Source organism: Palaemon carinicauda, chromosome 15 (genome assembly GCF_036898095.1).
Source record: "Palaemon carinicauda isolate YSFRI2023 chromosome 15, ASM3689809v2, whole genome shotgun sequence".
NCBI lineage: Eukaryota > Metazoa > Arthropoda > Malacostraca > Decapoda > Palaemonidae > Palaemon > Palaemon carinicauda.
Window position 1 is genome coordinate 7,680,996 of NC_090739.1, and position 72,089 is coordinate 7,753,084.

Below are 72,089 nucleotides of genomic sequence, written 5' to 3' on the forward strand. Positions count from 1 at the left end.
TGCGCATAGTGGGTCTAGGAAAAGGCCCACCTCCAATACTGAGTTACTGAGTATTATTTCAGAGGCTTTTCACTAATCTATGAACAGGTTTACATGTGTATTTTTATGTATACACATGTAAGGGGTCTGTAGGCTACATCCAGGTGCTACCATCTATTGATTTGATGACAGATCTTGTGTAGAGGCCACTATAGTGTATGTAGTTCATTCTTTTATATTTCTGTGGGCTCAACTATATCCAGCATAGATTAATGAGTGGGCTTCCAGTTATAGTTGTGAATAGACTGATTTATGTGTCTCTTAGCATAAAATGCACAATTATCACAGGTTATGGCTAACCCCAGTTGATAGATGGTCTTTGAAGAATATATTTTGACTGTAAACCTCAGTTGCTATTTTAATTGATATGTTATCATTTTAGTTTATGTTCTGACTTGATAAACAAATGTTTTATATCTTTATCTCGAATTTTTTTTATTCCTGTTCAGGTCCAGGTTCAGGTTCTGGGGTGAGGCATAGCCTTTACAACGGCGCCTCTAACGCTTATCTTCTTGTACTGTTTTGTCTTTTCTTCCACATTATGTTCAATACTTCTTTTTTCTTTTCTATATTTGTTTCACTAAATAAAAATAATCCCACTATTTTCTTTGGGTCTTCGTCGTATGGTTGTTGTAGCTCAATTACTTTATTCCTTTCTTTTCTATATTCCTGGCAAAATAACAAAAAATGTATCAAATCTTCCTCCTCATTTTCACAAAAATTACAGTTTACATTCCCTCCATTGTGTCTATTTACAATATTTAGTTTTAACGTATTAGTTCTTGCTCTAAAAATATCACTGAAGCAAATGTATTGTCATAAATTAACTCTTCTTTAATTTCTTTCTTCCACGTTCTATATATTTCTAAGCTCACTTTACTTTCTATTTCTTCTTTCCACTTTTCAGTATCCCACTTTCTGGTTTCCGTTTTTATTTCTGCCTTGTTCATTCTTTTTATTTGTCTTATACCTAAACTTAATTCTTCCAAATACTTTGCAGGTTGTTTCCACCATCTTCCTTCTTTTTCTTGAATATCCTGGATAATTATTTTCAGTATTTCCTTCTTTCCATTCAGGGTACGATTTAAGTACTGCAGCTTCCCATCCATCACCCTTGTTTTCATAGAAGATGCACCTATCTCCCCTCTTAGAGCAGTATTAGCTGTGCTTTTAGTGGCACCTAAAATCTTCCTATATACCCCATTCTCTATTCTTTGTAGTTTCTCTATTTCAGTTTCTGTTAGATTTATAACATTTGTTCCATACAAAATAGATGGTAAAGCAATACTTTTCCAGAACGTTTTTCCTATCATCACTTTATTGCAATTTTTCTCTATAACTGAATATGTTAGATTAGCTAATTTTTGTGCCTTTTCTATCATTACCCTTTTCTGAGTTTTAAATATATTCCTACTATTGTCTAGCTTTATTCCTAAGTATGTCAAACTTTCTACTACTTTGATTCCCTCTATGTTATCTGGCTTTTCTTTCATATTGTAAAACATAATATTACTCTTCTCTTTATTAATTTCCAACCCACATTTTTTACTAGTTTCTACTAATATCTGAATGTTACGCTTAGCATTATGTATATTCTGTGCAATTATTAAGGCATCATCTGCAAAAAATAATGATTCTATCTTTCTTATCTTTCTGGACTTTCCTTATTCGCACGAAAGCTAAAGAAGAAGAAGCTCTGAAGACGTCGCTTTCGTACCGTCCGATCAAACTTGGGAGGAACCGTGTACTTTGGAATCATCTGATAGAAACCGTTTCTATTAATGTAATTGATAAGGCCTGATAAGACGAAGTCCAATTACTAGAAAAAAGCGATTACCACACTAAGGCGAGATGGCACTGTCAGCGACCCTGCTGCTCCGCCAGGTTAGGCATTGTGCCATTGTAAAATCTAAGTCATATTTTTAGTTTTCGTTGAAAGTCTTGTTGTTAGGCTTAGACATTATGACCTTGGGGGAAAGCTAAGGTTATGCATAAATCAATTTCACGTGGGTTATCTGAATGACTGTGATTATTCTTGACAATAGCTTAGTTTAGCTTGATTCAGGTAGAAAAGTAACCTTGATAAGGGTGTAAGTATATTAGTCTAGGCTCTCAGGTGTCCCTGAAGGCTAGGCTTTGGCTAATCAAATATTATTATTATGGAGTTTTTTTTAGATGGTTTTAATGGAACAGATGTAAAATTTCAAGTTATGGCTGAAAAACCACAGTTTAATAGGAAATCAAGCACGTGAACGCCACATAACGTAAGGTTCCCCACCTAACCTAGCGTAGGACCTGTGTCCTTACATACTTTACTACCGTTGTCTCAGCCCATCAGTGGTTATCTATGGTGAACTTAGGCCAGTGTTATCAAGAATAGTAGGCTTAATACAGGCTAAGTCCCTAGGATAGTTCTGAAGGTTATTGACAATTTGGAGTGGCTTAACTTTTTCACCTGATATTGTATCGCTGTTAAATTTGCAATTGTCATGGAGCAATTTATCTGATTTACTTGCTAATTTATACTTCATCTTACTTTTTTTTTTAATCCTTTGCAGGGGCTTTTGCATGGTACCAAGAATTGTATCTTAAGAGCCAACAGTGCCACTGGGACCATGGTGGTTCAATCAAGATATTTTCGTGATGACCAAGAGAGTTTACCCCGTCTTCCTGTTCCTCCCTTGGAAGACACGCTGAATAAATATCTGAAGTAATATAACATTTTACAATATTAAGCCTCAACTTTTATAGTTGCTGGCCCATAAGTTAAACATGTTTTATTAACTTTATTTTAACACCGATGTAAACTTTATTTTAGCACTGTTGTATTTTTTTAGGTTTTCAAGTAATTGGCCACTCCTAAAAGACAAAATGCTGTGATAAAGATGCTCAGCTTCAGTATGAAATTTGTTCGTACATGGATACAAACCTTTGTCCTTTATAGGTAGTATGATTTCAGCAAAGATGGAAACTTTTTTTTAATTAAAATGGGGTGTTGGTAGTTACTGGTGGGTAGTGGGAGAAGCCCTTCCCCCCCCCCCCTACTAACTCACTGAGAATTCACTTCGCTTTGACTGTAACTACCAAGTAGTACAGATGTACTCTTGATTAACAAACTTGGCTTATTCTTTTTTTTTCTCTCGGGAGACTGCCTGTGTATTTGCCTGTTCAAGGAGAAATCCCTAGTAGGCATGCCGTCTTGTCCTAGAATTCCTGGATGACATTACTGAGCTTTATGAGCAAGCCAAATGTGGATCCCCATTCTTTATGTCCTGGTTGCAAGGGGGCATGACTGTATGCAGTCTTCCCCTTGTGAGAAAGGTAGGGACTGGTCAGCCACCTATAGGCAAAAAGAGGTAGAAGAAAACCAATCAAGATTCTTCCGTTTAGGGTCCATGAAGTCGAAGAAATCTGCTGGTTCTATACTTTCTTCTCTTGGAACTCAGGCTTCTGATCCTTCTACGTTTTTTGTAGATTCTGTTATTCAAAGAAAGTTTATATGTTTTTCTAATGCTTAGTGTAATTTATCCCAATTTATGTTAAAATATGTGAAAAGTTACAAATTTATGCACCGTGCATTTGAAAACAAGCTTCTGTCGTTGACTTTGTCAGGTGTTGTTATTAAATCTAGATTTACAATTACAATACTTTACAATATATTTATTCATTAGCATTGTTTGTTGACAAAACCTATATCAGAGGGGGAAATTTAGGTTAGTAAATAAATTTAGATTCACATTACTTGGCAATCATTTGAAAAGAATGATGGTATTCGGAAAAAAAATTCTTCCGACCAATCAGCTATTAGGAAACTATTCTGAGCTAAAAGGGGCACCCTTGCGAGTCGGTGCAAATCTGCCTCGCTAAAAATGATTGACTATGAGTCGTCAGGGGCAAGTCTTTGAGTCCGAATGTTTTCTTCATCCTCATGTGGAAAGGAATCTAAACAATAAGCCCCCAATTTACGGGTTGCCAATACCACATTAGGCAGTAGCATTAGAGGATACCCTTTGACGCTCGTGGGAAGGCTTATTGTTTATGCTATTCCACTTTTCATCCTGATCTGATGGGTAATCAACAGTTTGGACTGCCTCAAACCTTGAACATTATGATGGTTACCCTTAAGTGGCCGCATGCAGAATACTACCTAGACTATCTGACGCTGTTCAATGAGGCTCCAAGAAAACTGCCTAATTGACCAAATCTTCTCCGCCAACTCCATCTTTAGAGACACCAAAACTCCATGATGTAACTGTCTTTATGGATAGAGCTGACATAAGCCTTTTTATATAGTTGATATATGAAGTATATATATGTTTTGATGTTAGTACTGTTTTTAAGATATTTTATTTTAATTGTTATTTTTTTCTTATAATGTTTATTTATTTCCTTATTGCCTTTCCCCACTGTGCTATTTTTCCCTGTTGGAGCCCTTGGGGTTATAGCATCTTGGTTTTCCAACTAGGGTTGTAGCTTGGCTAGTAATAATAATAATAATAATAATCTCAGAGGATCGTCCACGGCAGTTTACCAAGCTGTCTCTTACTAGACAAGATGCATCTTGTCTAAGAAAGTGGTTTTGGCATAAGCCTAGAATGAAAGGTAAAATGACTGCCCTTCTAATCTTTTTTTTTTTTTTTGGTGGTGCAGCAGTTATGGCCACTATGTGCTGTACTACTGTATACTGTACATCAATTGCAATCTGGCTTCATAGCCAAGCAACCTTTCTTTACAGTAGGAGCTGTAAGAAAGTATCTTCCCCATCCTCCCAGACAATAGGGGAAGATGGATAGAATGTAATACAAATGTATAAGGACATCATATCCCATATGAGGAGATTGGTTTTCCTGTGCCCAAGTACCTATTTTACTTGGTTGAGGCCTAACCATCCTATACACAAACCATTGGGAGTTTGGCAGGAGTCATCACCTTTCCTCCTATACAAGACCAGGTGCTCTGACAATTCCTGGGAAAGTTGAACCACCTGTAATTTGGTTCATAGGGACCTCATCCCTTATTGGTAGCATCTCTGCCTGGTGATCACTATACGTGGTTTCGAGTCCCGCTCAAACTCGTTATTTCCTTTAGTGTGTGTGTGCAACCTTACCATCCTTGAGAGCTAAGGATGGGTGGTTTGTGGGAGCCTATAGGTGTACCTGCGGAGTCTTCAGCAGCCATTACTTGGCCCTCCCTGGTCCTAGGTTGGGTGGATATGGGGTTTGAGTGATGATCATATGATTAATGGTCACTCTCTAGGGCAATGTCCTGCATGCTAGGGCAATGTCACTGTCTCTTGCCTCTGCTATTCATGAGCGGCCTTTAAGGAAGAGTTCATTAAATGGTGATGGTTTGTATTTATGTAGGAGAAAATCACAAATCTTAAAAGTAAAGTAATTTGAATTTTTCCTTACTATACAAACCTGAAACCTTGAAGTTACACTTCCGCCTCGACTGCATTGCAGGTTCTAGGCCTGAATGTCAAAAGAGGTGAGCGTGGCTTCCTCGCTATCTGCTGGAAGTTATAACTACCTTATTAAAGTTTAATGGCCATTCAAGCTTTGATGGAGTCATAATCCTTTTAAGGGACCTAGGTTTGTACAGTTAGGAAAAATACAAATTACTTAGAATTTTTTATGTTTTAAGGTCATGTAAGTACACTTCTATTTTGTTTAATTATTCTAATACTGTACTACAGTTCTTATAGCAATTTTTTTATTATGAAACAATTTTAGTATGGCCTAATGTCAATTTTTTTTTTCAGAACGGTAAAACCTCTAGTAACAGATGAGGAGTTTAGATTAACAGAGGAACTTGTAAAGAAATTTAAGTCTTCCGATGGAGTTGGCCCTAAATTACAGCAATCATTGTTAGAAAGAGCCAAGACAAAAGATAATTGGGTAATACTTAGTTGTTAATTTGTTTGTTGTTAAGTTTCTACTGTGGTATAGTCTCAAACTGGATAATAGTGTACTGGACAGTATTTTTGTTCATACAATAGATAAACTTATGATTTACTTATACATACATACATATACCATGGCACTTCCCCCAATTTTGGGGGGTAGCCGACATCAACAAAGAAACAAAAACAAAGAGGGGACCTCTACTCTCTACGTTCCTCCCAGCCTAACAAGGGACTCAACCGAGTTTAGCTGGTACTGCTAGGGTGTCACAGCCCACCCTCCCACATTATCCACCACAGATGAAGCTTCATAATGCTGAATCCCCTACTGTTGCTACCTCCGCGGTCATCTAAGGCATCGGAGGCAGCAGCAGGGCGTACCGGAACTGCATCACAATTGCTCGCCATTCATTCCTATTTCTAGCACGCTCTCTTGTCTCGCTCACATCTATCCTCCTATCACCCAGAGCTTCCTTCACTCCATCCATCCACCCAAACCATCCACTTATGCAGTGCCATAATACTTACTAATAAATCATTCACGTTTGATTTATTTTTTAAATGTTAATGAAGCTGTAATTACTATAGTGATGAGTGGAGAAGTATTGAATTAAAAGCTCAAGATAGAGACTGGCGAAATCTAACCGAGGCCCTTTGCGTCAATAGGCGTAGGTGATGATGATGATGAATTACTATAGATTCAACCTCCCACTACAGCTTATTAAGTTTTATAAATTTTCATTGATTTTATTGCTAAGGAATTATAAGAATTTATCGTAATTTTCTTTTCACTTTATCTTGTTTTATTATTGGTATTGTTTTTTCAGTTTTTTATTATCTTACATTTTTTGTGTTGTTAAATTAGTTCCTTGGCATGAGTAAAAGGAGTGATTTACTTTTATATTTTGTCTTTGACCTTTTTATTTCATCTGGATCATATTCAAGGGAAGTCTTGCACTCTATGAACTCCTTTTTAAGTGCATGCACTCACTCACCCATACTATATAAGAGAATTGACTTTAAGGAGGGCATCTGCTTTGTTTGAAAGGGATTGGAATAGGTATGAATGCTAGTATAATCATACTGACAGTAGTGAGGCGGGGACAAATTATGGTGGTCACTATGTATAAGTGGCCACCCAGTTTGAGATATCTGAGTAACTAGGTGCAAACATCCTTTTAACCCTTTTACCCCCAAAGGACGTACTGGTACGTTTCACAAAAGCCATCCCCTTACCCCCATGGACGTACCGGTACGTCCTTGCAAAAAAAGGCTATAAAAATTTTCTTTTGCATATTTTTGATAATTTTTTGAGAAACTTCAGACATTTTCCAAGAGAATGAGACCAACCTGGCCTTTCTATGATGAAAATTAAGGCTGTTAGAGCAATTTAAAAAAAAATATTATGCGAAATGTGCTTGAAAAAAAATAATCCCTGGGGGTTAAAGGTTGGAAAGTTCCAAATAGCCTGGGGGTAAAAGGGTTAAAGATTTTATGTTAAATATCTTGTCCCTGTAGCCCAGAAGTAGAGCGGAAACATCTGGGAAGATTCAAAGAACAAGTTAATATATCTAAAGGGAATTCAGTAGTAGATATATCAGAAGATTGAGGTAAATCATTCATTTGTTCCTACACAATACAAACCAGTTTCCTTCAATGTGAGTATAAAATCAGTGAAGCTGGAATGGCTGGTAAGATTTAGCAAGGTAGTTATAACTACTGGCAGGTGGTGTGGCAGCTCCAACCAGCAATTAGTCCGCAAGACTTGCTCTTTTAACTTCAGTCGCAGGCAGTACAGTTTATACATATTCTTGTTGCCTCTAAAATTTGGGCTTTTAATTTTTTTCTTTCTCTTTCGAGATTAAATGGATAAGTGTGTAAGCATGTGGTTGTGCCCAGGTAAACCTGGATAAATTAAATTAAAATTAAATGGATATGTGAGAAGTGTGGCAGGTTTATGCACAAACTTGCAAATACAGTAACCTTAATCATCCTTGTGCTATTTGCAAGGCCTTGACTCTGTTAAGTCATCCACTTATTTTGTGAGGATGTACAATGATAATGACAGGCTTCACCTTACAAAGTTGGCCTTCTCTGGGCATTGTAGGTGCTCCGTTGACAAGAGAAGGTTTTGAACTTCTATGCTTCACTGTAATGTCTTCATGACTGCTGATACACCTGTGGAGGCAGTGAAGGACGTGGCATATGCTGGTGGGGTCTCTTCTGCTTTTGAAGGGGCCCCTGTGGCCTCTTCCAGTTTTTGTTCCTTCTCTGCCTTGTCTTTGTCAGATCCTCCAAATGCTGTTACTTTTAAGAAGAAATCATTGATGAAGTTCTGGAAGATCTATCGACAGGAGTTGCGATAGACTCCGACCAGTCTCAACACATTACTTATAAGATAGACAGTATAGTACCAAGTCCAACCCAGACAGGGAAGGTGTCATGGCACATGGAACAGGAGTTATGATTCCTGCTTTGCCAGTGCTCAGTCTCATACCAGACTGAGCACATACACTGTCAAGAGAGATGGTTCTGTACTGATAACCGACATAGAGTGGAAAGGTGTTTTGGTATGTGGCATAGGAACTTAAGCTCCTTCAGTCTGTGGTCGGTCTAATGCCAAACTGAGAACAATTGGTCTCCTCTCTTTTGCGATCAATGAGATATTCCCTTGCGTAAATATGATCGGGAATATGACCTTTAGTCAGCTTGTGATCAGTTTCTATGTGATCGATCACCGTTACATCAGCCTTGTGATCGGTCAATTTATGAAGGTTCTTGTAACTCCCTAGTCACTTGACATGATCGCTTGCTCTTGCTCAGTAGGAAATAGGATCATCTGTTCTTTCCCTGTGTGGCCAATCCACATGCTGGGAAGTGCTTTTACGAGCACGAAGATGTTCAGTCGCATATATGCAATTGGCAACAAGGTCCTTCACCTCTTGGGGACTGGTATGTACTGAGCACCACCCGCTACTGCGCTCAACAATAAGCACCATGAGAAAGGAACAGTAATTTTGAGTTTTCTAACATGGTGACCTATGTATATGCATTGTATGGGAGGACAAGTCATACAAGCCCACTACTGATCCTTTAATATTTTACTTTGTCAAAGCTTATAGCGTAATGAATGTTGGGCGAGTATTGAAATAGCAGTTTTAATCTAAAATATTCTATTTTTTCATTGATATCCAGTCTTACTATTGTTATGACATTCCTGTTAACTCAAATTGTGACATTTCTGTTAACTCAAATTTTTATGTATTATATATTTATCCTTTTTTCAAGCACTTTTATATTAGTTCTTTTTATATTAGTTTTATATGCAGTTTATGAAACTTTTTTCAAATTTTTTTGTTAATGGGACATTTTGGTTTTAAAAGAAGAATTTAGTGTAGTAAGGAAAAAAAATTATATTGTTTGTATTTTGTCTTGCATACATAGATTTTCCTGTAACCATTTAAGTACATACCATGATTGAACTTTAATTGATTGGAACTTCAAATTATTAAAAGTATTTTTATGTAGGAGTTTATTATGACATATAGTTGAATATTTTTGTTAGGTCTTATTTTCTCATTGAAGGAAATATATAATGACCCTTACTTTTCTTTTTCAGTTGTATGACTGGTGGATGAACACTGCTTATTTAGATTATCGATGGCCAGTTGTAGTTTGGTCCTCTCCAGGCTTAGTCTTCCCTTTACAAGAGTTCAAAACACTTGATGATCAGCTTAGTTTTGCAGCCAAGATGATTGTTGGAGCTCTGGATTACAAGAAGATGGTTGATGAGTAAGTTGAGAAATTTTTGCCTACATGATACAAACATTTAACCTTTAATAAGATGTGACTTTAGTGAAGCTGCAGACAGCCGTTTATACTTTTAACAAGGTAGTAGTAGTAGCTGGCATGTGAGCCCTGGACCCTACCCTCCCAGAAAGACCCCATTCCCTTGTAGGTAGCCCTCCCTCCCCTCTCAGGTAGCATCACCTTCACTTTGACTGAGGCCACATGAAAGTACAGACATACTTCATGGTGCCCCTCATCTAGCTGTTTTGATATTTTGCTTTTTCTTACTGTTTGAATTAAATGTTTTTGCAGACAGTTGCATTTGAGGGATATTAAGGGGAGAAACCAAGGACATTCAGCTCTTCCTAATAACTGGATTAGTATTACAGTTTTCTCTACTTCCTGCTGTAATCCAGCATACTTGTTTGCATTGGTGTTTTATCCCTAGTGTGTGTAGTCATAGAATGACAACAATGTGAACCTAAGGATATTGGTTTTCCTTGGATATCAAGGGTGCTGGTGCTCTGTCTGTACATGAGTTCCTCCATCACAGTGTAAAGGAGAGGGGCGCCACCTTTCTTCTCTCCTTCTGTGTCTGCAAATCCCTGAAGGCTCTAAGGGCTATGCACTTGGCTGTGCTGTTGTTGTGGCTTCTCCTTGTCAGAGCTTCATCATTGGCCTGCATGATTCCTGAGAAGGTGAACTTCAAGTTCTCCCTTGCTGCATCTTCTGAAGAAAAATGAGTAGTAGTAGTCCAGGAATTCCGATCAATAGAAGTTACGTGCACATTCCCATGATCATGATTCCCTACACGCTTTTCTCTACACAAACATTCACGTCCATGTGTATTTTCACACACACACACAATAGTCATTTACTCCTCCACGTGTACAATTACCTCTAAGCGCACAATTTCCACATTTGTTCCGAATTACAGTACCCTCAGTGTCCAGACATTCTGTCACCACTCGAGCTGTCTTGGTGTGACCAGTCACTTCATGATCAGATTTCTCCTCCCCAAAAGAGTGATGAGAACACCCCTGGCTGATCACTTTCATATCTAGGTGTACTCCTCCCAGCTGAATGGCAAGAACACCCATGAACAATCTCTCCCCACGTACTTGTTGAAAGGATTGTACGTACTGGGAACATATCTACTCAGGTGGACAACCCTATTACCCTCTCATCTCCTATGTGAGGAGAGAGATTGCGTATCTAGATAGAACGTTCCCTTCCCTGAGGATACTTTTAGTATGATATTCGTGTATTAACTGCGCTTGTCAAACTCTTGTAATTGCACATCTTGTACCAGTTCTTCAGTGACTCTCAGGTTACAGAACCTCTGGCATCTGCTTCTTCCAACTTTCCCAGTATGTGATGCAGGTGAAAGAGGAACCTATTATTGTTTTCATTGCTTGTATAGGATCTACTATACACGAGCTCAGTTTTTCTCGTGCTTTTCCTTTTGTTTTTTCCTCTTCATAGGAATGCTCCAATTTTGTACTCGCCTGAAAAGACAAGTCTCATTGTGTTTGTTCTCTATGATCATCATTTACATTGGGATCGGCCATGTATTGCAGTGGAGAACCATGATTGGTTGCTGCATTCGGGAATCATTTAATTGGGAACCAGATAATCAGGAACTAAGTGCTCAGGAACTGCGTGAGCCCCATGATTGAAACTTATGATCATTCTTCAGGTGATCATTGCCTTCCAATTATGTTACCTGTTTCTTCCTAGTGCTCATACCATCCCGAAGAAGAAGAGGGAGATGACATCCCCAAAGCACAGGATGACGGATAGAGCAGTCTTCCAAGATTGCTCTGCATGTTTTAGTCAATTTAAGGGATTCTTCACTATTACGAGAGAGGACAAAATTGGATATTTCTTCTCAAATAAATGAATAGGTGTTTAATGAAGGTTGAGATGGTATGATATAGGGAACTGAGCTGCCTTGGCAGAGGCCTGCGCTCCATGAGTGCCCTTTTTACTTGTTCCCTCTGTAATTGATTCTTATTGTTTTATATTCTTTTGTAGTTTCATATATAATGAATGAGACAACAGATGGGGCTACATGGCTGACATAAAGAATACCTGAAAGGGTATGTGAGGACATAAAGGTTGAAAACCCTTGGTTTAGTGGGACGAACAGTGCTATACTAAAAGCCAAACCCGAAATTTTGGTACGATGTAGTGAGTTCCTGTTCCCAGTGATTGATCTCGTGCAATTCTGAGCATGAGCACTGCTGGTTAAGACTTGGGTAACTGTTCTTGTCCTTCCTCTGCCACAGTAAGGTTCTGAGTCGCTTTGGTGACATCATTGCTTGAGGTCTCCCAAACTCATAGATGTATTCGTGACTGAGTTTTCGGAGATGACAAGTTTATTGAACTCTGTCATGCAATAGCAGTTGGAGCAGTGACTTCTCAAATGCAATTTGTTCCGTAACCGAAATACAAACCATGCTATTTACATTGGGTTTACCTTTTAGCGCAGCTGAAATGGCGAGCCATTAGAATTTAACGAGGGTGTATTACCCCCGCACTAGTTAGCGGGGGGGTAGGGGAGTGGTAGCTAGCTACCCCTCCCCCCCCTCACACACAGATGAATGCTCACTTTCACTTTTGGCTCGGACTGTGACAGACGTCTCTGTCTTGGTCCTCTCTTGGCAGCCATTGTTTGTTTTGTCTTTACTTAATCGCTTACTTTTCTTTTACTCAATATATATGTAAACATGTTTTCATGTTTGTATATATATTTGAGTATAGAAACCAGTAAGTTTCCTTTTCAGATTTGTGTGTAGTGTACGATATCTACGTGGTGTCCTCGGCAGTTAGGCCACCACGGCGTAATTTTATGGGTGGCAATCGAGTTTGACTTCGGTCTTTCTCTCTCTCTCTCTCTTGAGGTCGTTCACCCTTTTACTACGTGTTACTACGCCCTTGTAGCTTCCTTTCCGTGTGGGGGGTTGCTACGCCATACGTTTGTCTCAATTAGTTTATGAATCTAATTGTAGTTTTTTTTTTTTTCAGCTTGTAGAACGATTCCTTTCGGGGTTTTTGTTCTTTCTTTAGTGTTCATTCATTTTTAAATTACATAATTACATAGTTTCATAATTATAATTGTTATAATTCTGTTTTGGTTACAGCTCTCCTTCCGTGAGTGTAAGTGGTTGTGAGGGCACATGCCTGTTGTGTAATTCTTGTTTCCTTTCCCTCGGGATTCCTCTTCGGAGCCTTCCCGGGGGAATGAATGTGTACTAATGATTTTTGTTTTATTTTTTTACAGTTACCGATCTAGTTCGTTTCTGTAATATGGCAACGGTGTGAGCTGCCTTGTTGAGGCCTGGGGATTCAGCTGTTGCTGCCTCCCCCCTTGTATTTTTGTCAGGGGCGTGTCTCCTTCTACTGGAAGTACTCCCGTGACGACGGACAGCTCTCCAGTTCATTTTAGAACTCTCAGGAGGCTTGCCTCCTTGGGCGGGTAACTTTCCTTCCGAGGGAAGTTTTTCCTGTCCAGGCTTGAGTTTTTCCCCTTTTGGGGGGTTCTTCTCTTGCCTTTTTTTTGTGCGACTATGCTCTTGGTGCTGAGCGGTCACACCTGCAGTTTCGCTCAAGGGGCTGGGCAACTGCAGGAGCGCCTCTTCGGAGGATTGCTCCTTTTAGGTCGCAAGAGAGTACACTCATAGAGATTCCTCTTCGGAGGATTCTTTTGCTGCTGTTGCTGTTGGCCTCCCTCGCCAATGTTCGCCCGCGCGCGAACCAACGGTGTTCCGTCGCGCGAACCGACGGTGTTCCGTCGCGCGAACCGACGGTGTTCCGTCGCGCGAACCGACGGTGTTCCGTCGCGCGAACCGACGGTGTTCCGTCGCGCGAACCGACGGTGTTCCGTCGCGCGAACCGACGGTGTTCCGTCGCGCGAACCGACGGTGTTCCGTCGCGCGAACCGACGGTGTTCCGTCGCGCGAACCGACGGTGTTCCGTCGCGCGAACCGACGGTGTTCCGTCGCGCGAACCGACGGTGTTCCGTCGCGCGAACCGACGGTGTTCCGTCGCGCGAACCGACGGTGTTCCGTCGCGCGAACCGACGGTGTTCCGTCGCTCGAACCGACGGTGTTTCTTCGCAGGAACGTCGGCTTAATTCTTGCAGTATCCATTGCTCGTCTATGGGTTATCGCTCGCCGACCACCAGCTCTCGCCCTTCCTACCACGCTCGCCCTCCTTCTGCGCTCCTTCGCTCACCTTCGTTTGCGTTCCTGCGTGACCGCGCATGGGCGCTTCCACGTTCACCCACGCGCAAATCTTTGAATTACCATCGCGCGAGCTCCAGGGCGATTGCGACCACGATTCCCATTGGGGTTTTCGCAGCATGGCCAGCCTGGCGAGTTCTTCTGAAGCGTATTTCCAGAACACGGCCTCACCCCATAAACGCAGAGCATGGCACTTGCAAGAATAGGAAGAAACTTCAGGGAGGTCTGAGCAACACTCCTCTTTCCAGAACCTGGGTTAGCCCTTCCCCGTCATTCCCTGGAAGGATTTTTGGCAGGGGGCTTTCCGTTCGAGATTTCGCCATCGGCCAAGGGGTGACTGCTTACCCCCTTCCTCTAGGGGCTTACCAGGTCCTTTCCCTCCTCGGTTACGGCCCGAGGTTTGGTTCAAGGAAGCTACAGGAAGATCATGGGTACTTTCCTCCTCTCGAGCTCAGGCACCTTGGCCTTTCGTCGTTAAGTATCTAACTTGCGGACAAGCTCGATGTTGTACCATCTGGACGCGCTGACTGAGGGCTTCCTTCGGGTGTCTCATCTGTGGAGGTCGACGTCCTCAGACACCCTTCCATCCTTGAGAAGAGTTTGTTTGTGCCCAAGGACAGAGACTTAGACAGCGGCTGTGCGGAGGAAATCGACTTCCGTTTTCACTCCTCCAAGGCGCTTTCTTCCAGACTCTGCAGGGCTCCAGCGCCCTTTTCTTTCAACCACGTCGGCCTAAGTTATCGGCTACGACAACTGGGACAAGGTGTCCAATTGCAGTTTCCTCATGTCAGGAACAGATGGCACGGGAGGCTCCCCCGGGGGGGGCGTAGTCCTAAAAGGAGTGGCAGAGTTCACGAACTCTAGGATTGCAGGTTTCTCGCTGGGAGGATGCTTAAGGTTACTCATTCGGATGTCAGCTTCCCGATGCCCATTCCCGCACAATCTCTGTGATCAGCCAAGGATATCGCGCCTGCCGTCTCTGTCAGCGAATTCAGTGTCTCTGAACCTCTATGCCATAGCGTCGGCAAGAGTTGCCCGGTTAGGCAGAATGATCCATACCCTAGGCGAAGGTCCTCCATAGGATCATCGACGGCTTCACCCCCGGCCTCTTCAGTCGATCCTTTCTTGTAAGGAAGGATCTGAGAGGGGAGTTCCGTAGTAGACCTCTCAGCCCTGATCAAGTTTGTCGAACAAACTTCGGCCAGCGTAGAACAGCAGAATCGATCAGACTGGTAACGAGGCGACAGGACTCCTTAAACCCTGGGTCGGAAGGACGGGTACTTTCAGTTTCCATTCCATCCATCTTCCAGGGAGCTCGTCGAATTCAGCCTAGACTGCAAGTATTCCTGCTTATGATGCAGTGTGGCTATCCCGCCGTGGCATAGCAGGTTTTTTTCCCCAGAGAACTCTCCCTGCTTTCCTCATGGCCGCTCAGGTGCAGGCTTCCGCCTCCTCTGCTTTTTGGAGGGCTGGTCAACTCCGGTAGGCTCAGGTTCGACCTTCTTCAGCGCCGGGACAAGCTTCCGGATGCTTACCATGAGTGTGGGTTCATGGTATTTTGCTTGGAGCCTTCTCTTCTTCTGCCTCAACATCTGGAGTATCTGGCCATGATATTGAGTCAACGGCCTTACCACGTTGGAAACCCCGCTTCTCGTCCGTCCAGCGAGGTTAAACAACGTCGGTTCTGGTCGGTACTTGGATGGGTGACCACCTGGGGACGCCAGATTCTGTTGCCACATCCTCCGAGCCTTCCTTTCAGTTGACTGTGGCAAGACTGAGGAGAGTCGCAGTACCTGTTCTCAGTCAAGCAGAGCTTTCAGCCCTACCTTGGAACGTTTCCTAGTTCTCCTTTCCTCATTGACCCGTCTATAGTCCGAATGGGTTCTCAGGATAAGTTCCATGTGGGGCAGTCCAAGTTCCGGTGGTTTCAGGCAACGTTTAACCGGACTTCCTGGCCCCTATGGGACCAGCGGGACTATTAGACCTGCAATGGGTGTTGACCTATGGAACCTCTTGATGGTAGTGGATATTCTCGTCCTTTCCCCACATTCTTGATGCTGTTCTCGGACTCGTCAAAGGAAAGGGGGGGGGGGGGGGGGCATGTTCCGGTCCAGGCCTATGGTCAAGACCTGAAGGATACCTCTCCATCATTCAGGCAGGCTTAGGGGCCGTAGTCTGGCCCCTCTACAGATCCTACAGCTCCTGCCGAGTCGCCCCGTGAGCGTCGACTTCATGATTCTGGCGTGTTCTAACCAGCAGGGGACGCATTTTCACACCTTCACATCTTGCAGTAGAGATACCGGGATGATTGAGATTCTCTCAATACTACCATCGGCTCTCTCATTCCAGGCAGAGGAATGTTCTCTCCGACTATCCGAGCAGAGCCTCGTAGAGAGAGTGTACCTGGGGGTCTTTGACCTTGAGTAACCAGCAAGTCCTGGTCTGGGGGACCTGATCGCGACAGCTTGGAACCTCAAGCTTCCGCTGTTCTTCCCCCCAGTCTCAGACCCCGAGACTCTGGCAAGATGCATTCCGGTGATGGTGGGACAACTTCGACGCCTGCGTCTTCCCTCCTTTTTGTCTGTGGACAAAGGGTCTCAACAAGACCAGGTTGTCTTTCAACCTTTCAATGGGAGAGCTCCACTGGGACTATGCGCAGAACGGTTTCTGGACCCTCTGCTTCCCCTGACGGAACTCCCGGGAGAGCTTCTCCCACGGCGCAGACTACTCAAACAACCACACTGCGACATCTCTCCCGAACCGGGGCGTTGCTTCGGCTTCATGCCTGGAGACACTACGCCTCCTCCTCAAGAAGAGACAACCCGCTACAGTCGCGGTACGGAGGTCGCGTCATCTGCGATAGTCATCCGCAGGGTTCTTCCAGGCAAAGTGAAGAGTCTTCGGTGGTTGGTGCCGTGGGAGATATACCTCTTCCCTTGAGGCCTCTTCTCCAGCAATAACGGTCTTATTGCCTTTCGGCGGGAGGAAACTCCTTTCCGCTCTCGGCAATGAAGCCTGTCGCTCAGCCTTTCCCTGACCTTCAGGCTTAAAGGAATAACTTTTTCCTGCCCGCTGGATCTTTCCTCGCTCATGCGAAGCTACGATCATCCCTGCCCTAGTCGGAGGAAGACCTCCAACTTGGAGCATGGCTCGGACTTTTAGTCCTTTAAGAGATCTTCTCAAGACCCTTTACGACAGGCCTCGGATTGTATTCCGCCTTGGGTCTCCTGCTCACTCTGGCCACGGCCAGTGTGTAAGCAATTTTCTTGGTCTCGTACGACTCCGCCCTTTCTAAGGAAGAGGGGAAGGCAACATTTAGGTTCGCTCCTGAGTTGCTGGCTAGACTCAGAATCTTGGGGTCCCGGCCCTTCGGTCCAATTCCTTCAAGATTTTGAGTCTCCATTCTGTATCTGATGTCCCAAGACCTTCTCTTTCTTGCCAGTAAAGGAATCGAGAGGTTAGCTTTGGGAACAGCTGCAGTTTGTCCTCAGTTGCAGCCGATTTGGGAGCACAAGGAGGACACGGGGGAGAGTCACCAGTATACCTCTTCAGCCCGGACTCAAGGACATTCATCTCGACCTGTCTCCAGACCCTCCCCCGTCACGTCGCCCTACAGCACGATGTTGGATACATCGCAACGTCCCTCGCCTTCGAGTAATACTACTCTGTGACGCAGGTGCTACAAGCTGGAGTCTGGAAGCGTCTAATGACCTTCGCAGCCCGCTTCCTGCAGGGCGTGACCCACAGGAGTCTCGATACGTTTTCTATCGGTCTGTGGTGGCTACACAACAGCTGGTCTAACCTCAGGCTCCTTTTTGGACAGGTAGCAGAAGGTTGAGGGCATTGTTATCAGGTTTTAGTCTGCATGAACGAAAGAAGTATGTCTGGCCCTTATTTCTTTCTTCATCATCCCCTCTACGGGGAAGCAGCATCCTGGTCTCTGCATAGCTGACCTCGAACCTCTGCAGGTAAACCATGCTTCCTTGTGTTCCGAGTATTGAGTCAATAGTGTCGCGTCCCCCATACCCTGACGAGGTGGTATTGGGAACGTCCTAACCCAGAGTTCCTTCTGGAACTCCAGGTCAACTGCCTAGGACGGGTCACACTTCTTCCTTCACACACAAGCTTATGTAGGCCACACGGTTCCTTGCGGAGCAAGGAACTTGTGAGGTGCAGGGACTCCTTTTCTCGAGTGCGACTCACTCGGATTCTGAGTCCCCGGGTAAAGCCAAAGCCAGTATGGCTGGGGACTTACCACCCTACCTAATGGGTAAGTCACCCAATGTAAATAGCGTGGTTTGTATTTCGGTTACGGAACAAATGACAAATTCGAAGATAATTTGTATTTTTCCTAACCATACAAACCTTAGCTATTTACACATATTTGCCCGCCAGCCCTGTCCCCCAAGACAAGTCCTACCTCTAAGTGAAAGTGAGCATTCATCTGTGTGTGAGGGGGGGAGGGGTAGCTAGCTACCATTCCCCTACCCCCCCGCTAACTAGCGCGGGGGTAATACACCCTCGTTAAATTCTAATGGCTCGCCATTTCAGCTGCGCTAAAAGGTAAACCCAATGTAAATAGCTAAGGTTTGTATGGTTAGGAAAAATACAAATTATCTTCGAATTTGTTATTTTCGCACTCTTACAAGTACAAAGATGCTGCATTGTGCTAGAGAGGATGTCTGCAAGGATTCTATCTAACCAAGGACAGGCATTCAATCACCCCCTTCTGTCTGCGGACCACCTGTTGAGTGTCCTCTGGGAGTAAAGATTTTGCAATGACACGTTGAGATGTCATCGAAGAAATCCATGGAAGTCGCATAACCGTTACTCCTACCTTTTCTTCCCCCATGGGAGAGGCAGTGCAGTTTTGATAACCTTCCCCTTTGATGAGAAATAATATTCTCTTACATCATTTGTGAGGTAAGAGGATGCTTTTGCAGGTAGATGCAATAATGTTAGAAATGCATTGAAATGGAAAACCTGTATCTCATTTTCATGTGTCTTCAAAGAAAAGAAATCCAACTAATGTTTAGTCAAAGATGTCATCACCTTAATTACTGTTATATGATCCCTTTTTGTGGAAATATCATAACGTGGCTTCTCATGCAAAGATTTTGTTATGTGGTGCAACATCGAGTCCAGATTGCATCAGAAAATTTGTTCTAGAAGCTTTTGGGGAGTGACCAAAAAGATTGTTTTTAAGAAAATCAATCGGGATGAAGAATACCGTATAAAAAGCTCTTTATATGGGAATGACAATTTCCTATCATAATTAGTTCTGCCCATACAGGGATGTATAAGCTTCAAAAAGAAACTACTTATGGAAGATAAGAATTAGAAAGCGTTAAGATAAACAAGGAATGTTGATACTGTTTGTAAGGTGATATATACAAATTTGTTTTGAGTGATTTAATTCTAAAATTAATTTTTATTGCCTTTCTCAAAATCAAAGGTTTTATGAAGAGTATGTATTCAACCCTGTCTGTTTGTTAATTTGTTTATTTTTTTGTTTATTTGTGACCAACTTTACACAAAATCTACTGTACTGATTTTATCCAAATTTGGTAGTTATGTTGGCTTTGATCCAAGGATTAATCTGTAACATTTTAGATAAAGTACATCTAAACACAAGTACTCAGCAGTACTTTGAAAATAATGGCATTGTTAAGTAAAAGGTAAATATGAATAATATGCAAAAACTACTGAGCCAAGTACAGTGAAATTTAGTGGACATTGGATTTTGAAGAAAACACATCAAAGTGCTAGTAAGCAGTAGAGTTAAAAGTAAAATAAGACTGCTTGGTCTGGCGAATACATTCCCTCTACTGAATGCCCTTCTAATGGCATTTGTCTTTATCATATGCCCACTTCCAGAAGAGTTTGCTCATCAGTGTGATGACTAAAAGGTAAGATTCATGTAGATAAATGGAATTTTAATACTAGAATTTATAATTTTAATACTTGTCATCATCTGTTTCCCTCCCTCCTCCCCTTGTTAGTCTGTGGTTAATGTTCCTTTTGTGGCACCATCTTTTGGGACAGTCTTAGATATTGTAGGGTAGTGGGGGAGCAAGATTTTTTATTTAGAGGTCGAAAAGTCTCTGGCTTCGATTATTTTACACGGTTAGTATTGAAGTAATGACTTTTATCAAGATATATTTTTTTTTCATCAAGATCAAACCATTTTATTGTATTAGTATTTGGGATGTCATGTGGATGATTTTGTTTACATTTCAGGAAATCTGTTCCAGTGGAGTACATGGGTAAAGATAAATTAGATATGTCACAGTATTTTAACATATTGGGAACGTGCCGCATTCCTGGAGTGACAAGGGATTCCATCAAGTTTTTTGGAAAGGAATCAAACCCTCCAAAGCATATTGTTGTTGCACACAATAATCACGTAAGTTTTTGGTTACACGTTTCAAGTTAAATTTAATGTAGTGTATTTTGCATTTCATTATGAATTTATGCAAATATATATTATGTATTCCATTAGAAATTTATGCAAGTAATTATTTGCAGAAATAACTGAAATATTCTATTGGAATGGGTAATTGTACAGCACAGTATGTCATATATTTATAGTTTTCGGTGCCTTCAGATTTTTAATGTATTTATCCTGTCTTGCAGTTTTTCAAAATCAATGTTTATTGCGATAATGGAGAGGTATTAAGCGTGCGTCAAGTATTGCATCAGTTGAGGAATGTGGTTGAACGCTCCACTCACCCAGCAAGCCCTGTTGGTCTTCTCACTACACAGAACCGCAATGTATGGGGAAAAGCTTACAAGAAAATCAGGAAAGGTGCTAATTTTTCATTTGTTTAGTAGACTATGTTTAGTTTTTCTATTTTTAAATTTTATTGTTATAATCTTACAAAAATTTTGATCATGGCACATAGTTTCTGTCCAAGACGACAGGTAATATGGGATGTTTAAAAATGTGGTCAGGCTTGGATCAAATTATTTTGGGCAAATGTTACTTTATATTGGCTACTATATCATTATTACATCAAGTACAATTGTAAAATTATGTTTGATTAAATAAAATTAAGATAAAATATAGTGGAAAATACAGAAAAAAAGGAAGTAAGGATTTAGAAAGGGATTAAAGGTAGAAGTAGACTGAAGTGATCAGTAAAAATATACAAGTAACAGAATGATAAGGTAAATTAAAAGAAAAGAGGGAAGAATGTTTAATTAATGAAACTATTTGATGTGGAGCTTATTTTATTGATTCTTTTTTGTAGTGATGGGTTATTAGAAACTATGCCACAAGAGGATGTTTTTCATCTCAATGTATCTTCTGCAGATAAGATGAACAGAGCATCAGTGGATGAGATACAGCAGAGCATCTTCTTGTTAGCATTAGATGGGCCGATTGTTAATCCTACAGGCAACATAATGACTGATGCTGCTCTAAACTGTGTACATGGTAATGGTCCAGAAGGCTATGCTGGGAACAGATGGTATGACAAGACTCTTCAGGTGAGATTTTCATTGGGGTTTATTTTTAAGATTTTAAAGTTATTATATAAGAAATGAAGCATCTAATTAGTTCCACTGTGAATTTATTGGCTGTTAGGTAAATTTTGAAGTCTACTTTATTGGGAAATTGATTTCCTTAGATCATTTAGTATGGAACAAACTGTAAAAGGCCAAGTATGGTGCTGCTATATAAAAGAGAAAAATTATGCAAACAAAATCTGTTGCTTAGCCCATGAATGTATTGTGGGTAATGTTAAGATTCCGTGCAACAAATGGGGTAAGTAGCATGATTATTATTTCTTACAAGAGGTTGTCTTTTCCTTTTTCTGATTTTTTCTTCTCAAAACCATCCTTACTGTCCTCCCTTCAGTTGAAATGGCTATCCTGGAGGGTATTTAGCCTTGCATGGTGTATCGGCTCCTCCATGTTGACCAGTTTTTCCGACTTTTTACTATAGTCTATGGATATCATCAATCACTTTTATTATTATTCTGTACATATTGTTTTTGTTTTAATTCTTGTTAATCTAGTTTTTAAGTATGATGTCTCTTTTTTATTTCTATTAATTCTTATGCTGTCTGGAGACATTGAGCGAAATCCGGGACCAGTACGTCCTAGATTTCGTCAATGTCGTCTTCTGTATTGCAATATTCGTGGTCTTCATGCAAATATCCGAGACCTTACAGTTGCGTCCAGACAGTATGATATTCTTTTGTGCTCAGAAACTTTGGTTTCTAATATGAGGCACTCATCTGAGCTCCTTATAACTGGTTTTAAGAAGCCAATAATGCTGAAACGTGATTCCATTCCTAGGGCCAGGGGAATGGCGGTGTATATTAGGACCGAGTACCCTGCTTCTCATAAGTCCTGCTATCAATGTGGATGTCATGAGATTCAGGTAATAAAAGTTTGTGGCAGGCATAACAACTTTTACTTGTGTTCAATCTACCGGAATCCAGACATGGATGATTCTATCTTCGATTGTCTTCTTACCATTATGGCTAAGATACAAGAAGATGATAGAAAGGCTTCGTTTGTCTTTGTTGGTGATTTTAATGCTCACCATAGGGAGTGGTTGAGTTCTATCTCTCCTACCGATCGCCATGGCTTAAGAGCTTTAGACTTTGCCTCGGAATCAGGCTGTGAGCAAATCATAAATGAAGCTACTCACAGGTCTGGTAATTGCTTGGACCTCGTATACACTGACTCCCCTGGCGTTATAACTAGTAAGGTTGGTTCTCCAGTCGGGACTTCTGATCATGCCTTGATTTCATTATTAGTGAAGACTGAGCAGCCTGTCCCTGATATATCATATTCTTGTAAAATTTATATGAAATCCCAAGCAGACTGGAATGGGATTTTGCATGATCTTTTGTGCTTGAATTGGTCACAATTATATAATAGTGTAGATCCTGTTGTCCCTTTGAATGAGAATCTAGTCAACATAATTGATAGGCGTATCCCTTCTCGTGTGCTAAGGTACCGAATGAAGGACAAACCGTGGTTCAATGATGATTGTAGACGTGCTTATTTGGAGAAGCAGGAGGCCTATCACCTTTGGAAGGGTAACAGATCAGATTTGACCTGGAACAACTATACTCAGCTTCGAGCTTTAGCTCAGAGAGTTTATGCCTCAACTGAAAAGGAGTACAATTTAATCATAAAAGAAACCCTCTCTGGTACAACTCAGGAACATAAATGGTGGTCTACCCTTAAATCTGCACTCTTTGGTGTAGATGCAACAGTTCCTCCTTTACTTAAACCAGATGGCTCAGTCACTCACTGTCCAAAGGAAAAGGCAACCCTTTTGGCTGATGTTTTTGACAGTAAACAGAGTAATGAAAAACTTGAACTTCCTCATTCCTGTTTTCCTGAGGCTAAACTAACTAGTTTAGCTTTTCGATCTCGTGAGATTAAAGCTCTGTTGATGGACCTTGATGCTTATGGAGGTGTAGACCCTAATGGTATTTTTCCTTTGTTTTTTATAAAGACAGCAGATTTCTTAGCTCCAAAGTTATCTGTTATTTTACGCAAGTTAGCAAGAAGAGGAGCTTTTAGCACTTGTTGGAGAATTGGTAATGTTACTCCTCTATGTAAATGTGTTTGTGGTAGCTCAAGTCCCACTGATTACCGCCCAATTTCCATAACTCCCATATTATCTAAAGTTTTTGAACGTCTTCTGGCAAAACGTCTTAATAGGTTTGCTGAAGGTAATCATCTACTCCCTAGTTTGCAATTTGGTTTTCGGAAAGGCCTTGGAGCATGTGATGCCCTTCTTACAATCTCCAATGCAGTACAGAAATCCCTTGATTGTGGTCGGGAAGTTCGTATGATTGGCCTTGATTTTAGTGCTGCCTTTGACCGTGTTAATCATGAGGCCCTTGTTTTCAAACTGAAACAGTTGGGAGTGGGTGGGTCGTTTCTTAGCATTATTATTGATTTTTTAAGTAGTAGATCTCAAAGAGTTGTTGTTGATGGGCACCATAGTGAGTATAGGAATGTGATATCCGGTGTTCCACAGGGTAGTGTTCTTGGCCCATTACTTTTCATACTATATACACATGACATGTGGTTTGGCCTAGAAAATAAGCTTGTTGCATATGCAGATGACGCTACTCTCTTTGCATCAATTCCATCCCCTGAATGTAGATCTGGGGTTGGTGAATCCCTTAATAGAGATTTAGCTAAAATTAGTGCATGGTGCAAATTATGGGGTATGAAGTTGAATCCTAACAAAACTCAAAGTATGATTGTAAGTAGGTCAAGGACGGTGGCTCCTCAACATCCGGATCTCAGTATTGATAATGTTTCTTTAAATTTGTATGACTCTTTCAAAATTTTAGGCGTGATTCTTGACAGCAAATTTACTTTTGAGAAACATATAAGGTCTGTGTCTTCTTCAATTGCACAAAAAATTGGCTTATTGAGAAAGTCTTTTAAGATATTCGGTGATCAATCTATTCTGAAGAAGTGTTTTAATTCTTTTATTCTACCTTGTTTTGAGTATTGTTCTCCTGTCTGGTCTTCAGCTGCTGATTCTCATCTTAATTTGTTGGACAGAAACTTACGGTCTATTAAATTTCTTATTCCTGATCTAGATATTAATCTCTGGCACCGTCGATCAATTAGTTCATTATGCATGTTGCATAAGATTTTTCATAACTCTGACCATCCTTTACATTCAGATCTCCCTGGACAATTCTATCCTGTTCGTAATACTAGGCAGGCAGTTAATTCTAATAGCCAGGCCTTCTCCATCATAAGACTCAATACTACGCAGTACTCTAGAAGTTTTATTCCAGCTGTTACCAAGTTGTGGAATGATCTTCCTAATCGGGTTGTTGAATCAGTAGAACTTCAAAAGTTCAAAGTTGGAGCAAATGCTTTTTTGTTGACCAGGCGGACATGAGTCTTTTTATAGTTTATATATGACATATTCGTTGTTGACGTTGTTAATAGTTTATATATGATATATCTCTTTTGACATTACTTTTTTTAGAATAATTTATTGTTAATTTGTTCTCTTCAGTTATTTATTTCCTTATTTCCTTTCCTCACTGGGCTATTTTTCCCTATTGGAGCCCCTGGGCTTATAGCATCTTGCTTTTCCAATTAGGGTTGTAGCTTGGATAGTAATAATAATAATAATAATACTACATGTATACAAATCTTTTGTTCTTTTAAATATGGAAATGTCTTTAGCAGTGCTAGAATGGCCATTAAATTGTTAGCAAGGAAAAATGTTAACCTTATGGATATTCCTGTGAAGTGCAGTGTCGTTAAGTGTCCTCAATGCTCCCCTTGTGAGAATACCCCAAGCATAATGGTTTGTGTTGAGAAGGAGGAATCAAATTTAGTACTGTATACTCTTCAGCAGGAGCACAGTCATGCTCAGTCACCTAGATCATGACTCCTCTGTGACAGCATGAGAGAATGGTTGACAAGGGGAAGGAGAGGTCACCATTTCTCTTCATTCTCTACCAAACTCTTCTCTTTCCTCCTTTCCTCTTGACAGACATTTCTTCCTTGATACGAAGGCAGCGATGAAGTTCCCTGGGATACATAGTGAATATTCTCCTTTCGGAGTAAGTGACAGTACTCGCCTGCTAATTGGTACCTTAAGTCAGTGAGATGACTGTAATGTGTTGCTGTTACCAGTTGTTCACCAGGCGTAATTGAGCAGTCCTACTTGAACTAAACATCAAGGGAGGGGGCAACATATACACCTACCTTTTTCAATCCTTTTGTGATATGGAGAATTGTTCCTTACCCTGTAGCATACTCTGTACCTTATGGAACTTGCCCACCAATTAGTACCTTTGAGGTCAGTTAGTGATTACAGTATAAGCCCAGTGTGACAATCACTACAGTTTCATCAGTGGCAGGGGAATGGTTCTAACCTGACACACCTCCAGTAACATATAGTTGACGAAGAGGGGTATAATTCAAGTTACTTTCTTGTGATGATACAAACTTGTGCATCAACTGGTACTTTCAGGATCGGTTAGCAATCATGAGCCTGATATGTCAGCATTGGTGTACATCAGTTGCAGTTGAAAAGTCCTACTTCTAGTGCTGTTACCGAGCATTGCCGACGGAGCTTGCATGTCAACTGATACCTGTAGCATTGGTTAGCATTGGTGAGAGCTTGGTGTAACAGCAACTGCTGCTCACTTCCAAGCCACTAGGTTTTCCTAACGACCATTACTTCCAAGCCACTACTGTTTTTTTCAACAACCCTTGCCTCCAAGCCACTGCAGAGTTTTCAATATTAAACTTAGCCGGTGATTATATAAGCTGCAACTCTGTTGCTCGACAGAAAACTCTACGTTAAAAATCCGCCAGCGATCGCAATGCAGGTAGGGGGTGTACTTCAACAGCGCCATCTGTCGTGCAGGTACTCAGTACTCAATGTAAACACAGAACTCAATTTTCTCTCTGTCGGGCTCCCGGCAAGACCTACTAATTCGCTGTTACTAACTGGATTTGTTTTCACAACTATTTGGTGAAGTACACTATTCTAGTTTTGAGCTTTCGCTATGCAGGTGTTTTATCTTCATCTCAAAACTTGAACTCGTTTTGGATAGATTTAATTATGGTGACAAAGAGAGTATGGACTCTCTTTCACTTTTAAATGGCCGACCCTTCCCTTAGACGGAAGTGTGTTTAGGTTTTTAGTAATTTTGCTTAACACGTTATAGATCTATATATTTTATATCTCTGCCTTTATTAGGCCTCTTCGATTAACTTTCCATTTATTATAAACATATAAAAATAAATTTTTATGTTTTGTTTATATGCGACCTTTCCTGATAGTAGGCGGTCCTAACTTGGAACCGAAGTTAATCAACGTTGAGCCCGTTATATCATATTTAGCCTTTAAAGAATTTAAAACTTTTTAAATTTAATGTTTTATGAAAGAATTTCTTTGATAGTCTTCGTACTTTTTTCAAAGATGAACTAACGTTTAGTTTTTTAGAATACGCAGTTGTTGACGTTCAGGACGTTCAACATGCGCTCTATCGTTACGATAGAGAGAGAGTGTATCACGGTTTCACTTTGCAGTAAGAGTAAATCGATTCTGACGTTTTGTTCATTCTTTCTTAGCTTAAATGTTTTAAATTCTAAATTAAAGGAACTTTTTATTTGGAAAACCTTTCAGTTTTTTTCCTTTAGTCAAATAACATGTTTTTTTTTGACGATATATAATTGGGCTCTTCTCTTAGGTGCGAAATCTAGAGAGAAAGAGAGAGAGAGATAGAGACGGAGGGAGAGAGAGGAGAGAAAACGTTCCGTTCAAGCGGGTAACGTTGTTCTCGTGTTACTCTCGTCCCTAGTCTCTGTACGGGGAGGAAGGTAAAACGTTTCTAGGGTTTTATTCTTGTCCCCAGGCTATGTGCGGTGAGAGATTGTAAACGTAGTTTAGTTGAACTAGTGTTTAGTCTCTTTCCCAGCCACTGAATTTTTTATCTTTGTATATGTTTTCTGTTTTTTGCTAGTATTAATGAGCTGCATTATACGACTGATTTCGCAATTACTACCTTTTAATGAAGGGTAGAATTGCGTGTTTCAGGTAGAAATCAGTAAAAGTTTCGATTTCAGTGAAATAAGTGCAAAACAGAAAATCGATAAAGTGATATGCGCAAAGTGTTACAGTGTTGCGTCCGAGGGTTCGTCTGTTCGTGCCTGTCGTTCACGTAGTCCGGGACCTCTTGCAAGCTCCCAAGCCCAGGGGAGAAGTAATGTCGAACGACTTATGGGTTCGAGAGGCCTTGATCAACGAACAGACGTTTTTTCCCTCCGTGGTTTCGGGCGTATCTACCCAAGATCGCCCCACCCACACAAAGACGAGAGAGCCCATTTATTTCTCGTCTGCGGAAGAGGTTTCTCGTAAGAAACCATGGACCAAGGTCTCGCGGCTTATTAAGCGCAAGTCGGTCCCTTCCGCGCAAGTCCAACGGCCCAGTTGTAGCCACTGGGTCAGTTCGGACTCGCTGCAGTCTTCCGACGACTGCTCACCTCCTAAGAGAGGCAAAGCGGTACCGCATCAGGCAGTCACAGCGTCTGTTGCCGCACCTGCTCTTGTAGACCCTAAGTGGTCTTTGCTGCAGACCATGCAGTCTCAGTTAACGTCATTAATGCAGGACTTTCGTGCGGAGAAGGTTGACACCAACCTCTAGCCTACAACCAACCACGGTTGTGCGTCCTGTGGACGCTGAGGCGACCTTCTGCCGCACTCCAGCTGAGAGAGTCCCGCCACCCATGCGTTCCAGTGTACCCTGCCAGCCGCATGTTGACGTTCAGCGACGCACGGAACCTTCCGTTGACGTTCGCGAGGTACAACAACAGTCTAAGTTGTTTTGTTTTGACGCGGTGCGTCAACCTCCACATTCTAGAGTTGTTTTGACTGCTCAGTCTAGACAGTCAAAGCAGTCTCGAGTGGACACTGTACGTCCTCACGCACCTGTTGTGGTTGACAGTTCAGTTGTTGACAGTTCACAGACTGTCAAGCAGTTACATGACGTTGCCTTCTGGTCTGCTACTAATGCTCCAGTGAGAGACTCACTGAGGTAACCTAGCTTTTATCGGACAAGGTTCCTGTAGATGAGGAGGTTGCTGTTCTCCCTCCTATTGATATTCCCTTGAGGACTCTGTCAGATGGAGAGGAGCCTTAAGCTGCTTAGCCTCCTATGGACTTTAATTAAATCATGATGATTTTTTTAAGGATCTTCGTCCGGATCTTGTAACTGCTGCTCCTCGTTCGCCTAAACGTCTGAACTTACACTAGGCCTAGCTACTTCGAAGCCGTTGTTTTTAAGCTAGTGCTCTCTCGCTCTCCTAGAGAGCGTTACGTTGGCTAGGCGACTGGTTTTTGCACCAGGAGGAGTTTTTAGGGATACAGCCTTTGATTTCCCTTCTTTTAAACTGGCTTATAGAGCGAGAGTCTGATATGACACGAGAGTAGTTCTCGGCTTGGGAGTTCATGCCTCTGCCCAGATAGACTTCTCAATTCTGGTAGACTCGCCCTGGCGCCTAGCCAGGAGACGCTCCAAGTTGTTTACAGGTCAACTTCTCAGCTTTTGTCAAGCCTTTGAAGTTTTGCTGTACTATTATGTCACACATAACAAGGCTTTCAGGGATGGTAAACGGTTCCGCCTCAGTCGCTAACCCCGTCTGTTGCCACACCTGCTCCCGTAGACCCTAAATGGGCTTTGCTGCAAGCCATGCAGTCCAAGCTTGCGTCCTTGATAGAGGACTTAAATGCGGAGAAGAACCTTCTGGCCAACAACCTTTCAACCGGTCGGTTGTGCGCCCTGTTGACGCTGAGGTAACCTACTCGCGTCTGCCAGTTGAGGTGGTTCCTCCTTCTGGCCAACAACCTTCCAACCGGTCGGTTGTGCGCCCTGTTGACGCTGAGGTAACCTACTCGCGTCTGCCAGTTGAGGTGGTTCCTCCTTCTGGCCAACAACCTTCCAACCGGTCGGTTGTGCGCCCTGTTGACGCTGAGGTAACCTACTCGCGTCTGCCAGTTGAGGTGGTTCCTCCACCGATGCGACCCAGTGTGGGTTGCCAGTCGCTCGTTGACGTTAAGCGACGCTCGGAGGTGGTTGTTGACGTTCAGGACGTTCAACAACCAGCAGAGGTGACTTGTTGTGACGCAGTGCGTCAACCTCAGCAACACGGTAGGGTGTTGACTGCAACCCAGACGGTCTAGACAGTTTCGGGTTGACGCTGTACTTCCTCGCGCACCCATGGTTGTTGACAGTTCACAGACTGTGCAGCAGTTCCATGATATTGCGTCCGGCTCCGTTACGCATCCACCAGTGCGACCGGATTCAGCGAGTCAGACGTTGCCCACTCCGTTGCCGTTTCCTCATCAGTTTCGGATGAGGAACCCTCTGATGAGGACGTTGCTGAACAAGACGATCAGCCCCCAGCCCTGCTATCCATCCAGAAGATGCTGAAGAAGGAACGCTGCTCAGTCAGGCTGTGGATGAGTCTGGTAGGGACACTGTCATCCGTGGATCAATTTGTGTCACTAGGAAGACTACACCTCCGTCCTCTTCTATACCATCTAGCTTTTCACTGGAAAAAGGACAAGACGCTAGAAGCGGTCTCGATCCCGGTTTCCGGAAAGATAAAGTCTTGTCTGACTTGGTGAAAGGACTATATCAACCTTAGAGAGGGTCTTCCCCTGACTGTTCAGACTCCCAACCACGTTCTCTTCTCGGACGCATCGGACGTAGGCTGGGGTGCGACATTAGACGGTCGGGAATGCTCGGGATTATGGAACTCGAAGTCAAAGGACAATGCATTTCAACTGCAAGGAGCTACTGGCAGTACGTCTGACCTGGAAAAGCTTCAGGTCTCTCCTTCAAGGCAAAGTGGTGGAGGTGAACTCGGACAACACCACGGCTTTGGCGTACATCTCCAAGCAAGGAGGGACCTACTCTCTGACGTTGTACGAGATCGCAAGGGACCTCCTCACCTGGTCAAAAGGTCTAGACATATCACTAGTAACGAGGTTCATCCAAGGCAACTTGAATGTCATGGCAGATTTACTCGTACGGAAGGGACTAATAATTCCAACAGAATGGACCCTCCACAAGGATGTATGCAAGAGACTTTGGGCCACCTGGGGCCAGCCAACCATAGATCTCTTCGCAACCTCGATGACAAAGAGGCTCCCAATATTTTGCTCACCAATCCCGGACCCAGCAGCAGTTCATATAGATGCCTTTCTACTAGATTGGTCACATCTAGATCTATATGCATTCCCTCCGTTCAAGATTGTCAACAAGGTACTGCAGAAGTTCGCCTCTCACGAAGGGACAAGGTTGACGCTAGTTGCTTCCCTCTGGCCCCCGAGAGAATGGTTCACCGAGGTACTTCGATGGCTAGTAGACGTTCCCAGAACACTTCCCCTAAGGGTGGACCTTCTACGTCAGCCACGCGTAAAGAAGGTACACCAAGGCCTCCACGCTCTTCGTCTGACTGCCTTTAGACTATCGAAAGACTCTCGAGAGCTAGAGGTTTTTCGAAGGAGGCAGCCAGAGCGATTGCTAGAGCAAGGAGAACATCCACCCTTAGAGTCTACCAATCGAAGTGGGAAATCTTCCGAAACTGGTGCAAGTCAGTATCCGTATCCTCGACCAGTACCTCTGTAACTCAAATAGCTGACTTCCTCTTATATCTGAGGAAAGAACGATCTCTTTCAGCTCCCACTATCAAGGGTTACAGAAGCATGTTGGCATCAGTCTTCCGTCACAGAGGCTTAGATCTTTCCAACAATAAAGATCTACAGGACCTCCTTAAGTCTTTTGAGACCACGAAGGAGCGTCGTTTGGTTACACCTGGTTGGAATTTAGACGTGGTACTAAGATTCCTTATGTCAGACAGGTTCGAACCGCTACAATCAGCCTCACTGAAAGATCTCACCTTAAAGACTCTTTTCCTGGTATGCTTAGCCACAGCTAAAAGAGTCAGTGAGATTCATGCCTTCAGCAAGAACATCGGATTCTCATTCGAAACGGCTACATGTTCTACAACTTGGTTTTCTAGCCAAAAACGAGCTGCCTTCTCGGCCTTGGCCAATATCGTTCGATATTCCAAACTTATCGTATGGTTGGAAATGAACTAGAAAGAGTCTTATGTCCTGTAAGAGCTCTTAAGTTCTATTTAAAACGAACTAAACCTTTACGAGGCCCGTCTGAAGCTTTATGGTGTTCAGTTAAGAAACCATCTTTGCCTATGTCAAAGAATGCTTTATCCTATTTTATCAGACTGTTAATACGAGAAGCTCATTCCCATCTGAATGAGGAAGACCAAGCTTTGCTGAAGGTAAGGACACACGAAGTTAGAGCTGTCGCAACTTCCGTGGCCTTTAAACAAAATAGATCTCTGCAAAGTATAATCGACGCAACCTATTGGAAAAGCAAGTCAGTGTTCGCGTCTTTTTATCTTAAGAATGTCCAGTCTCTTTACGAGAACTGCTACACTCTGGGACCATTCGTAGCAACGAGTGCAGTAGTGGGTGAGGGCTCAACCACTACAATTCCCTAATTCCATAACCTTTTTAATCTTTCTCTTGAAATGTTTTATTATTGTTTTTGGGTTGTCCGGAAGGCTAAGAAGCCTTTCGCATCCTACTTGATTTGGCGGGTGGTCAAAGTCATTTCTTGAGAAGCGCCTAGATTAGAGGTTTTGATGAGGTCCTGTTGTATGGGTTGCAACCCTTGATACTTCAGATCCTAGGGGTCGCTCAGCATCCTAAGAGGATCGCGAGGCTCCGTAAGGAAGACGTACTTAAAAAGGCAGAGTAATTGTTCAAGTCGACTTCCTTACCAGGTACTTATTTATTTTATGTTTGTTATTTTGAATAACTGCTAAAATGAAATAAAAAAATCCTTAGCTCATAATAATGTAAACAATTATTGCTGGTCTCTACCCACCCCCCTGGGTGTGAATCAGCTTATATAATCACCGGCTAAGTTTAATATTGAAAAATGTTATTTTTATAATAAAATAAATTTTTGAATATACTTACCCGGTGATTATATATTAAAGGACCCTCCCTTCCTCCCCAATAGAGACCCAGTGGACCGAGGAGAAAATTGAGTTCTGTGTTTACATTGAGTACTGAGTACCTGCACGACAGATGGCGCCGTTGAAGTACACCCCCTACCTGCATTGCGATCGCTGGCGGATTTTTAACGTAGAGTTTTCTGTCGAGCAACAGAGTTGCAGCTTATATAATCACCGGGTAAGTATATTCAAAAATTTATTTGATTATAAAAATAACATTTTTCAACAACAGATACCTCCAAGCCACTATTGTAAAGAATTTTTTCAATGTTCTCCAAGCTACTATAGAGTTTTCCCAATGACCATTACCTCCAAGCTACTACAGAGTTTTCCTTATGACCATTACCTCCAAGCCACTACGAAGTTTTCCCAATGACTGGTAGCCATAGGGTTAGTCAGCAAGGTGAGATCAGTGCAACAGTGACCGCTGTCTGCACTGGCATAAGATAATTGTGTCTGTTAGACATAACACCTGCTCTTAGGTGATTGAGGGTTAAGATACACTTTGGTGGGAAGGTAGTCTCCTTCTTTTCCTTTTCTGATTCTGATGATTGTTCTCAGAAAAAGAAGTTGAATTTCAAGATGGCCAATTGCAAGAAGTCCTGCATGACTGTGAGCAATTTCTCCTTTCTTTTGATAGCAGATGGTTCCCACCTAGTACTTGATCGCTTGTGATTCTAGGCTCTGGGCTGATGACCTGTACTGCGAGCCAAGTGCATGGGGTCGATCACCTGTACTGTCAGCCAAGTGCATGAGGTCGATCACCCTTGCCAACGGACCTGTGACCGAGGGACACCTGTACCAACAGCCAAGCTTCACCTGTATCAACGCCCCCATGGCCAAGGGTTACCTGTACCAATAGCTCCACAGGCCAGGGACAGCCCAGGGTCACCTGTACCATCGACTCCACAGCTCAGGATCACCTGTACTATTACTCTTACAGCCAAGGGTCACCTGTACCAACTATCCCACAGTCATGGGTCACCTGTACCAACAGTCCCACAGCCATATGTTACCTGTACCAATGGCCTCATGGCGAAGGATCACCTGTACCAATGGTCTCACGGTCAGGGATTACCTGTACCAACGTCCCCACAGCCAAGGATCACCTGTAACAACAACCCCATGGCCAAGGGTCACTTGTATTCATGGTTGCGCAAGCAAGGGCCTTCTGTACTCATGTCTAATAGTTGCTTGGCTCCTCGACTTACCTCTCAGGAGGTTGATATGTAAGGCATGGTTGAAGTGGATTCTGTACATCAGCATTTCTTCATCCACCCATCAGTAACTTTAGAGGGCCTTCTCGGGTGTTTATACCATTTGGCTTGGGTTTGACCATGTAGAGTAATGACCACCAACAGCTTTTTCCCTTGGAAGGGGATGGACATTTCTCCATCTATTCTTGCCCCTTCTAGGCGTAGTCAAGGAGGGGCATTAGGAGAAAGAGGGAGGGTTGCTCTGCAGGTGTTATTCCCGGCAAATTCCTCTCCATCTTCCACCCAATCCATTTCATACCTACCTTCCTGCTTCTATCTCTGGACATGTGACAGAGGTGGAACAATCCTGTATTTGTATGGCTAGGAAAAATACAAATTACTTTGAAAATTTATGATATTATTAATTTTACTAGCTAAGCTATAACCCTAGTTGGAAAAGCAGGATGTTACAAGCCCAAATGCTCTAACAGGCAAAAATAGCCAGTAAGGAAAGGAAATAAATAAAACTGTATTCTTGGATTGTAGTGTACAGTACTTCATTTGAAGTTTGGTTTGTTAAATCTTTGAGATTATATGCACTGCTATAAGAACTGCTGAAAATTCTGTGTATTATAACCAATATGGGTAAAGTCAATCATTCTGTTGGTTTGTATTCTTGGTAGCACAGTAAATTAGTGAAGTGAGCAAAGTTAGATGAAGTAAAATCCATTTTAAATGTCCATAATACAGTAACACTTAAAGACAGACAGTTTCTAATTTCTATATATTTTTAATGTGAGATCTTGATAAATGAGTTAATGTCAATATAGCGTACATAATTTTTTTCTTAACAGTTTATTGTGGGTAAAAAAGGTGCAGTTGGTCTTACATATGAACACACTCCAGCAGAAGGGCCACCTATTGCAAACTTAATGGATCATATCATGGATTACATGTAAGTTTATTTTTTATCTAGTCTTTAGATTTCAAACGTGGAGTTTGAATATTTTATTTTATTTTAAATATCTAGTATAAATCAACATAGCAAATGCGAATTAGTATAAAGTTCTTCTCTGTTATTAAAGGTTAGTTGTGCATGGAATGATCAGTGAATCTTATGTTTCATAGTCCAGTCTTTATGAACATCTTTCAAGGAACCAAGTTTCTTCTTTCAGGGGGCAACTTGAAAACTTAAATGAATATGTAAAAAAAATAAAATAATCATCCTAAGTGGAAAATAAAGCTGCAGAGGATAAAATACTTAACTGCGCAGTTGTAAAATCTTGAAATTTAGTACACACAATAGACTGTTTCCTTTTTTTTAAGATTTTGGTTCTTGTTCCATCAACAAATATAGTGTGAAACTAAAATTTAGTATAATTAGACAAGTACTGGTGTGTATATTTATACTGTATACAAATAATCATAGTTTACACAAGATTTTATCTATGAGTAGTAATATCGAGTACACCTTTTTAAGTGGAATCCTTAGCGGTAAGTAGGCTTTATTGACACATCTAAATCTCATTTGTGAAGAGGCTGACTTTTGCCATTTAAGCTTTTTCTTCTTATGCATGATAATGTTAGAACATCTTAATTAGTTCTATGATTTTTTTTTATTTTTTGCCTTTGTTCATGCAAGGGGAGAAATGTAGAGAGGCTTATAGCATTCACAAACCTCTTAATTTTACTAATGAAACTCCCAATTCAGGGTCTGAACAATGTCTCAAATAATTAAATTTCTGGTCAGGTATGAAATAGCTTGTTGAAGATTTTGAAAAATTCATAACTTTCTTGGGGACTACATTTTTTTATTTCTTTGCTCATAAATGGCAAAGGCAAGGGACAGGACAATGTCTTAGAGAATGATGATATATATGTATGATCAGCATCCAAGCCTCCACTCCATTATGCTAGGACCAGGGAAAGCCAGACAATGGCTGCTGATGACTCAGCAGGTAGATTTATAGCTTATAGGGATGGTGAGGTTGCAGATACTATTAGAAACTATTGAGCATCAGAGGGTCTCTTAACTCCTTTCCAACAGATTATCAGGCAGGGATGTTTCCTATAGGTTACCACAACCCGACATTGCTAAATAAGAACCCCCATCCACACCATCATTTTATAAATTAGTTTATCAAAAACTTTGTCACATTTCTAGACTCCCAGGACTCATCCAAAGAGTCACATTTCTAGACTCCCAGGACTCATCCAAAGAATCCCTTGCATGAGGGCCCTGGATTAAATTCCTTTTCTGAAACAAGCTGCCCATTCCAGCTTATAGGGTTATCGTGTACTGTACATGTTTCAAACTTCTCAAACATTTAGGATTGGAATTTTTTAGATTTTGGGGGTAACATCAATACTGAGTCAGCTTCAATAAATAAATTAATATGAATGTCAAACAAATTTTATCATTGAAATTCCATTGTTATATCTCATTGTAGTTAGCTATATCTAATCGTAGCTTTGGTACTTTCCTTGACAATTATGGATTTTCCCATTACTTCTTACATTTTATCCATTTCTTTTATTGCGATTTTTATTTTTGTTTCCAGAAATTTAAAATTTTTTTTTTAGAAATAATCAATCAGTCTGCATTGAGAAATAGATATTTTTCAATTTTTTTATCCAAAGTATAATAGATATTTTTCTATTTTTTTATCCAAAGTATAATACTTTGGGAGAGTTTTAGGATGAGATGTACTGTAGTCATACTTCCATGTGACAATATTGAATGGACCATACAATTTAATCTTTTTTTTTTTTGGTTTGCCATTTTTTTTTCTTGCCTAAACTTTTAGCTTTGTTACTTAGCACTGTGGATTCTGTGTTATATGTGTAGATTCATAGTTTCCTTTTACTAAAGGAGCACTCACAAATTTGAAAGCTTTGTAGAAAATTTGTTGCAAGCTTAATTTTGATTTTAATTAGGAATTTTAGTTATCTTAATTTTTATTTTACTTTATTTTACCATCCAAACTTTTTTTTGCAGAGCTTCTGGCAAAGATGGTTTAGTGTAAGTTTATAATTGTGTCTTCTCTGTCTTCTGTATTGTAAGTAATGTTTTGGTACTTATTATCTGGAATGATTTGGAATTTGTTACAGCTTAGTTAATGCATTGATATCAGTAAGATATAAAGTACATATCCTTGAATTTTATTCATTTGTAGCAGTTTTCTCATATGGATATTCCAAGTATTCATCATTTAGATTTGAATTATTCCAGTTGTAGTACTCTCTAAATAAATATGTACTCATTGTATACATTTGTCAGTGTTATATTTCTTTAACAAGTTACCACTATAAAGTTTTTAAAATGCAGCTTTAAGTAAAATATTAATTATATTTCTGTAATGGCACTATAAATTTCTTTAACTGATTACAGGTAAGGTAAGATATCTTTGGTAGTATCAGTAAACATTTTTATCCTTCAAGTTATGTATAGCAATTAGAAACAAATGTATATATGTAAAAGTAAATGAGAAAGAAAGGTACACAAAAGTAACTATTGTCAGAAAAAGTTTGCCAGGGAAGGGAAGATTTTCTATAAAATTTTAATTTTTATCAACAACTAGCAATATTACAGTCGAAGATGAGATAATTGCTCTCCAATATGAAGCTAATAGAACTACTGTACTGGAACTTAATTCATACCAGTGTTTCCTAGGAAAATTAGCTTTATTATACTGTATATAGAAAGGAGCAGCCATTGACGCACTGTGACCGTGAGGGAAATGCACTTTTCACAACGGTTGTTTAACCCTTTTACCCCCGGGCTCTTTGGAAATTTTCAACCCTTAACCCCCAAGGGGTTATTTTTTCCCCAGCACATTTTGCAGTATATTTTTTTTAAATTGCTCTAACAGCCTTAATTTTTGCCATAGAGAGGTCAGGTTGGTCTCATTCTCTTGGAAAATGCCTGAATTTTCTCAAAAAATTATCAAAAATATGAAAAAAAAATTTATATAGCATTTTTTTGCAAGAACGTACCGGTACATCCATGGGGGTAAAGGGATGAGTTTTGTGAAACGCACCAGTACGTCCTTTGGGGGTAAAAGGGTTAAATCGCAGTAATGCCCATGACACAATACACAAAAGAAAAGCTGATAACGAACTTCCATAAACAATTCCCGTGCACACAATCACACAGTAATTTCTAAGTAAACCATGGGTAGACTTCTTTACCGCTAGATTGTTCCTTCCTTTTCTAAAGGATGTGTTTATTGAAGGAAAGAAATTGGGATTCATTTTTAAAAATTACAGGATGACTATACATTTATTTGTAGTATTATTGAAGCAATTATTAATTAGACTTATTAACCAGATCATTTTATTTCATAATAAAGATGTAGTTAGGTATGAAAAGCTTTATAATGAATTTTACATGATGTAATATTGTGTGTCTATTTTCATACCATTAGAGCCGAAAGTAAACGAGAACCCCACGCACCTGTCATGGAGCTTCCTCGCCCACAACGCCTCATGTTTAATATTTCTCCAGATATCAAGCAAGAAATTGAGGATGCCAAAGTATCCTTACAGAGGTAGGTAACTAATGGTGATTATATGCTAGCTATTGCTATCACTGATGGATTATTGGTATGAAATAATGAACACTATAAATTTTGTTTTATGTCAAAAAATTATAATGTATAATTAATTCCTACAGCTTGGTTGATGATCTAGAGATGACTTGCTTCAACTTCACAGGATTTGGCAAGGATTTTATTAAATCACAGAAATTGAGTCCTGACAGTTTCCTACAGATGGCTATTCAATTAGCTTTTTACAGGTATAGCTTTAATTGTACAGATTTTTTTGCCAACATAGCTAGCTTGGGAGGAGACAGTGAAGGATAATTCTGACGAACTATCACTAAATCATGAGTATCCCCGGGGTTTATATTTATACGACTGATATTCAGTTATCTATACCTATAATATGAATAGTTGAATAATTATGGAATAGAGAAATTTGTACTCTTAATTATGGCAAGCACAGGTTTATGTCAGTAACTTGAGCATTGATAAAACTCTTCTTGAATACTTTATTGGAACCACTTTATTTGCTTTGGAAGGTTCTCTTCCTATTTACATGCATGTTTTGTTTTCTTCTTACCAGGTGATATCAGGTTTTGTTACATTTTGTTTAAATAGTTTTCGTTTTTTATGATATAGGAGCAGCATGTTGAAGAGATGATGCTATCTGTTTTAGTCATGTTCTTCACCTTGTACTTTCTTTTTCATTCTTTTTATGGGGATATTTTCCAGGAAAGGTTTTCATTCCAGGTCCTGCAGACCACTATAGTCAATTCTTTTTAGCGAGGCAGATTTGCTCCGACTCGCAAGGGTGCCCTTTTAGCTCGGAAAAGTTTCCTGATCGCTGATTGGTTGGACAAGATAATTCTAACCAATCAGATAGCAAGAAACTTTTCCGAGCTAAAAGGGCACCGCTGCGAGTCAGTGCAAATGCGCCTCATTAAAAATAATTGAGTATAGTTATTCAGTTGGTAGAATTATGGCTTCTATTGAGTTGCAAAAATTGATCTAGTTACAGAGTAACAATAGAGTTTTTATGAATGCATGCCCAAATTTTCAGGGAGGGTCAGACAAAGACTTCATTGACCAGAGCAAATGTTTAGGTGTGTGTTTAAGAGTTGGAAGTCTTATTATTACCCATATATAAATGTATTGCTGACATTGAAACAGATTTCAGGCAACCTCCATATTTGATAAGAGGTGTAGTAATGAAGAACTAGGTTGTTACCCACATGTATATGTATCGCTGACATTCTAATCATTGAAGCAGGTTTCAGGCAACCTCCACATTTGATAATGAGAGGTGCAGCGGTTAATGGCCAGGTTTTTCATTAGCTTTTATCCGCAACTCTTTCATTTTGACTACCTTGATGCCTGTCAGCCGATATGTAAATACAGTAGCTCTTTGCATTACTAACAAACTGTTAATACAGTTTGAAATATATCTCTTGGTTTTAGTGAACATAATGAAGAGGGATTTTGTCTAAGTAATTCCTCCTCTAAACCACTTGGTTAAAAGGGTTTTGCAAGTCAGTCCAAGTATAAGACATAGTTCTAAGAATATATGCGATATTGAATACCAATTTAATGATGGTCCTCGGTTTGTTAGATGTGGGGTCAGAGTTCAGAAGTAGCTCTTATGGCAAGTTAAAAGTGACAAATTTATGATTTAATTAACCCAAATTAGATTTTTTTTTACATTGTCAGTAGAGATCGAGATATTTTTAATAATTTTTACCATGAATAAAATCTTAATTGCACAAGTCAAATATTAAAAGATCTTGCATTAAAAAGTTTATAAAATAATCTTTTTTTTTTTTCTCTTCGAAAAAAGAATTCACAAAGAACCAGGAGCACATTATGAATCTGCATCAACAAGAAAATTCCTCTATGGCAGAACAGAAACAATAAGATCGTGTTCTGTTGAGTCTGTTGAATTTGCCGAGACAATGCTTAATCCTGAAGTTTCAGTCAGTGATAAATGTGCCGCTCTTCGCAAGGCTGTTGATGCCCATAAGAATTATGTAAAAGAAGTAAGTAATTTCCTAGTTATTTCCTTTGCTCTATGACATCGTAAATTTATTTTCAAGTATTTTTTTATGAATTTTTTCAAGGATTAGATTTGAAAGTAACTTTACCTGATTTACCTGAAGTGTGTTGATATATATAACTTGTTAATGTGAATGGAGAACCATCATCTAGTGTTCTAATGATCCTTTTATATAGACCTCTGCTTCCCTTCATGACTGTATGCTGCCATTACCCCCAAAGTAAATTAGTTGACTTTAAAATACTTTGTGTTATATTTATAATCTTGGGTAACTTTTTTTATAATAAAGTTTATTTGTTTTAGGCTGTAAATGCTCGTGGTGTTGATCGCCATCTCCTTGGACTGAAACTTACTGCAATTGAATCTGGTTTTGATGTTCCAACTCTTTTCATGGATGTTGGCTATATTAGAAGTTCTCACATGCGATTATCAACAAGCCAGGTATGAGTTTTTTATACTGTAGCACTTTATTCTAATTAAAAGGTTGTGGTTCAAACCACTGTAGTTGCAGGATAGAATTAGCAAAGTGATTTACAACTTCCACATATGATGCCAAGAGGCCTTTATTTTTCAATGGTTTTTCACCCAGGGATAGTTATAAGAAATGTGCAAATTATCGAGTCATATCGTTCAAATTTTTTTTTGAAGGGAACAGGTTACTTGAATATATTTTTTTCTCTCGCATGTTATATAAATTAGTTTCTCACCTCAAGTCTTTTGGACGATGGGTTTTAGCAGTGCTGTAAACTGTAATTGCTTTTTCTCAAGTTAAAACTTTTTTTCTTGTGGTTAAACTATCATATATATAAACTGTTCAGATTGATGAATGTTATCTTCCTTGCCACTCATATTAGTCATGATTTTTCAGTTTTTTTTTTTTTTTTTTTTGTACTTACATGGATACAAATCTTTACTCTTTAATAGGAGTATTACTGCCCTTAAAACTTACAATGCAGTGTTGGTAGTTGCTGGTGGGTAATAGGGAAGATCCTCACCCCCCTGCCAACTCACTTTGATTTCAACTGCCAAATTGAAGCTGGCTTGTTTAATTTCCTTTTCCTACTTTCAGACTGTTTGATTGGTTGCTACGGAGAAGCCACAAGAAGGCATGTAGTTTTGCCTCTGGCAGGCAGGGCTGAACTTTCTTGAGAAAAGTTGGTTGTGGATCCACATTCTTTGTCCCCTTCTTTCATCCCCCACCCCCCCCCAATAATTGGAGGAGAAAGAAGGCCAAACAAGATAATTTGCTTTTGGGTTCTTCCTCGCAGTCTAAGAAATTCCCTGGCCCTCTTTATTCTCTTTCTTGTACTCTGTCTACTAATCCTTTGCTATTGGCCTCTTCGAAGATTAAGTCGACAACAGACAACATTATTGACTTAACTGGGTTAAGTTAGTGTTCCTTTTCCTTGCTAGTATTCTTTCTCTTTGGGTATTCCTTCTGCCAGTAAGGAAGGTGAGGAAGTACCAGCCTGGAAGTTCTCGGCGTTTCCATGGTATGCACTCCTAGGTCCACATTGGGTTTCTGCCGATGTGACAGGTGAGGAGGTATCAGTCTGGAAGTTATCAGTGTCTCCATGGTCAGCACTGTGTCCACATTGGGCATTCCTTCTGCCGGTGTAGCAGGTGAGGAGGTACCAGCCTGGAAGTTATTGATGTATCCATGGTCAGCACTCCTGTGTCCACATAGGGTATTCCTTCTGTAGTTACTGGTGTCTCCATGGTCAGCACTCCTGGGTCCACATTGAGAATTCCTTCTGCCGGTATAGTCAGTGAGGAGGTACCAGCCTGAAAGTTGTAGCAGCCTGTATGTTATCGTTGTCTCCGTGCTTTGCACTCCTGGGTCCACATTAGGCATTCCTTCTGCCTGTGTGGCAGGCAAGGTGGTACCAACCTGGAAGTTATCGGTATCTACATGGTCTGCACTCTGGGGTCCACATTAGGTATTCGTTTTGCCAATGTAGCAGGCTTGGAGGTACCAGACTGAAAGTTATTGGTGTCTCCATGGTCTGCACTCCTGAGTCCAAATTGGGTATTCCTTCTGCTGGTGTAGCTGGCAGGTGAGGAGGTACTAGCCTGGAAATTATTAGTGTCTTCATGGTCTGCACTCATGGGTCCACATTGGTTATTCCTTCTGCTGGTGTATCAGGCTAGAAGGTACCAGACTGGAAGTTATTGGTGTCTCCACTGGTCTGCACTCCTGGGTCCAGATTGGGTATTCCTTCTACCAGTGTGGCTAGCAGGTGAGGAGGTACTAGCCTGGAAATTAATAGTGTCTCCATAGTCTGCACTCATGGGTCTACATTGGGTACTCCTTCTCCTGGTGTATCAGGCTAGAAGGTACCAGATTGGAACTTATTGGTGTCTCCAGGGTCTGCACTCCTGGGTTCACATTGTGTATTCCTTCCACCAGTGTAGCAGATGAGGAGGTACCAGCATTAAAGTTATCGGTGTCTCCTAGTCTGCACTCTTAGGTCCACATTGGACAGTCCTCCTGCTGGTGTATCAGGCTAGAAGGTAGTATACTGGAAGTTATTGGTGCCTCCATGCTCTTCACTCCACATTGGGTATTCCTTCTGCTGGTGTATCAGGCTAGAATGTACCAGACTGGAAGTTATTGGCGTCTCCATGCTCTGCACTCCCATGTCCACATTGGGTATTGTTTCAGTGTAGCAGGCTAGAAGGTACCAGACTGGAAGCTATGGGTGTCTCCATGGTCTGCACACTTGGGTCCACATCAGGTATTCGTTCTGCCGGTGTAGCAGGTGAGGAGGTACCAACCTGGAAGTTATCGGTGTCTCCATAGTCTGCACTCTTAGGTCACATTGGATATTCCTTCTGCCAGTGTAGCAGGCTGGAAGGTACCAGATTGTGAGTTATTGGTGCCTCCATGCTCTGCACTCTTGGGTCCACTACATTGGGTATTCCTTCTGCCAGTATGGCTGGCAGGTGAGGAGGTACTAGCCTGGAAATTATTGGTGTTTCGATAGTCTGCACTCCTCGGTCCACATTGGGTATTCCTTCTGCCTGTAAGGTAGGGGAGGAGGTACCAGCCTGGAAGTTATCAGTGTTTCCATGGTCTGCACTCCTGGGTACACATTGGGCTTCTGCCGATGTAGCAGGTGAGGTGGTACTAGCCCACAAGTTATCGGTCTCCCTATGGTCAGCACTCTTGGGTCCACAATGGGTACTCCTTCTGCCTGTGGCAGGCGAGGCGGTACGAACCTGTTAGTTATCAGTCTCTCCATGATCGGCAATCCTAGGTCCACATTGGGTATTCCTTCTGTCTGTGTGGCGGGTGAGGTGGTACCAACCTGGAAGTTATCGGTGTCTCCATGGTCTGCACTCTTGGGTCCACATTGGGTATTCTTTCTGCTGGTGTATCAGGCTAGAAGGTACCAGACTGGAAGTTATTAATGTCTCCATGCTCTGCACTCCTCAGTCCACAACTGTCGATGTAGCAGGTGAGGAAGTACAAACTTGGAAGTTATTGGTGTCTCCATGATCTGCATTCTTGGGTCCACATTGGGTATTCCTTCTGCTGGTATATCAGGCTAGAAGGTACCAGATTGGAAGTTATTAATGTCTCCATGCTCTGCACTCCTGTGTCCACATTGGATATTCTTTCTGCCGGTTTGGCTGGCAGGCGAGGAGGTACTAGCCTGGAAATTATTGGTGCCTCCATAGTCTGCACTCCTCAGTCCACATTGGGTATTTGTTCTGCCGATGTAGCAGGTGAGGATGTTCCAGCCTAGAAGTTATTGGTGCCTCCATAGTCTGCACTCCTGGGTCCACATTGGGTATTCCTTTTGTCAGTATGGAAGGTGAGGAGGTACCAGCCTGGAAGTTATCGGTGTTTTCATGGTCTGCATTCCTGGGTCCACTTTGGGCTTCTGCCGATGTGGCAGGTGAGGAGGTACCAGCCTGTAAGTTATCCTTGTCTCCATTGGTTGCACTTATGGGCCCGCACTGGGTATTCCTTCTGCCAGTGAGGCAAGTGAGAAGGTACTAGCTTGGAAATTCCCAAAGCTTGTAATAATTTATGCATTGATTGGAAGCCATCCAAGCCTAACGGAAGTCGGTGCATCCATGTTGCCATTTTTTGTGTGTTATTGTCAGTTTTCTGCAGATTACTAAGAGGCGACGAGTGGTGAATAACTGCATCTCTTGAGGAAGCAGCTACTTTCTCTCAAAACTTAACCAAGAGTAATATAACAGTTGTCATCATTCTTTGTCATCAGCCAGGAGTGTTACGAAGGGTAAGAAGTTCGGGTATCAGAAGAACGAGCACCCACAGACTTCCTCAACTTCGAAGATGACTTTTTTTTTTTTTTTTTTTTTTTTTTTTTTCAATGCCACAGACTGTGCTGACAGCCAATCTCTATACTCATTGTAAGAGGAAGATTCCTGTTCATGAAGGTGCCACATTTCTGTCCAGCAACCCTATGGCAGGACTGCATGTTGACGAACGGTCTCTCCTTCACAAAACACATATTTGATTCTGTAAAGAGAATGAAAAAGTTAAGCAGCCAAGGTATGGACAAAGAATGTATATGTGCAACCCGGCATATGAGATCAAAGTGGCATCACAGTGTGTGCATCAAATACAGACACGTCATTAAAAACTTTAGCAGCAGAGCTCCCACCAAGCTGAAGTCACACTTCTATTAAAGGACGAGGGTTTGTATTCGTGTAGGAACAAATACAAATCAGTTTGAAGTTCGTATTTGCACTTATTTTACATATTATCCTATTGTATAGACTACATTTATTAAATTAGTTTTAAAATTTCATATACACACCATCATTTATAATAAATGGTCTGCATTTCCACCCACCAGGTGCTATTGTACTGCAGTGTTTCTATTTGTGATTGCCCCAAGATACGGTAGTGCAGGGATCTTCCCTCCTTGTACAGTGCAGTTTACTGCACATACTCTGAATTGATAAATGTGTTTTCTTTATTGTACAGTATTTGAATTAAATATGTACAGTAGTGTGTGGGGGTAAAATCCCCAGAAGGAACAACTATTGTACAAGAATATAAATAGCAGTATAGCAAACTTATCTGTAGAAAGTGTATGCTCAACATAGATATTAATGTTATTTTCTTTTCATAGGTTCCTGCTCGCTGTGAAGCATTCATGTGCTTTGGACCTCTAGTCCCTGATGGATATGGCTGTTGTTACAATCCACGCCCAAATAATATTATGTTTGGTACTTCAGCATTCAACTCCTCTCCTGAAACAGACTCGGCAACTTTCCGAGAGGCCTTGGAAAAAAGCTTAATGGACATGCATGATGTTCTTCTCCAAGATGGTCTCAAGTCTAAGCTTTAAGCATCATGGTTTTATTGGGTCCTGTCAATCAAATTTCCAGTCCATATGTGTACATAAAACTATATTCTGAATATTTTGTTACAGTACAGTGTCTTATATCAGCAATATACATTTACTCTTCTCTAATTCATGCGATTTCTTTATTAAGCTTAGTAGAAATATTTGGAATCCTGTTGGCACAATCCTTTAAGTTTAAGAAATTGGGTCAGTTTAAAGTGATGTTTGCTGGAAAGCAGTTTGAAATGAAATTATTGAATTTTTGTAAAGTTTAAAAGTATGGTAAACATTAAAAAGAATATACATTTTACAACCAATTTGATATTAAACTATTTTTTATTAATGTGATACCGAGCACAAAATGCTCAAGTACAGTAAGAATGTTTTGTAAATACTAGATGGTTTGAGAAGGACAAATTAAGTAGACATTTCCTTATATAGAATTTGTATGACTTTAATTTTGCATGTCAATTGAAAACAGTTAACGATATAATCTCCTGAAGAAATTATATCTAGAGAATTGTTGACTGCAGAAACAATCTTTCATAGTTTGTAATTTTTGTCCACAATTGTTAACTGAATAATATAGTAATTTTGAAAAGGTTTACTTTTTCTATCCTTCTATTATTTACAGGTTTATTGTCATGCATATTGAGAGATAGAGATTGCCTATTTTTCACAAAAAGGTTAGTCAATTGTTGACTAGTATTCCTGAAATACTATTTATTTGCCATCTAATATTCAGTAACATACTATAGTCTTCTGTACAGTATTTGTTTAATTATTTCCTTGGGTGTATGAATGAGCACTCCTAATTTTTACATGGATATTATCTTTGGCACTACTGTTCTTTCTTGCAGGTAAAATTCAGATACCTGAATATTCAACGACAGTTTTTACACGGCAGTAACACGGGTTTTGTTAGTATTGTTACCTCGATTATTCTTTTGATAGACGATCTCCGAGTTTCTAAAGCAATTTATGGATGGCTTTTTTTTTAACATCTAGAAAGTGCTGGCGTATGGGTGTCATTTTAAGGCTGCTTTTAGTGACCAACAAAGCTTGTATTCCTCTTCTGAATGCTCAGATGCTTTTAGTGACAAACAAAGCTTGTATGCCTCTTCTGAATACTCACATTTTTAAACTACTGTATACTGATTCTTGATTCCTTATGACATATATGGTGGTTCTATCCTCTTCATCAGGGTCTCTATGACGTTGGGGAGGTTGAGTCAGGGAAACTTGCAAGGTATCGTACAGGTCACTCGTTTGGTAATCTCAGCGGGTGTCGTCCATTCTCTTCTATATCACTATAGTCTTTTTGTCATCTCTGCTGCTTGGGTTAGGGGTGAAATTCATCCGTTTCCTTATACAAAGATATTCTCTATGATGATGTTCTGGGCTATCAACTGTAAAGAAAAACTGGCATTAGTTTTCAAGACAAGTGGAGAATAAATGTTACCTATAGTAATTTAATGAGGGTAAATGTGAACCAGAGATGGAACAATGAACATTGTCAAACATGGTGTAAAATGTAAATTGGTAATTTTCAATATTTAACTTAGCCGGTGATTATATAAGCTGCAGCTCTGCTGCTCGACAGAAAACTCTACGGAAAAAATCCGCCAGCGATCGCTATGCAGGTAGGGGGTGTACTTCAACAGCGCCATCTGTCGTGCAGGTACTCAGTACTCATTGTAAACAAAGAACTCAATTTTCTCTCTGTCGTGCTACCGGCAAGACCTACTAATTCGCTGTTGCTAACTGGATTTGTTTTCACAACTATTTGGTGAAGTACACTATTCTAGTTTTAAGCTTTCGCTGTGCAGGCTTTCTCTTCAATAAATCCTTGCATTCTTTTGTTGATATCGGATTATTTGTTGATGACTTTGGATAGTTTTTGAATTCCCCTTTGACCAATTCAAAATGGCTGACCCTTCTCAAGTCCCAAAATTCAGGAAGTGTAATGCTAGGGACTGTTCAAGGCGTCTTCCGAAGGCCTCTATCGATCCTCACACCGTTTGTTCCAATTGTCGGGATAAAACCTGTCAATTGGAAGATCGATGTGAGGAATGCGTTGGGCTTTCGGAATTCGATTTTATCGAATTCCAAAAATATACACGTAGGCTAGAGAGAGATAGAGTCAGGAGAAGTTCATCTCGTTCTGTTGATTTTTCCTCTCCTCATGCCCCACAACCTATTCCTTCCCCTGTAGTGGTTGCTCCCGATCCCCCTTCTGGCACTCAGGAACCTTCGATGGCTGACATGATGCGTGCCATCCAAGCTCTGGGTGAGAGAGTTGAGTCCCTGGCTAGTGACCGTAACCAGCTCATGGCGGACGTCAAGGAGCTGAAGTGTAAAAGTGCAGTGGGAAGTGGTAAAGTGAGTGATAGTGTTGTGGATAGTGTTGCGCTTGAGGGTTCGTCTGTTCGTGCCTGTCGTCCTCCTAGTCCGGGACCTCTTGCAAGCTCCCAAGTCCAGGGGAGAAGCAATGTCGTACGACCAATGGGTTCGAGAGGCTTTAATCAGCGAACAGACGTTCCCTCCGTGGTTTAGGGCGTATCTACCCAAGATCGCCCCACCCACACAAAGACGAGAGAGCCCATTTATTCCTCGTCTGCGGAAGAGGTTTCTCGTAAGAAACCATGGACCAAGGTCTCACGACCTCTTAAGCGCAAGTCGGTCCCTTCCGCGCAAGTCCGACGGCCCAGTTGTAGCCACTGGGTCAGTTCGGACTCGCTGCAGTCTTCCGATGACTGCTCACCTCCTAAGAGAGGCAAAGCGGTACCGCCTCAGGCAGTTACACCGTCTGTCGCCGCACCTGCTCCTGCAGACCCTAAGTGGTCTTTGCTGCAGACCATGCAGTCCCAGTTAACGTCTCTGATGCAGGACTTTCGTGCGGAGAAGGTTGCTGCTGCACCAGCCTCTTGCCTACAACCAACCACACACTCGGTTGAGCATCCTGTGGACGCTGAGGCAACCTTCTTGCGCACTCCAGTTGAGAGAGTTCCGCCACCCATGCGTTCCAGTGTACCCTGCCAGCCGCATGTTGACGTTCAGCGACGCACGGAGCCTTCCGTTGACGTTCGCGAGACACAACAACAGTCAGAGTTGTTTTGTTTTGACGCGGTGCGTCAACCTCCGCAACCCAGTGTGGTTGCCACTGCTCGCCCGCATCAGGCTAGACAGTCTGGAGTAGACGCTGTGCTTCCCAGCGCTGCTATGGTTGTTGCCAGCTCACAGACTGGGCAACAGTTCCATGACGTTGCGTCCGGTTCAGTCACGCGTGCACCCGTGCGACCGGACTCGGCCAACCAGCCGTTACCTACTCCATTGCCGCTTCCTCCTCAATACACGGATGATGGACTTTCGGATGATGATGATGCCGCTCACGTTGATGAACCACATTCGGATCTTGACGAGCCGAAGGCCATGCAACCCTCTTTGGACTTTAGAAAAGTCCTAGCTCTGTTCAAAGAGATGTTTCCGGACCAGTTTGTGTCTGTGGCTCCGCGCTCTCCTCCGTCAGAGTTTGTATTAGGTATGCCGTCATCCTCGCCTGCCTTTACTAGACTCGTCCTCGCACGCTCATCCAAGAGAGCTTTACGAGTGGTAGGAGAATGGATGCAGTCCAAAAAGAGTCTAGGGAAGACAGCCTTTATGTTTCCCCCTGCTAAACTCTCTTCTAAATCGAGCGTCTGGTATGCCACGGGAGAAGTTCTCGGCTTGGGAGTTCCTGCCTCTGCCCAGGGCGACTTCTCAAGTCTTGTAGACTCTCCCCGCAGGCTAGCCATGAGACGCTCGAAAATATGTTGGTCATCTTCGGACCTAGACCACCTTTTGAAAGGGTTATTTAGAGCCTTTGAGGTCTTCAACTTTTTAGACTGGTGTCTGGGAGCTTTAAGCAGGAAGATCTCTCCGTCAGAGAAGGAAACTTCCTTGCTCATCATGTCCTGCATGGACAAGGCCATACGTGACGGGTCTAGTGAGCTTGCTGCATCGTTCGTATCCGGAGTCTTCAAGAAGCGTGAGAACCTTTGCTCTTTCCTGTCAGCTGGAGTGACACCTTGTCAGAGATCCGAACTTCTGTTTGCTCCTCTTTTTAAGTGCCTCTTTCCAGAGGACTTGATTAAGGAGATTGCTGCTTCTTTGATACAGAAGGACACTCATGACCTGGTTGCGTCCTCTGCTCGCAAAGCCACCCCTTTGCCTTCCTTGTCAGCTAGACCAAGGATGGACACTCTAGCGTCCAGATTTATTCCGCCCTTTCGTGGCAGAGCCTCCAGCAGAGGAGGTGCTCGTGCCGAAGGGAGACGTGGAAAGAAGAAAGGAACCAAGTCCTTTAAAGGCAGAGTCTGACTGCCAACTTCTTCAGACAGCAGTGGGAGCCAGACTCAAGAACTTCTGGCAGACCTGGGAGAAGAGAGGCGCAGATGTACAATCTGTGAAGTTGCTCAGAGAGGGGTACAAGATCCCGTTTGTACGAAAACCCCCTCTAGCAACGTCTCCCATCGATCTCTCTCCCAGGTACAGAGAGGAAGACAAGAGACGAGCATTGAAACAGGAGGTGTCTCTCTTACTAGCAAAGGGAGCGGTAGTCAAAGTCCTGGACCATCAAACCCCGGGCTTCTACAACCGTCTCTTCTTAGTGGCAAAGAAGACAGGAGGGTGGAGGCCGGTGCTAGACGTCAGTGCGCTGAATGTCTTTGTCACAAAGCAGACGTTCTCCATGGAGACCACAAAGTCCGTTCTAGCAGCGGTCAGAAGGGAAGACTGGATGGTCTCTTTAGACCTAAGGGACGCATACTTCCACGTCCCCATCCACCCAGACTCCCAACCTTTTCTGAGATTCGTTTACGAAAAGGTTGTCTACCAGTTTCAAGCCCTGTGCTTTGGCCTAAGCACAGCTCCTCTTGTGTTTACGAGGCTGATGAGGAATATAGCCAAATTCCTTCATTTAGCGGACATCAGAGCCTCCCTCTATTTGGACGACTGGCTTCTAAGAGCTTCTTCCAGTCGTCGCTGTCTGAAGGATCTAAAGTGGACTCTAGATCTGACCAAGGAATTGGGTCTCCTGGTCAATATGGAAAAGTCTCAAGTGGTCCCATCCCAAACTATTGTGTATTTAGGGATGGAGATTCACAGTCTAGCTTTTCGGGCTTTTCAGTCGGCCCCCAGAACAAGTCAAGCCCAGTTATGCATCCAGAACATGCTGAAGAAGGAACGATGTTCAGTCAGACAGTGGATGAGTCTGATAGGGACACAATCATCCCTGGAACAGTTCGTATCGTTAGGAAGACTACACCTCCGTCCTCTTCAATATCACCTAGCTGTTTACTGGAAAAAGGACAAGACGCTAGAAGCGGTCTCGATCCCCATTTCCGAGAAGATGAAGTCTTCCCTAACTTGGTGGAAGGACAGTATCAGCCTCAGAGAGGGTCTGCCCCTGGCGGTTCAGACTCCCAACCACGTTCTCTTCTCGTACGCATCGGACACGGGCTGGGGCGCGACATTAGACGGTCGGGAATGCTCGGGAACTTGGAACTCGAGTCAAAGGACAATGCATATCAACTGCAAGGAGCTACTGGCAGTTCATCTGGCCTTGAAAAGCTTCAAGTCTCTCCTTCAAGGCAAAGTGGTGGAGGTGAACTCGGACAACACCACGGCTTTGGCGTACATCTCCAAGCAAGGAGGGACACACTCTATGACGTTGTACGAGATCGCAAGGGACCTCCTCACCTGGTCAAAAGATCTAAACATTTCACTAGTGACGAGGTTCATCCAAGGCAACTTGAATGTCATGGCAGATTGCCTCAGTCGGAAGGGACAAATCATTCCAACAGAATGGACCCTACACAAGGATGTGTGCAAGAGACTTTGGGCCACATGGGGCCAGCCAACCATAGATCTCTTCGCAACCTCGATGACCAAGAGGCTCCCAATATATTGCTCACCAATCCCGGACCCAGCAGCAGTTCATATAGATGCCTTTCTCCTAGATTGGTCACATCTAGACCTATATGCATTCCCCCCGTTCAAGATTGTCAACAAGGTACTGCAGAAGTTCGCCTCTCACGAAGGGACAAGGTTGACGTTAGTTGCTCCCCTCTGGCCCGCGAGAGAATGGTTCACCGAGGTACTTCGATGGTTAGTGGACGTTCCCAGAACGCTTCCTCTAAGGGTGGACCTTCTACGTCAGCCACACGTAAAGAAGGTACACCAAGGCCTCCACGCTCTTCGTCTGACTGCCTTCAGACTATCGAAAGACTCTCGAGAGCTAGAGGCTTTTCGAAGGAGGCAGCCAGGGCGATTGCTAGAGCAAGGAGGACATCCACCCTTCGAGTCTACCAATCGAAGTGGGAAGTCTTCCGAAACTGGTGCAAGTCAGTATCAGTATCCTCGACCAGTACCTCTGTAACTCAAATAGCTGACTTCCTTTTATACCTGAGGAAAGAACGATCTCTTTCAGCTCCCACTATCAAGGGTTACAGAAGCATGTTGGCATCAGTCTTCCGTCACAGAGGCTTAGATCTTTCCAACAACAAAGATCTACAGGACCTCCTTGTCTTTTGAGACCACGAAGGAGCGTCGTTTGGCTACACCTGGTTGGAATTTAGACGTGGTACTAAGATTCCTCATGTCAGAAAGGTTCGAGCCGCTACAATCAGCCTCCTTTAAAGATCTCACTTTAAAGACTTTTCCTGGTTTGCTTAGCCACAGCTAAAAGAGTCAGTGAGATTCACGCTTTCAGCAGGAACATCGGATTTTCATCTGAAACGGCTACATGGTCTCTACAACTTGGTTTTCTAGCCAAAAACGAGCTACCTTCTCGTCCTTTTGCTTAACAAAGTTATAGATTTATTTTATATCTCTCCGCCTTTTATAGGCCTCTTTGATTAACTTCCTTTTATTATAAACTTATTAAAATTAATTTTTATATTTGTTTATATTCGACCTTTCTTAATAGTAGGCGGTCTTTTCTTGGAACCGAAGTTAATTAACATTGAGCCCGTCATTTCGTTTTTACCTGTTAACATATTATGCTATTTTAATGTTTTTGAAAGAATTTCTTTGATAGTCTTGTACTGTTTTCAAAGTTGAACTAACGTTTTGTTTTGTCTCTGCAGTTGTTGACGTTCAGAACGTTCAACTTGCGCTCTATCGTTACGATAGAGAGAGAGTCTATCACGGTGTCACGTTGCAGTAAGAGTAAACCGATTCTAGCGTTTTGTTCATTCTTTCTTAGCTTAAATGGTTTTAATTCTAATAAAGGAACTTTTTATTTGGGAAATCTTTCAGTTTTTTTCCTTTAACAATAATATGTTTTAACGATTTATATAGTTGGGCTCTTCTCTCAGGTGCTAAGTCAAGAGAGAGAGAGAGAGAGATAGAGACGGAGGGAGAGAGAGGAGGATAAACGTTTCGTTCAAGTGGGTAACGTTGTTATCGTTTTTGCTCTTCTCCCTAGTCTCTTTAGGGGAAGAAGGTAAACGTTTCTAGAGTTTTATTCTTGTTCTCAGGCTTTATGCGGTGAGAGATTTTAAACGTAGTTTATTTGATCTAGTGTTTAGTCTCTTTTCCAGCCACTGAATTATTTATCTTTCATTATGTTTTTCTGTTACATTGTAATACTGTTTTCGCAATTACTAACTTTTAATGAAGGATAGAATTGCGTGTTTCAGGTACAAACCACTTAAAGTTTCGAGTTCAGTGAAATAAGTGCAAACAGAAAATCAAAAGTGATAAAGTGATAAGCGCAAAGTGTTACAGTGTTGCGTTCGAGGGTTCGTCTGTTCGTGCCAGTTGTTCGCCTAGTCTGGGACCTCTTACAAGCTCCTAAGCCCAGGGTAGAAGTAATGTCGAAGGACTTATGGGTTCAGCAGGCCTTGATCGACGAACAGACGTTTCCCTCCGTGGTTTCGGGTGTTACCAACTCACGTAGCCGACGTGATCACCCCACCCACACAAAGACGAGAGAGCCCTTTTATTCCTCGTCTGCGGAAGAGGTTTCTCGCAGAAACCATGGACCAAATCTTGCAGCTTTTAAGTGCAAGTCGGTCCCTTCCGCGCAAGTCCAACTCCTAGGTGGTGCCATTAGCACTGGGTCAGTTCGGACTTGCTGCAGTACGACAACTGCACACCTCCCAGAGAGGCAAGGTGGTATCGCAACAGACAGTAACTCCGTCTGTTGCCGCACCAGCTGTTTTAGACCCTCAGTTTCAACGGACAGTAGCTCCGTTTGTTGTTGTCTTTCTTAAACTCTAGTGGTCTATGCTGCTGACAATGCAGTCTCAGCTTGCGGTGTTGATGCAGGAGTTTCAGGCAGAGAAGGTTAGCACACCTCCTCCTGCGAGCGCTCATGAGGCAGCCGCCTCAACTCCACCTCTGCGCAGTCCACCCTGCCAGACGTATGATGTTGAGGTTCCTCAACCTACCTCCACGCGTGAGCTGCCGCATTGGGAGTTGCCAGATACCAGCGCTGTGCAGCAACCTCCACTTTCCTTGAGGCAGGAGCCTCTTGCTATGCGGCAACCTCCTCAACACTTGAGGCAGGAGCCTTATGCTTTGCAGCAACCTCCTCTACCCTTGAGGCAGGAGCTTCATGTGTTGCGACAACCTCCTCCATCCTCGAGGCAGCAACCTCTTGCGTTGCGGCAACCTCCACCATCCTTGAGGCAGCAACCTCAACTCTTGCGGCAGCCACCTCCACTCTTGAGGCAAGAGCCTCAACTCTTGAGGCAAGAGCCTCAACTCTTGAGGAACCTCATGCTATGAGGCAGCCGCCTCAACGCATGCAGCAACCGCATTCTTCACAGCATGAGCCTCTCTCTGCGCAGCTACCTCCTCGACCCTTGAGGCAGACGCAACTCTTGAGGCAGGAACCTCACAGGAGCCTCATGCTATGCGGCATCCTCCTCAAACCATGAGGCAGGAGCCTCATGCTATGCGACATCCTCCTCAACCCATGAGGCAGGAGCCTCATGCTATGCGACATCCTCCTCTACCCATGAGGCAGCCTCATGCTATGCGGCATCCTCCTCAACCCATGAGGCAGGAGCCTCATGCTATGCGGCATCCTCCTCAACCCATGAGGCAGGAGTCTCATGCTATGAGGAGCCTCATGCTATGCGGCTTCCTCCTCAAACCATGAGGCAGGAGCCTCATGCTATGCGGCAACCGCCTCAACCCATGAGGCAGGAGCCTCATACTATGCGGCATCCTCCTCAACGCATGCGGCATAAGCCTCATCCCTTGCAGCTTGAGCCTCATCCCATGTAGCATGAGTCTCATACCATGCAGCATGAGCCTCATCCCATGCAGCATGAGCCTCATCCCATGCAGCATAAGCCGCACGCCATGCAACATGCTCTGCTTACCTTACAGCATGCTCTACATACAGCATGCTCTGCATACAGCATGCTCTGCATACCTTACCGCATGCTTCTCAGTCACACATCTTTGGTTGTTGCCAACTCACTAGACTGTCAAGCAGTTTCATAACGTTGCCTTCTAGTCTGCTGCTTTTGCACCAGTGAAACCCTCACTGAGAGAACTTAGCTTTTCTCGGATATGGTTCCTGTAGATGAGAAAGTGCTATTCTCCCTCCTTCTGATTTTCCCTTGAGGACTCTGTCATTTGGAGAGGAGCCTTTAGCTGCTTAGCCTCCTATGGACTTTTATTTAAGCATAGCATGCTTCCAGGGAGGGTAATGGTTCCACTTCAGTCGCTAACCCCGTCTGTTACCACACCTGCTCCCATAGACCTTGAGCTGTGTTGCAAGACATGCAGTCCAAGCTTAGTCCTTGTTAGAGGATTTTTTGTTTACGGAGTCAGTGTGTCACTGGGAAGACGTTCAACAACCAGCAGAAGTGACTTGTTGTGACGCAGTGCGGCAACCTCAGCAACCCGATAAGGAGTTGTCTGTACGACCCAGACAGTCTAGACAGCTTCGGGTTGTCGCTGTACTTCCTCGCTTCCCCATGGTTGACAGTTCACAGACTGTGCAGCAGTACCATGATCTTGTGTCCGGCTCCGTCAGACGACTAGCTTTTAAGAGCTCCCACAAGTCGTCGCTGTCTGGAGATTCTCAGATGGACTATGGATCTGACCAAGGAACTGGGCCTCCTGGTCAATTTTGAGGAGTCCCAGCTCGTCCCATCCCAGACCATTGTCTACCTGGGTATGGATCTTCAGAGTCGAGCTTTTCGGGCTTTTCCGTCGGCCCCAAAGATATACTAAGCCCTAGATTGCATCCAGAGCATGCGGAGAAGGAACCGATGCTCAGTCAGGTAGTGGATGAGTCTAACAGGGACACTTTCATCGCTGGCCCTGTTCATCGAGTTAGGGAGACCCCACCTCCCCCCCTTCAGTATCATCTAGCGGCTCACTGGATAAAGGACATGACGCTAGAGACGATCTCAGTTCCTGTTTCCGAAGAGAGGAGGTCTACTCTCACGTGGTGAAAGAACAGCTTTCTTCTCAAGGAAGTCTACCTTTGGCTGTTCAGAAACCCGACCGCCGTCTCTTCTCTGACGCATCAGACACGGGCTGGGGTGCGACTTTGGACGGACAGGAATGCTCGGGAACATGGAATCAGGAGCTAAGGACACTTCACATCTATTGCAAGGAGCTGTTGGCGGTTCATCTGGCCTTGATAAACTTCAAGTCCCTCCAGCTTAACAAGGTGGTGGAGGTGGACTCTGACAACACCACAGCCTTGGCTTACATCTCCAAGCAGGGAGGGACTCATTCGTGGAAGTTGTTCTAGATCGCAAGGGACCTCCTCATCTGGTTAAAAGATCGAAAGCTCACGCTGGTAACGAGGTTCATTCAGGGCGATATGAATGTCATGGCAGATCGCCTTAGCCGGAAGGGTCAGGTCATCCCCACAGAGTGGACCCTTCACAAGAATGTTTGCAGCAGACTTTGGGCCCTGTGGGGTCAGCCAACCATAGATCTGTTCGCTACCTCGATAACCTAGAGGCTCCCGTTGTATTGTTCTCCGATTCCAGACCCAGCAGCAGTTCACGTGGATGCTTTTCTGCTGGATTGGTCCCATCTCGACCTGTATGCATTCCCGCCGTTCAAGATTGTCAACAGGGTACTTCAGAAGTTCGCCTCTCGCAAAGGGACACGGCTGACGTTGGTTGGCTCCACTCTGGCCCGCGAGAGAATGGTTCATAGAGGTACTGCAATGGCTGGTTGACATTCCCAGGACTCTTCCTCTAGGAGTGGACCTTCTACGTCTACCTCACGTAAAGAAGGTACATCCAAACCTCCACGCTCTTCGTCTGACTGCCTTCAGACTTTCGAAAGACTCTCAAGAGCTAGGGGCTTTTCGAAGGAGGCAGCCAGAGCGATTGCCAGAGCAAGGAGGACATCCACTCTCAGAGTCTATCAGTCTAAAGGGGAAGTCTTCCGAAGCTGGTACAAGGCCAATGCAGTTTCCTCATCCAGTACCACTGTAACCCAGATTGCTGACTTCCTGTTACATCTAAGGAACGTAAGATCCCTTTCAGCTCCTACGATTAAGGGTTACAGAAGTATGTTGGCAGCGGTTTTCCGCCACAGAGGCTTGGATCTTTCCATCAACAAAGATCTACAGGACCTCCTTAGGTCTTTTAAGACCTCAAAGGAACGTCGGTTGTCCACTCCAGGATGGAATCTAGACGTGGTCCTAAGGTTCCTTATGTCATCAAGATTTGAACCTCTCCAATCAGCCTCTTTTAAGGACCTCACATTAAAAACTCTTTTCCTCGTGTGCTTGACAACAGCTAAAAGAGTAAGTGAGATCCACGCCTTCAGCAGGAACATAGTTTTCACATCTGAAACGGCTACATGTTCCTTGCAGCTCGGTTTTTTGCTAAAACGAGCTTCCTTCACGTCCTTGGCCTAAGTCGTTCGAGATCCCAAGCCTGTCCAACTTGGTGGGGGACGAACTGGAGAGAGTACTTTGCCCAGTTAGAGCTCTTAGGTACTATCTAAAAAGGTCATAACCTTTACGAGGACAATCAGAAGCCTTATGGTGTGCTATCAAGAAGCCTTCTCTTCCAAGGTCTAAGAACTCAGTTTCTTACCTATTCAGGCTCCTGATTAGGGAAGCACATTCTCATCTGAAGGAAGAAGACCTTGCTTTGCTGAAGGTAAGGACACATGAAGTGAGAGCTGTGGCTACTTCAGTGGCCCTCAAACAGAACCGTTCTCTGCAGAGTGTTATGGATGCAACCTATTGGAGAAGCAAGTCAGTGTTCGCATCATTCTATCTCAAAGATGTCGTCTCTTTACGAGAACTGCTACACCCTGGGACCATTCGTAGCAACGAATGCAGTAGTAGGCGGGGGCTCAGCCACTACATTCCCATAACCTTTTTAACCTTTCTCTTGAATACTTTTTATGGGTTGTACGGTCGGCTAAGAAGCCTTCCACATCCTTGTTGATTTGGCGGGTGGTCAATTCTTTCTTGAGAAGCGCCGAGGTTAAAGGTTGTGATGAGGTCCTTTAGTATGGGTTGCAGCCCTTTATACTTCAGCACCTAAGAGTCGTTCAGCATCCTAAGAGGACCGCTACGCTCAGTAAGAAAGACGTACTTAATAAAGGCAGAGTAATGGTTCAAGTCGTCTTCCTTACCAGGTACTTATTTATTTTATGTTATTTTTGAATAACTAATAAAATAAAATACGGGATACTTAGCTTCTTTGTTAACATGTATGCTGGTCTCCACCCACCACCCTGGGTGTGAATCAGCTACATGATTATCGGGTAAGATTAATATTGAAAAATGTTATTTTCATTAGTAAAATAAATTTTTGAATATACTTACCCGATAATCATGATTTAATTGACCCACCCTTCCTCCCCATAGAGAACCAGTGGACCGAGGAAAAAATTGAGGTGGTGTTGACAAGAAGTACTGGAGTACCTGACCACAGATGGCGCTGTGGTGTTCACCCCCACCTGTATAGCGATCGCTGGCGTATCCCGACCGTAGATTTCTGTCGGCAACAGAGTTGACAGCTACATGATTATCGGGTAAGTATATTCAAAAATTTATTTTACTAATGAAAATAACATATTGCTGGTCTCTACCCACCCCCCTGGGTGTGAATCAGCTTATATAATCACCGGCTAAGTTAAATATTGAAAAATGTTATTTTGATAATAAAATAAATTTTTGAATATACTTACCCGGTGATTATATATTAAAGGACCCTCCCTTCCTCCCCAATAGAGACGCAGTGGACCGAGGAGAAAATTGAGTTCTTTGTTTACAATGAGTACTGAGTACCTGCACGACAAATGGCGCTGTTGAAGTACACCCCCTACCTGCATAGCGATCGCTGGCGGATTTTTTCCGTAGAGTTTTCTGTCGAGCAGCAGAGCTGCAGCTTATATAATCACCGGGTAAGTATATTCAAAAATTTATTTTATCATCAAAATAACATTTTATATTAGTATTTTTGAGTAAATATTGTAGGGTGTTCGTGCTGTCTGTGAACTTTATGTCCAGAGATTGAACCTTTATACCAGCTATTAATACACCAAGAAAGACACTCCAAAAAAAGAACTTATCAATATAATTTCCAAACTTTACCTAGGTACACCTGCCCAACTGATATTTACATATCTAACTTGAGTGAGTCATTAACGTGAACACATTCATCAACAAAGCAATGATTTTTTTTTCAAACAAAGCTCACTACAGTCTAGTAGCTTTATACCAAATATCAATTTCTACTCAAGGAAAATTACTTACAGTGTAGCTTGACAGTGGTTTCCTTAACTGTGCCTATTTCAAATACATAGAAAGCAGTGTTTCAAGTTACTGTAGCAATAAAGTTAAATCCAGTAACATGAAAACAATCCTTTAGTTAAACTTCTCCCTGTCCCAGCCTTTAAAAGGGAATAAGAATTTTCCAATTGTCACAATGTATTTACAGATAGTGGCCTATAAAAGCAGGTTTAAAGGTTTAAAAGCTACTTATGAATGGAAAGGCAAGGGAATGTGACATTGCTCTATCAAGCAGGACAATGCCCTAAAGACTGATCATATTACATATGATCGGAGCCCAAGACCCCTCTCCATCCAAGCTAGGCCCAAGGAGGGCCAGGCAATGGCTGCTGATGACTCAGCAGATATACCTATAGTCTCCCCCAAACCCCCATTTCTTAGCTCACAGGATGGTGAGGTCACAGCGACCAAAAGAACTAACGAGCTTGAGCGGGACACGAACCCCAGTCTGGCAATCACCAGGCAAGGACACTACCACCACAACCCTTATGAACTCTGTCCGTTCCAGGAGAGAGATCATAAACCAAAACAATTTTTCCCATATGAAACAAAGGAGATACACTACCTGAGTTCCAAATGTCCATAAATACACAGATACACTAATTTTTAAAGGTTTTTATTTATATTAAGAGCAAACTATAACCCCCACACATGAATGAATACAAATTATAAGCCTACACAATAACGAAATCACAAATTTTATAAGTAATTTGTATTTTTCTCAACTATACAAACCAGAGTCCTTTAATAGGAGTATGATTTCAGCTTGCCTAGAATTTAGCTGTTAGAATTTTAACAAGGTGTGTCATGGTTACTGGCGAAAGACGGCAAGCTATCACTTTGATCTTCACCTAAGGCTTACAGGGTGGTTGAGGAAGGAAATGAGACTTAAAGGACTCATTTGCATAGTTAGGAAAAATACTTCAAAATTTTGTTTCTACAGAAATACAAACTATGTAGTGGAAAAAAAGCTTCCATAACCAAACTGGCTGATTTAAAATACTGTGATGTCAAACACCGGACCATAGGAGGTTGACTCCTGTCACTTTTAACTTGAGACAAGGGTCTCTGAATTTAAAGTTAGGTTTCTATCTATGGACAGACAATCATGGAAAACCCTCCTATTTTAAGGATTACCTTTCTATATAGGGCAAATATAAGTAATGGTTTCTACATATATACCATTGTCCCCTCATAAAGGAGAGTGGGGGAGATACCTCTATAAGATTATAGAAGTGTTCGGTGTGGTGTGGAAGCTTACCTGCATCAACATCCAATCCAGAAAATCAAAGGATAACGACCATTTCACCCCAAGAGAGGCAAAGGAAGGGAGAAAAAAGGGCCACGCACTCTTATCCTAGTCTAATATTGTAGCCATTATCTTAGACGAGGCTTCTTTTACCGTAAGGAGCCAGGCATGCTATACAATCTGTTGAGCAGCTACCACATGTTCCAGTGAAAATGTGTCCAAAGACCTATACAGTACTAAATCGAAAGGATTCTTTGCTTGGGGATATATGCTCTTTCAAGGGACTGAATATGGAGACGGTTAAGACAGGATTTATCAAAACAATTTGCGATAAGTGCTTGTCCTTCACTCTTGAAAAAATTTAAGACATTCATATAAAATATATTCAATTGTTAATTCTAATCCAACAGCAACAGATGTAAGGGGCAGTCATTGAGTAAACAGCCATATCCAAGCCTTGCATATTGGAAAACAACACTAGTGAAATCCTTAACGTGTCAGTACAGTGTAACAAACAAGAACCTTTCATAATATTGGTCATTTGCACTTTCCAATAGGCTACTAAATCTAACTAGTGCAAGCACAGCATGTCTTATACAGATTTATAGTTTGGACCACTTGACTGGTAACTTGGGCCTAAGGCATTTAGTAAAGAGGTGCAAATGGGTTGGGGATGAGACTGCAGTTGCTCTATGAAATAAAAGTAAAAAAAAGGTTGGGCACCAAGATGGATGCTGCAAACCCTTTAGTAATGATGGCCAAGCTATTTTAGGTAAACAAAAGGTTAAGCATGAAACTAATTTTGAAAGAAATAGAGTAAGGGTTTTTATTTGGAATAACCCCATGACAAAATTGTTTAATAAAGTAAGTATGAGAAATTTCCCGTATTGGCTGCCATTTTTCATATCTTAAATCTTAAAAAATTTATAAAATGCATATATTGCCTTGATTAACTTCAAATACATATCATATGGAAAGTTTTGGTAACAAGAATGCTATTTCAAGCCATTCAAAAACATTTTTACCAGCAGAGTAATAAACTTAAGAAATGCAACTGATATGTTTGTTAAGGTCTTTCTCTTCATTACCAGCCGTGTAGTTTATTTTCAATTGTTACGAATCTTCAACGGGTTTTTTTCAGTCGCGGATTATTGAGCTAATGTAATTGTTATGGATGTGACTGTAGCTGTGAAATGTGTCCTTTGTAACAAAAACTTATCTATAGAACAAACAGTGACATTACAAAGTAAAGGAAGGAAGAAATAAACGGCATGTGAATCGAGAGAAAGTGATGTACAAACTAAAGGAAGACAATTCATTAATTTGAAATGTAATAAAGTATTGTCTAATATAACAAATTTGGAAATATTTTATATTTTTCCTAACTATACAAGCCTGCAGCTCTTTACAGTGGAGTTATATTTCGGCGACAGCTGAAACTAGCCGTAAAACTTAAATGTGAGTTGAAACTACCTTCTGCTAGTTAGCGGAAGGGGGACAGATCACCCACGCCGCTCACACCAGCCCTAGTATCTGAAAATCACTTTGCAATTGCGGCAGGACTTCCTGGGGGAAGGTGATGGCAGGACCAGTATGCATAAAAAGATCAAGGTTTGTATAGGTAGGAAAAATACAAATGATTTCCAAATTACAAATACAATTGAGAATCACTGGCACATACTTAAAAGGTCTGTTGGCAAAAAATGACATCCAAAATTTTGTACTAGATACTTGCCTTGTACTGAGTATAGCAAAGGCAGCAGTATGTAAATTCAAGGCATTTTTTAACCTTATTTAAAGGTTATATCAGCTTAAGGCGTCATCTATTACTCCTCGTAAGGATCTTGTCTTTGTTTGTAGAAGCTGTGCAAATGTTGCAATACAAACAGAAAATGAATGCACCTCCCAAATAGAAGACGCTAAACCTGCAAGACTTGCGGTAAAGCTTAAGTTGCAACTTGAGCCCTTTTGTACAAAAGTAATTTTCAGTGAGGTAAGCTACCCTGGGAGGTGACTGGGGGGGGGGGGGACCTGCCCGTAGTTGGGAAATATGGCCAAGTAGTTCAAGTAAGGGTTAGGTCAAGTTCTTTTAGGTTAGGTTAGTGCAAATATTTTAGGTTTGTTTCAGTTAGATTACCCCACAGAAAACGGATTTTGAGCGAAGCGAAAAATCTATTTTTGGGTGAGATAGCCATGGCGTCCTGATGGAAGGTTCCTTTTTGGTAGCTTCCTTGGGTATAAAACTACTAAGATATTCCCAGAGAATTTAACCACAGGTTATCACAGAATTCTAACTTCTGGAGCGAGTATCCCAAAGGTTTCCCTTTAAGACATCGTATATCAACAGGGGACGCATGTCTGAACGCGCCACATAGCTATCTTCACCCCGAACAGAGTTAATGCTTCGGTGTGTAAGGGTTGAGAATAGCTGGGAGCCGCTCCACAGCCAATCTCACTCGTGGCTACTACTGATACTCGAGACGTAAACAAACGGGCGCCATTGCTCAAATGACGTCACGCCCGTCTTCATCCTGAAGCCAGTTGCTTGCCCATCACCATGATACAGTAGAACAGGGTGGGATCTAAAACTGGACGAAGTAGCAGGGAGGGTCCATCAGGACGCCATGGCTATCTCACCCAAAAATAGATTTTTCGCTTCGCTCAAAATCCGTTTTTTGGGCTCAAGCCATGGCGTCCTGATGGAAGAATACCAGAGAATCAATGTATCGTGGTAGATTTTCCCCTAATAGTAAGTGCCAAGGCATTGACAAAACAGCATAGTAATCTTTGATAAAGGACCATAGGGAAGAAGCATCCTGCCCCCCTTGGCAGTGAAGTTCCCATGGGCTATGCCGACGTCAAAGTGGTATTGAAGGGCTATTCATCCTGATAGAAGAACTTGAAGAACTTGGAGATGAAGCCGAATGTTTGGTATTTGTATAGGAACATTCTGAAAATTAGACCAGTGGTGGTTGGGCACTGTGTATTGAGAGTGATGGTTCATCTCCCGGGTATTAAAAGTAAGTATTCGTGTTGGAACCTTACATAATCAGAGTGAATATAAATTAAGAGTTAGCATCTTAATTTCTTCATAACCATAAGGAAAAGGGGGGATAATAAAACTATGACAGGCATGTATTTCATAGTAAGTAGGAGCTGATTGAGACGCACAGGTAATAAAAAGGGATTTTGACGAAGGAAAAATCTATTTCTGGGAAGAGGCCTGTGACGCCCGGTGAGAAAGGTCCTTCCTTATACCTTTCCTAATATAAATCTTCCAAATATACTAGAGAAAGATAAAAGCATGGAATGCAGAGGTTACAACCCTCGCGCGAACACCTTGTAGGTGTCGTGTATTAAACAAAGGCGTGTGTAAACCACTATTCACAGGTTGTCTTCCATTTAGATAATCCCTTCATCAATGGGGAGGGCCGTGACAGGCCCTAGATAACATGGTTGAACTCCCCAACGACACCTACCACGCGCGCCCTCTAGGACATCCTTCTGCAAGAACATATGGCTTGGCAAGGAAAAAGAGGGGTGGGGTCCGTATCAAATAACCGGGAAGGGTTTCACCGGGCGTCACAGGCCTCTTCCCAGAAATAGATTTTTCCTTCGTCAAAATCCCTTTTCTGGGGGGCCTGTGACGGCCGGTGAGAATGTACCAGAGAATGCCTTCCAAGCCCAATAAATTAATAACATAATAAGGAGAAAACAAACACCATGTAAGGCAATAATATAATACTGTAAGTAAACATAAATCATAAACTAGCCATAGGCATAGGGGATGTAATGCTAAAATAATATGAGGACCAGGGATCACCTGAGTGTCCCGTCGTGAAAGGAATCAACCTTACATGTCTAAGCATATCTAAACTTTAAAGGAATGATAATTACAATAACAGTTAAATCATAACAATTAAACATGGCAAAATAACTTAGGGCTAACGAACCACCCAGGAGAGTGGCGACGTGGTGTGAGAGGTGGTCAGGAGGGAGGAGAGAAGAGATGGAATAAAGAAATAATCAGAGATTAATGGGGGGAGATAAGACTCCCCGCTGCAACCGTAGGGTATTTAAGGGCCTGTAAGTTCTTTAGATAGTGGCGTTTGAAAACCATAGGAGACTTCCAACCCGTGTATTTTTTAAGGTCATCAAAGTCCATATTCTGGAAGTAATTGATAGAGGTAGCTATTGACCGTATATCATGAGCATGGGGAAATGATTCCGGGTTAGCATGTTTAATGAAGTAGAGGATTTGTTGTCTGATACCTTGAATGGTCAAAGTACCACCTTGTTCCCTGATAAATAAGGGGCCAGACGAGCGGGTGGCAGATCTAGCTAAAAAGGTCCTGAGAGTAGTGACTGGACACAGCGAAGGATCCTGGGGAAGAGAGATGATCTTCCAAGGGGACCACCTATTTTGCGGGTCCTCATTTTTTGCTAGGAAAGCTCTGTCTGGGGTAAGCAGTACTTCGCCTGTAGGGAGGAAATCTATGTTTTCCGGGTTACGTGAGAGCGCTGCTAGTTCTGAGATTCTAGCACCTGAGGCCATAGCTGATAGAAATAACGTCTTCCTAAGCAGAGTGATATAAGAGCAGGACTCGTTGTCAGTGTCCGACGCGAGTTTGAGGACATTGTTCAGAGACCAAGAGACTTTTTGTGGCCGATCCAACGGCCGAAGCCTAGCACATGCTTTTGGAATAGATGAGAAATAGGAATCAGCTAGATTAATGTTAAACCCAACCAGGAATATCTTCTTCAGAGCTGACTTGATGGTAGTTATAGTGCTAGCTGCCAAGCCCTTGTCAAATAAGAACCTAAAGAACGAGATGGCTAAATTCGGAGTCATACGAGTGTGGTCTGAATTCTTTAAGAAACCTGCTAATTTCTTAACAGCCGAATCATATTGACGAATTGTCGAGTCCCTTTTGTCCGCTTCGATGAAGAGAACGTTTTCTGGGTCAATGTTTGCGTCTTATGCGCTGCAAACTTCATGAAGTCCACAAAGTTAGGGTTTTGGCTATCCTTGAGGAATCTGACACAGTCTGTGTTTGAATTACTTGGGTTAGTTTGGGGAATGGAATCCGGAAGGGTCGGAGTTTCAGCTCGAGGAGGAGAGGAAACCAACTGCTCTTTGGCCAGTGAGGTGCTACTAAGGCCACTGTCCCCCGGAAGGAGCGTAGTTTGTGCAATACTTTCATTAGAAGATTCACTGGTGGAAATAGGTAAATCTTCCTCCAATGGTTCCAATCCAGGGTTAATGCGTCTATGGCATAAGCCTGAGGGTCCATGTTTGGTGTCACATAACAAGGAAGTTTGTGATTCATCTGAGTTGCGAATAGATCTACCTGAAGGCCCGGAACCAGCCTGAGTATCCACTGGAATGAAATTATGTCCAGAGACCATTCTGATTCCAGTGGTTTCATCCTGGATAGTGAGTCCGCTATCACATTCTGGACTCCCGCTAGGTGGGTTGCTGACAGGAACCAGTTCTTTTCTGCTGCCAAGGTGAAGATAGTGACCAGGATCTGATTCAGGTTGGGCGACTTGGATCCTCCTCTGTTGATGCAGTGTACTACGGCTGTGCTGTCTGACACTACTCTGATGTGGGTCGACCTCGGAGGAGAGAGCCTCTTCAGGGTCAAGAACACTGCCATGGCTTCGAGAACATTGATGTGGAAGTGTTTCATGGCGGGTGACCAAGAGCCCTGAAACATCTGACGTTCGTAGTAACCCCCCCATCCACTCAGAGACGCGTCTGTATGAATTGTCACTTGTGGGGGTGGGAATTGAAGAGGAACCGATTTGGAAAGGTTCTTCGATTCGGACCATGGCTGTAATCTCATTTTCAAGACAGAGGGGATTTTCGAGACCTTGTCTCTTAAAGGTACTGTGGCTCTCTTTCTCCAAACTCGATTTTGATGTCTTTGAGTTTGGCTTTCAATAGGCGATCTGTTACTGAGGCGAATTGCAGAGGCCGAGGATTCTTTCTAAGGCTCTTCTGGACACCTGCCTGTGTTTTAGAAAATTCTTGACCTTGGAAGCTATTTCTCTTACCTTTTTGGGAGGTAGAACCAGCTTGTGCCGTGCAAGGTCCCACTGTATGCCTAACCATTCGAAGCGGTCTGATGGAAGTAGGCGGGATTTTTGGAGATTGACCCGAAATCCCAGGTTGGCGAGAAAACGAAGTACTTTCTTCGTAGCTCTGTTGCACTCCAGGGCTGACCGAGCCCAAATAAGCAATCGTCCAGATAAGCAACGATCTGAATCCTTGGTTCCTGAGTTGTTCTAGCACCGTCTCTCCCAGTTTCGTGAATATCCTGGGTGCAATGTTGAGGCCGAAGGGCATGACTTTGAATGCAAAGGCTTTCCTGCCTAGACGGAAACCTAGGTAAGGAGAGAAGTTTCGAGCTATTGGTACGTGATAATAGGCGTCGGTAAGATCGATAGAGGTGGTGACGGCCCCACGGGGAAGCAGGGTACGTACCTGAGAGATGGTCAACATCCGGAACTTGTCGCAGAGGATGTAAGAATTTAGCTTTGACAAGTCCAGGACCACTCTCAATGCCGACGAGCCTTTCTTCGGAACTGTGAACAGGCGGCCTTGGAACTTCAGCGATCGAACCCGTTTGATTGCTTTTTTCTGTAGTAACTCGGTGGTGTACTCTCTCAGAATGGATGTGGGTCTCTGGAAGAAGGTCACTGGTGGAGGAGGGGAACCTTGTGACCATTTCCACCCCAAGCCTTTGGAGACTATGCTGTGAGCCCACGGACTGAAGGTCCAACGGTCTCGAAAGTGGTAAAGTCTCCCCCCTACCGGAACTATATCATTGCAAGGGAGTGAATCTAGGTTCTTTCCCTCCTCGAGAACCCCTTGTCCTAGGTCCGCCTCGTTGACGGAACTGTCCCTCTAGCCCTGTAGCTACCTCTCTGGTGTCCACGAAAGGGACCTGAGGGGTCCGTAGCTAGGGATGTATGCGGGTGAGGGCATCCAAACGGGGTTGGGTTGGGTACCTGGGGGGAGCAGTGAGGTAGACCACCTGTTGAGGGGTGTTTCGGCTGTAGAGGAGACGAAGCAGTGGGAGACTGTGAAGACGAGTGGGCAATCGACGATTGTTTGGTAGTGACCTCGGCTCGTCTTGTAAGGGGCCAACCTCTGTTTCTTCCTGAAGAAGTTTTGTTTTTGCCCTTCAACCCTCTTTTTGGCAGTGAGGCCCCACCTCACTTGCAAATTTTTGATTTGCTCTCGCAGCGTCTTGTAGTACCTTGTTCACCTCCTCCTGAGGAAAAAGGTTCTTACCCCAGCAGGGGGAAGCTATCAGCCTATTCGGTTCATGCCTGATCGTGGCCTCAGAAAGAACGTGCTTCCTGCAACTAACCCGAGCCGAACAAAACTCGTGTAAGTCGATTTGGAAGGACAGAGACAGGTTCTTTGTGAATATCCGGAACATGGTCTCGGTCGGGTAAAGTGAGGTTAGGGACTCCACGGAGGTAATGGAGTGGAGAGACCTAGCCAACCTATTCCGTGCCTCAAACTCAGTCTTGAGAAGAATATCTGGTAATTTAGGAAGCTTCTCGGAGAACAGATTAGAGGCACAGTCTGGGTCTAACTTCCCTACTGTGAAAAGTAGCGGGGGCATCATCCCAGATAGTAACGGTACTCGGAATGAGCATGGAGGTGGGATCGGTCTCTTTAAGAGCTGGCATGGCAGGAACCTTCTTTGATAGCCTGAAAAGTAAGAGCTGCCACTTTATCTGTAATAGGCAAGGTAATACCTGGAGAAGCTGGTAAAATATGGTGTAGGCTCCTTTGTGTGGGGTGAGCTTGGAATTAGTGCAACCCCAGTCTGACAACGTCCTGGCCCAGAAAGATTGGGCCTGCTCTTTAGGGAATATTACCGTTTCCTTCGGTACCTTGTCTAACCTAACCAAGGCATGTTCTTTCAAACGCACGAAGCCGTTGAATGGGAATTCTAGTCCCGGAGGGTAAAATTCTAAGTCCTCTAGAGGACGGGTGCCTATGCCCTCTAGAGTTATGGCACCATCAATATATGGAGCATGTAAGGCAAACCTCCAAGGGTTGTTTTTCTCGAAGGGAGGTAACTTCGATGCGTCCGGGGCTGAAGGAGGGGGCATCTGAGTTCCGGAACGGATGAGACTTGCCACCATATCTTTGAGCTCCGTCCATAGCTCCTCGGTCTGCCCTAGACTGTTGAAGATATTGTTGTATCTGCTCTTTCACAATATCCCTGACCATGGCGGCGGATAAAGGGGGCTCCCGAGCTTGATCCTCTAACGAAGCCCTGGACTTAGTAGACTTTGACTTCTTAGGAGTCACGGTTTTAGGTATAGCAATATGAACATCAGGATCCTTTGAGGGTCCCGGAACCGGTGACACTGATAATGGCAAAGCTGAAGGCTTAAGGTACGTAGTGGCTTCACCTTGGGTCGTACAGGAATGGAGGAACCTAGAGTAGAAGCCGTAGGTTTATCAAAGCCGTGAAAGGAAGTAGAAGAGGAAGGAGTGTGGGGTGAAAGGGGGTCCACCAACTCAACACCACCTACCTGCTCATCCATGGGTTCCTCGTCCAGACCTAGGTAGGGCTCGGCCTCCGTCACTAAAACCTCTTCCTCAGTTAGAATGGTTTCTCTAATCACTTCAATTAACGGGGCTGCTGTCTCCGGTGGAACTGCTGCAGTAGTAGAGCCTGGGAATAGGCGAGAAGCCATGTCTCCATCAAGAAGATAGGGTGCGCCAGCAGGCGCATTCCTCCCAAACCCTGACACCCAAGTCCGGAGAGTAGCTCTCGCCTCCCTGAGAGATTCATCATCAGCCTGAAAGAGGAGAGGGAATTAATGATGAAGTCAAAACTGAAGTCAATATACAAAGAGCAATTAATTCTTCGCAAAGAATATTAACAGGGCCACTAGAACCAACTTACCTCCTCGCTCAGGAGTAGGGCTGACAGCCCATAGCAGAGCATGCATGCCTCCGGAAACCATATCGTATAGGGGGCTTGTCCCGGTTTCCCGAGAGAAGGATATGGCGCAATGGGCATGGGCCCGGCATAGATCATGGCCCATGGAATCAGTAAAGGCAGCGGAGCAGCCCCTGGCAGTGCAGCGGGACTTTCTGTAAAAAGAAGGAAGACATAAGTCTGGATGTTCCTTGAGATTCTTGTCATTGACTTATGAATCAGAAACACTTAAATCTTAATTAATGTGTGAGTATGGTAGTAGCTAACACCTTAATAAAATAAGAAATTATAATAGAAAACCAGTAACCACATAGCATGAATCTCTAAACTTCATCGATATCACACTGTTAACTCCGGTTCTGGACTCCTGCTTGATCTCTGTTTTTACCGGAGGTCCGGTAGCAAAGGCCCGTCATCGTGAAATCGTGACCGTCTCCGGTACGATAACATTATCCTCAATGAATGAGTTATCTCCAGTGAAGCCGGAGATACGATGAAAACGGGGGCCTTAACTGTGTAATTGTGATCAAACATGACAAAGGTTCGTGTGTAAAAGGCTTCAGCCGGAGTCCGAGTGCCGGATTTCACCGTTGCACTCCAAAATCTGCTCCGGAAACGATAACTAGTTCTCACCCAATGAGTATCCATTATAGCGGAGCATAACTCAAGTCGGAGCCAAGCATAACTCAAGGCGGAGCTAAGGGTGTCGGTATAAAACGACCCCAATTAATGACTCATACACTAACGTACCTAATAATAGTGTTAGCTATATTAACAGTAACCACATCAATAAACCGTTTATAATATTAAACGTACTATCATCAATTCTGATACTGAGAAGAGGCCTGAATAACCCGTGATCGTATAAAAACGGAGAACGGGAAATTCACCTCTCTTACTCAAAGAAAACGAGAGAAAGGATAACTCATACCTGTCGAACAGGAAACGAGCACTCTATGCTTTCGCTCTCAAGGTTACATATTAAAAATTAACATCACACAATAAATAAGAAATTTAATAAAATTGATTGCTTTTCTTAGTAATAGTAATAACGAAGAATAACGACAACGTAACCAAAAAACAAGGATATAGTCTAAAACGAACCCTCCAGGAGGGTACAAATTAACAGACTAAATCGCTAAGCTTTAAATCGTTACTATGCTTTAAAACGCTAAGCTTTAAACCGTTACTATGCTTTAAAACGCTATCTTAAATCGCTATTCTTCGTAGGTCTAAATTGGACTTGCAAGCAAATAAATACCATAGTAAAAATTAATAATAATTAATGATAACATAAAAGGCCATAAAACGTAAGTGATATAACCTATCCGACAGATGGGCAAAATTAACTAGAAAATTTACCGAAGCGAACATACCCAAAATGGCTGCCGATATCTCGGCAGGACAATCGCTTCCAAAACTAAAAACCACCATAATGGAAATAGAACAAATGCCCGGTACTGTCAAAAACTGCAAAACAAACTATGGTACTTAACATTGGTAAGGGTGAAGTAACAACGTCAGTCATGTTGAAATAACGAGAAATTCTTCGAAAAAACACTGTGCCCAAAAAAAACTATGCTTGCTTGAAGTCCAATTAAAGAAGGATGTCCTAGAGGGGCGCGCGTGGTAGGTGTCGTTGGGGAGTTCAACCATGTTATCTAGGGCCTGTCACGGCCCTCCCCATTGATGAAGGGATTATCTAAATGGAAGACAACCTGTGAATAGTGGTTTACACACGCCTTTGTTTAATACACGACACCTACAAGGTGTTCGCGCGAGGGTTGTAACCTCTGCATTCCATGCTTTTATCTTTCTCTAGTATATTTGGAAGATTTATATTAGGAAAGGTATAAGGAAGGACCTTTCTCACCGGCCGTCACAGGCCCCCCAGAAATAGAAATTTTATTTCACAAATGCAGAAATTAAATAATTTACAGCAATAAGTAAAGTTCATTTACAGTAATTATAATGTACATAGTAATAAAGACTTGCTCTTGAATCTGAAAAGGAATTTCAAGTTTATTAGTAGGCACTCGTTCTCGAGGAACGCAAGTCTTTGATTAAAAAACACGTCATGCTCAGGGCATGCGGCACTTGTGTGACAACTATGACATTTCACCTGGGATAAGAACAGTTATAAAAGCACTAAGTGTTTTCGACATCACTATGAATCGCTCGAGGGTCAACATAGGCACCCGAAGAGTTAGAGTCCCAAGTAACTCACTGTTCTACGCAGAGTTAGGTGCAGGTTTCATAACACTACCTGCGGCTACCACAAAATGTTTGACTTCGTGCACTTGTTTCGCATAATGTTTAAAGAAAACTCGCGAGGACTTCCAACCCGTGAAGTTTTTAAGGCTTTCAAAGTCCATACTCTGAAAGAAATTCAGA

General features: G+C 42.5%; 1 protein-coding gene and 1 pseudogene across 3 annotated transcripts; both read left to right on the forward strand.

The window, feature by feature from the left end:
- Nucleotides 1-1,735: 1,735 nt before the first annotated feature.
- Nucleotides 1,736-46,175, forward strand: LOC137654469 (carnitine O-acetyltransferase-like). 3 transcript variants are annotated; one of them, XM_068388128.1, is made up of 14 exons: nucleotides 1,738-1,923; nucleotides 2,598-2,749; nucleotides 5,801-5,936; nucleotides 9,561-9,733; nucleotides 20,218-20,383; nucleotides 20,614-20,785; nucleotides 21,293-21,468; nucleotides 34,604-34,704; nucleotides 36,748-36,771; nucleotides 38,177-38,299; nucleotides 38,425-38,547; nucleotides 40,128-40,326; nucleotides 40,647-40,784; nucleotides 45,461-46,170. In XM_068388128.1, the coding sequence occupies exons 1-14, from the start codon at nucleotides 1,891-1,893 to the stop codon at nucleotides 45,677-45,679; spliced, it is 1,935 nt and encodes a 644-aa protein (XP_068244229.1). In that variant the 5' UTR covers nucleotides 1,738-1,890; the 3' UTR covers nucleotides 45,680-46,170. The 3 variants fall into 3 exon arrangements, with proteins under 3 accessions (XP_068244230.1, XP_068244229.1, XP_068244231.1); XM_068388130.1 differs by having other exon boundaries at nucleotides 1,908-2,045; nucleotides 45,461-46,171; XM_068388129.1 differs by lacking the exon at nucleotides 36,748-36,771 and having other exon boundaries at nucleotides 1,736-1,923; nucleotides 45,461-46,175.
- LOC137654864 (5S ribosomal RNA) lies at nucleotides 15,595-15,713 on the forward strand (annotated as a pseudogene).
- Nucleotides 46,176-72,089: the final 25,914 nt, after the last annotated feature.

What these genes read in the sequence shown, in the direction of transcription:
- LOC137654469 (XM_068388128.1), top strand. Translation starts at nt 1,891, where the DNA reads ATGGCACTGTCAGCGACCCTGCTGCTCCGCCAG. An exon ending in CCAAGACAAAAGATAATTGG is followed by an intron (nt 5,937 to 9,560) that starts GTAATACTTAGT and finishes TTTCTTTTTCAG; the next exon opens with TTGTATGACTGGTGGATGAA. An exon ending in GATCATATCATGGATTACAT is followed by an intron (nt 34,705 to 36,747) that starts GTAAGTTTATTT and finishes TTTTTTTTGCAG; the next exon opens with AGCTTCTGGCAAAGATGGTT.